This window comes from Eleutherodactylus coqui, chromosome 13 (genome assembly GCF_035609145.1).
Source record: "Eleutherodactylus coqui strain aEleCoq1 chromosome 13, aEleCoq1.hap1, whole genome shotgun sequence".
NCBI classification, from domain to species: Eukaryota; Metazoa; Chordata; class Amphibia; order Anura; family Eleutherodactylidae; genus Eleutherodactylus; species Eleutherodactylus coqui.
The window spans coordinates 129,139,728-129,200,675 of record NC_089849.1 but is presented as its reverse complement, the minus strand read 5'-3'; the positions used below and the strand labels follow the sequence as shown (position 1 = coordinate 129,200,675).

The following is a 60,948-nucleotide window of genomic DNA, read 5'->3' as shown; positions in this document are numbered from 1 at the left end:
GTCACTATTCCCGCTGGGGCCGCTCTGGGGGATGTCACTATTCCCGCTGGGGCCGCTCTGGGGGATGTCACTATTCCCGCTGGGGCCGCTCTGGGGGATGTCACTATTCCCGCTGGGGCCGCTCTGGGGGATGTCACTATTCCCGCTGGGGCCGCTCAGGGGGATGTCACTATTCCCGCTGGGGCCGCTCAGGGGGATGTCACTATTCCCGCTGGGGCCGCTCTGGGGGATGTCACTATTCCCGCTGGGGCCGCTCTGGGGGATGTCACTATTCCCGCTGGGGCCACTCTGGGGGATGTCACTATTGGTATAGGCAGAGTATGAACCGCTGTCCAGACGCAATACATTGTTTATGGGCGACACTTTCATACTCATCCCTGATCTCTGACCTTGATCAGAACAGCCAATGTCCGTACGCAGAGCTGCGGTTTACCAAAGCCGGGGTCATTTATTAGGTTTATACAAAAATCATAACGTCCCGGGACAACACTTGGGATGTCCCCTCTCAGGGACCCCGTGCCGGTATAAAAGTAAAGGGGGTTTCTGAGTAGTAAAGATGTAAAAACCCCTGAAAATGATGTAAGATAAAAAACCAAAACCCTCCTCACTTGTCCTATTCCCTGCTGATCCAGCGCCAACGCTCCGGAAGTAGTCCCAGCCTTTATTTACAAGTGGGCAGTATGTGATCCCTGCAGCCAATCGGTGGCCTACTGGCATGACCACTCAAAGATGGCAGTCACGATACAAAAGCTGTGACCACTGAGGCTCCCAATTGGCTGCAGTGGTCACATGATGCTTGCATGTAAACAAAGACCAGGAGGACCACTGGAGTTTCAGCACTGGCGCAGCGAGTCGGGTTTCTTTGTTTTTAAATGCTATAAAACATAAACTTGTCTTCTTGGATAACTCCTTTAATATGACCGAGGTTCAGAGCGGACCCACGGAGCCGTCCACGGAGCGGACCACGGGCGGCACATGGTAGACCTCACACATGGAATGCCATGTGTTACATGCAGATTGTGCATTCAGTGAGGCACAGGTCCCCCCCGTGGACTGCAGAAGGCCAAATCCATGAGCATGCTGCACATCTGAGCATACGCTCCGGACTTTATTTCCTCTAACAGTACGAGTGAATAATGCTATAATACAAACAGATGAGGTTATGCAGACTCCGAAGCCACAGATCTGCAGCACATTCGCCACATCTGAGCGCACACGGCCGCATTGGGGTGCATGAGCTCAGAGTAGATTCCCAACTCCAAGAAAGCTCCAACATTGATGTACATCATGAAAGAAAGTAGTAGTGGGCACAGGAATCGGTGGCGGTCTTGGAGAACATCCAACTATTTTAGATCCTGTTATATACAACCCAAATTCCAAAAAAAGTTCGGAAGCTGTGTAAGATGTAAAGAAATGTTCTATGACCAGTAGAACGCAGAACACATCAGAGGGGAAGGGAGAACCCAGAACACATATCAGAGGGGGAAGGGAGAACCCAGAACACATATCAGAGGGGGAAGGGAGAACCCAGAACACATATCAGAGGGGGAAGGGAGACACTGCATTAAAGAAAAATCCCTGCGTGGGCTCAGGAGCACTTCCAGAAATCACGTGGAATCCACAACTGCAAGTTAGGTCTGTATCATGCAAAGAAGAAGCCAGACATCAACGCAATCCAGAAACGCCGGCGTCTTCTCTGGGCCAAAGATCATTTAAACTGGGAAGCACTGAGCCGTGTCCTGCGGACTCCAGAGGAGAGGAACCTCCAGCTAATTATCTGCGCACAGTCCTGCACCTCTGATGGGATGGGGTGGCATTAGTGCCTCTGGCATGGGCAGCTTACACATCCTTACAGGCACTATCAATGCTGAGCGGTAAATAGAGGTATTAGAACATCATATGCTCCATCCAGACGTCCCTGTCAGGGAAGGCCTCGTATAGTAGTACAGCAGGACAATGCTGAACCCCATACTGCATCCATCACAACAACATGGCTTCCAGAAGAGTCCGGGGTGAACCAACCGCCTGCAGTGCAGACCTTTCACCATATACTACATCCATCACAACAGCTTCACAGGAGAAGACTCCGGGGTGAACCGGCCGCCTGCACTCCAGACCTTCCACCATATACTACATCCACTACAACAGCTTCACAGGAGAAGAGTCCGGGGTGAACCGACCACCTGCAGTCCAGACCTTCCACCATATACTACATCCATCACAACAGCATGGCTTCACAGGAGAAGAGTCCGGGGTGAACCGGCCGCCTGCAGTCCAGACCTTCCACCATATACTACATCTATCACAACAGCATGGCTCCACAGGAGAAGAGTCCGGGGTGAACCGACCGCCTGCAGTCCAGACCTTCCACCATATACTACATCCATCACAACAGCTTCACAGGAGAAGAGTCCGGGGTGAACCGACCGCCTGCAGTCCAGACCTTCCACCCTATACTGCATCCATCACTACAGCTTCACAGGAGAAGAGTCCGGGGTGAACCGACCGCCTGCAGTCCAGACCTTCCACCATATACTACATCCATCACAACAGCTTCACAGGAGAAGAGTCCGGGGTGAACCGGCCGCCTGCAGTCCAGACCTTCCACCACATACTACATCCATGACAACAGCATGGCTTCACAGGAGAAGAGTCCGGGGTGAACCGACCGCCTGCAGTCCAGACCTTCCACCATATACTACATCCATCACAACAGCATGGCTTCACAGGAGAAGAGTCCGGGGTGAACCGGCCGCCTGCAGTCCAGACCTTCCACCACATACTACATCCATCACAACAGCATGGCTTCACAGGAGAAGAGTCCGGGGTGAACCGGCCGCCTGCAGTCCAGACCTTCCACCATATACTACATCCATCACAACAGCATGGCTTCGCAGAGGAGTAATCTGGGGTGAACCGGCCGCCTGCAGTCCAGACCTTCCACTATATACTGCATCCATCACAACAGCTTCACAGGAGAAGAGTCCGGGGTGAACCGGCCGCCTGCAGTCCAGACCTTCCACCATATACTACATCCATCACAACAGCTTCACAGGAGAAGAGTTCGGGGTGAACCGACCGCCTGCAGTCCAGACCTTCCACCATATACTACATCCATCACAACAGCTTCACAGGAGAAGAGTCCGGGGTGAACCGGCCACCTGCAGTCCAGACCTTCCACCAATAGGAAACACCTGGCGCATCATGTACCGAAAAATCTGGCAGAGACGACCGAGGAGCAAGACAAGGGGACAACATGCCTCTCCCAAAACTCCAGCAATGGGTCTCCGCACTGCCCAGAGGAGGGGATGCCTCACAGCGGTGGGCACAGCCGACCGACTGTTGTGAGATGTCGCCGCCATCAGTCTCTGTTATTTTTTTTTTTAATGAAATGGAAAAGGTCTCCCCCTCTGGTGTGCTCTATTATTGATATAATATGGTTAGAGGAGATTTGCAAATCACGGTACTCTCTTTTTTTGTTTCCCTTACATTTTCACACGGCGTCTCAACCCTTTTGGAATTGGGGTTGTATTATTCTCCAGTGATCGTCCCAATTCCATACATGCGGCGGGCGACGTCTGCTAACGTGAAGGCACAGTTCTTGCTCCTCATTGATGTTTTCTTTGATGTCTGCCAAGACCGCTATTCCTCATGAACCGTTCTCCGCATGTGCTACAGGCATAAGGTCTATCCCCAAAGTGGAGTCTTGAATGCACGTGAAGCAGGGATTTACTTGAGAAACACTTCCCACACTGATCACATTTAAAGGTTTCGTTCTTTAGGTGATTGACTTTCCCCCAGTGGGTCTTCATATGGCCCACAAGTGAGGATTTGGTGTAGAATGTTCTCTCACACTTCGAGCAAGTCAACAGTTTATGTTTCACGGGCGGCACTTGGGGAGCGTGCACAATCGCTGTGGTGAAGACATGCGTCCCGCTCTGAAGCAGTTTCTCTGCTATATGAAGTCCTTGATGTGACACCAACTCCGCCATGGACAGGAAACATTTCTTGCATTCAGAGCAAGAAAATTGTATATTGATGCCGTCATTGGCTCTACTTGGCGTCTCTGGAGAGGTTGGATGTGGAAGACCTTCTTTAGCATGAGCGGATGGAAGATGTGCGTTACATATGAGGTTTCCTCTACTGGAGACTGGCTCCACATTAACACCAGGTGAACATTGTTCTGCATACACATGGGGATCTGGGAGGGATTCCCCATCCTGTAAGCCCGGCTCATCCTTAATATGAGTAGGCAGATATGGTTGTGGTTCATCATGGGGAGTATTTCTATGGCCTTTGAAGTCTCTTCCATGGCATGAGCGTGGTTCCTCTTTAATAGACGTATGCGCATATTGTTGTGTATGAATACCTGTGGCTGTATAAAGGTTTCGGTTTGTGAGGGTTCCAATATTACATGACACTGGTTCCTCCTTAATATGAGTGAATGGATATTGCTGTGTAGTTTCGATGAGATTCCCTCCATCACATGAGACCGCTTCTTCATAAACAGGATTTTGTTGCATGCTCTCTGTAGGTATATATATATCAGGGTTTGCTACGTTTTCTTCATATTGTTCCTCCTTAATCCGCATTGATGGATACTCAGTTCTGCTACCTTTGGGTAAACCTGGTGGAAACAATAGCAGATATTGAAAACTTTTGCACATTTTTCTAGCTAGTACATTACGTGGTCTCCAGAGAGTCTCCTACCCGGTGACGTCAGAGTCCGGTGGTTCTCAGTCATGACGTTGTACGTTTCCTTGTGTTCTTCTATGTAGTCCCACTCCTCCTCGGAGAAGAAGACGGCCACATCCTGACACCTTATAGGAACCTGACAACACGATGATACAGTCACCATCCAGACACGCTACTCTTGGCCTTACTGTATAACATGCCCAGCGTCTCACCTCTCCCGTCAGCAGCTCAATGATCTTATTGGTGAGGTCAAGGATCTTCTGCTTATTTTGTGGCTCATGTATCCCCGATTGAGGCAAAGGTATGTGACCATCTGTTAGCCCGCCCCAAGATCCCTCTACAAGCTGAAGACTGCTACTTGTTGCTCTCCCTTCTGGCTTCTTCACAACAAAATAATCCTACATGATGAGAAAGAATGTTACATTACAATAGGGAACAGTGTAGACCGTGGCCTAGCCTCAACAAGGGCAGACCGCATGGCCACCATGGGGCCCAGGACCGAATGTCCCTGCCTCCCGTCACTCCACCACCCCCAGAAAAACTCTAGTCGGCAGCACAGAAGAACCTTTATTATTGAGTCTGATACGGCCCGGCACAGTCCGACTCCACCACCAGAATCAGTACAGCATCCGCGGCGCGGGAGACGGGGGAACGGCTGGCTGCACACAGAGCCACACTGTGTCCAGGAGCAGCGCCACTTCTCAAGGTGATTCTGCACTGTAAGTGGCATTATTACCCTGTGGGCACAATGGAGAAATTATGACTGCATGGAGGCACTACTACTTTGGAGAGGACTGGTACTGTATGAGGCACAAAGGGTAATACTATTACTATTATTACTATGGGGAGTAACTGGGCAATGAAAAGATTGGAAAAGTGTGCAGAGACCAGTCATGGCTGGAAGACGTCTTCATGGTGGTCTGGGCCTAGAGAGAGAAGAAAAGCAAAAGTGGATGGCTCCAATCAGAGACAACGTCACCTGTGAACACTGGAGGTCTCTGCAATCTATTTGGTGACTATATGGTTTCTATGTCTACTAGAGACCAGTCACTGTTAGTGAAATGAACAGGGCTTCATCTTCCCTTGGGTGTGTGGCTGTGAGGGTTATGAACATATTAATTTATATATGTATGTATCTTTGATACACGTTTCCGGAGGCTGTAGGCCTAAATTGTACACTCTATTCTGTGTCCTATGAAAAGCTCTGATAAATGCTTGTACATTTAGGTTAGTACTTAATTACATTAAGTAGAGGTGTAATCTTAAATGTCCATCATGTCTCCAAGATCTTGTTAATCTCGTTACAATGATCAAAGGATAATGGAATGCTTCGATCATTAACTGCTGTCTAGGGCATGTGATTAAAATGTAGATTGTGATAAAGAATCAAGGTACTAGACAGTCAGTCTACATTCCAACAAAAGAAGCCATGTTTATTGAGAAAACGCAATTATTCACCACCTTAGTACTTTGACCTCAGTATAACAGATTGAACTTTGTAACACTAGCCTTTGCACTGATACGCCTACTGATACGCCTACTGATACTCCTTCTATTTTTGGTATAAGAAATGACAATGTACAGAATAAACACAGATTGCTTCTAGACACAGGCCTGATCTCTGTGTTTCATTGCTTTCTCACGGCGGCCGCCATAACCACCTCTGATTTGGAGCCTCACAGCATATTGACGGAACATTGAATTCCATAACAGTGGCGGTATATGTTATCTGCACACACGTCTTGGGGTTGTGCTTCTAGTCTTTAACATCCCAGGAACGCCGCTGCCATAACTAAAGAGAAAACTTGGAGGAAAATGGTCAGCAGCCACTAAGAGTAATGGGGGAGGGAGCGGCAAGGAGCCCTTAACCATGTTCTTGGCCCCCTGCGGATAGGCAATAAATGTGCTTAGTGCGGACACCACTTTACCGGAGGGAGCTGACTGACATTAAGAGGACGGAGGGCGGGCACTGGAATAATGTAGTCATTTGGGGTCCGATGCCTCTTGTGCCCACACCTTGATCTCCATGTGGGTCCATAGTCTCAGCACTGTACTCTCACAGAAGTTTGGATTTTGTGTCTAGCAGCTCAGCCAAGAAGTATTCGGCACCATCGCTCTCACATGGATCTGGGGGGGGCGGCTCACTTAAAGGTTTACTATGGAGACCAGAACTTTCTAGGTCTGCCCTGTGATAGAACCTTGTGGTATCGTCTCCGTAGACGACTGCCTCTCACTAAAGCCCAAGATATCAGCTTACATATTGAACACCATCATGAGTGCTAAGACAAGTTCTCGATGGTTAACAGTTGTGGCACATGTCCCCCAGCCATCCTATATGGAGGCCCTCACCTCTCTGGTCAGCAGGAGGACCATCTCCAGGGTCAGGTTCAGGACCAGCTCAGTAGGGTCACTCTGCTTTGTGTCCATGTTCAGGGATGGACACTGCAGACATGAAATCTGGAACGAGAGCATTGAGTGGTCACAGTGCATTAGACATGTATACCCCATTGTTTACAACATGAGGACGTGGGCATCCGCACTGCCATAGTCAGGGGGTTTACACTAAATCCTAAGATACCGCAATAGGTTCACAAACAGGCCAGGCATTAAGACACTTTACTGACCCCCTTAAGGACACCGCCTATTTAGGGCTTAAGGACGCAACGATTTTTGGCGGCCTCTCATCTCCATACCTTTTTGTATTTTTCCGTAGGCGCAGCCGTATGGGGGCTTGTGTTGTGTGTGGCGGGCTGTAGTTTCTATCGGTGCTGTTTTTGGGTCCGTTGACCGTATTGTAATACTTTTATCAATCTTTTTTATGATTCTGCCAGAGATTTTTGTGTTTTTTTTCATAGCGTTAGTCCTGCAGCTTTAACGACACGATCCGTGGTTTCTGCGGGTCGGCACGGTTACAGCGATACCACAATATTTATATATTTTTTTTTTTTTAGGCTTTTCCCCTTTTCTGCAATAAAACCCCTTTTATGGAAATCTGTTCTTCTTTCTAACTCGCAGCATTCAAAGTCCTGTAACTTTGTTATGTTCCCGTGGCCGGGGGCTGTGGGGGCTCATGTTTTGCCAGATGAGCTGTAGTTTTTATCGCTGCCATTTTAGGGTACGTTCAGCTTTTTTCATCACTTTTATTGCGTTTTTTGGGAGGCAAAATAAAAAAATTGCTTCTTGCCTTAGTTTTTTAGCTGTTTTTTTTACACTTTTTGTCGTGCAGGATAAAAGGAGTGTTCACCTTACTGTACGCCCCGTTACGGACACGATGATACCAAATATGTGGGATTTTCAATTTTCAACAAAAATTTTTAGGCAAATATAGCGAAAAGCACAAAAAAGGGGTGTTTTTTTACATTTTTCTACATTATCAGCACACTATTTGTGTCCCTCTGGGGGACTTGTACATTGACACCGATGATCGCTATGATAAGGCATTGCAGGACTTCTCTCCTGCAATGCCTTATCGCTTGTTATAGCGATCATAGGTAGTGGTAATACAGGACGCCTGTAGGTGGTGTCCTGTTGCCATGGCAACCTGTCGGGCTCTCTGCGATTATATCACGAGAGTCCCAAGACGCCACAGAGGGAACCCTTTACATGCCGTCATCTACATAGATCGTGGCAGGGAAAGAGTTAACAGCTAGGGGCGCTGTTGCAGGGGGAGGCTGGCTCCTGTTGTCGGATAGCACAAGATCAGAAGAGACCCCACGCTATCCTCAAGGCGCGCTAAGTAGCTCCCTGCCAGGAGGTACAGAAGGGGTTAAAGTTGAAAAACCTGCACAGAGGCAGTAGAGGTGTTTTTTCTCAAACTCCTGCTTTCCCGTAGAATCCGCGCCCGTCCACCATGTCAGAGGCGAGTACGAAGGCAAACCCCCCGCAAGAACAGTCGCCAAGAAACCATCTCGCTGTGGCGTCACCCGGGCCAAGCCATCGGCTGGCAGCTATTTGGGACCCATGTCTTCCCATTGGCCAGCGTACGTCTATGGCTGACGGCTATTCGTCTCCCCCCACCCCCAATCACCGGTGTAGCCGACCGCTCCCCAAGGCATTCCTGTCACACTGGAGGATAACTTCTGTCCCCCCCCACCCCTTCTCCCCCATTTTTGTCTTTCCCCCCCCACTCCACAGACAAGGGGTGATCGGCAATCCATGGTGTCAGTCCGGGGGGCTCCCGGCTGCTATGGCAACCACATGAGTAAACAACTCTTCGCTGTATGAAGCGGCCGTCACACGGGGCGATAATCCCTACATCGGGGGGGAAACAGTAAAGAAGGTTTGTAAAAAGGAAACAATCGCTGACTTCCAAGCAGCATAAAAACCATCGCAGGATCGCCGACGTCTCGCTGCGTGTAAACGCTCCCCGCACATCGCAGGTGAAGCGGTAGCATAACGATACTGTATATGGGGTATGGCGGTATTATGTAGCATAACGATACTGTATATGGGGTATGGTAGTGTCATGTAGCATAATACTGTATATGGGGTATGACGGTATTATGTAGCATAACGATACTGTATATGGGGTATGGCGGTATTATGTAGCATAACGATACTGTATATGGAATATGGTAGTGTCATGTAGCATAATACTGTATATGGGGTATGACGGTATTATGTAGCATAACGATACTGTACAATACCGTCATATCCCATATGTAGCATAATGATACTGTATAACACTACCATACCCCATATACAGTATTATGCTACATAAGGATATGGGGTATGGTAGTGTTATATAGCATAATGATGCAGTATATGGGGTATGACGGTGTTATGTAGCATAATGATGCAGTATGTGGGGTATAACACTACCATACCACAAATACAGCTTCATTATGCTACATAATACCGTCATACCCCATATACAGTATTATGCTACATGCCGTAACACTACCATACACTATAAGCGCGCGTGTGGTTTGGCGTGACGTAAGATCGCGGTCGGTGATGCACGCGCAGTCGCCGTGGAATGCAGGAAGTTCTGATTCTTGCTAAGTGGCAGCACGCCCGCATGCACCGCCATCCTGCGCCCTGTGACCCGGTAGTCGCGTCTCTTACCTTCTGCCAGAAGCAAACTACACAGAAACTTCCTGCAGGAGTCGCACGGCATTCTGGGAGCTGAGGGTCTGTGGAGTCACGTGGCAAGAAGGGCGTCCTTCCAGGAGGAGTTATGGTGGAATCTGCCCTTTAACACTTTGTTTACCAACTAGCTGGACACAGCCGTCCGAGCTGCTGCTGAAAGTGGCTGATAACAGGAAGCAGTAGAAGATTGTGCAGTCATTTAACCTCTTCTGCTGAAAGTGGCTGATAACAGGAAGCAGTAGATGATTGTGCAGTAATTTAACCTCTTCTGCCGAAAGTGGCTGATAACAGGAAGCAGTAGATGATTGTGCAGTAATTTAACCTCTTCTGCCGAAAGTGGCTGATAACAGAAAGCAGTAGATGATTGTGCAGTAATTTAACCTCTTCTGCCGAAAGTGGCTGATAACAGAAAGCAGTAGATGATTGTGCAGTAATTTAACCTCTTCTGCTGAAAGTGGCTGATAACAGGAAGCAGTAGATGATTGTGCAGTAACTTAACCTCTTCTGCCGAAAGTGGCTGATAACAGGAAGCAGTAGATGATTGTGCAGTCATTTCACCTCTTCTGCCGAAAGTGGCTGATAACAGGAAGCAGTAGATGATTGTGCAGTAATTTAACCTCTTCTGCTGAAAGCGGCTGATAACAGGAAGCAGTAGATGATTGTGCAGTAATTTAACCTCTTCTGCTGAAAGTGGCTGATAACAGGAAGCAGTAGATGATTGTGCAGTCATTTAACCTCTTCTGCCGAAAGTGGCTGATAACAGGAAGCAGTAGATGATTGTGCAGTCATTTAACCTCTTCTGCCGAAAGTGGCTGATAACAGGAAGCAGTAGATGATTGTGCAGTCATTTAACCTCTTCTGCCGAAAGTGGCTGATAACAGGAAGCAGTAGATGATTGTGCAGTAATTTAACCTCTTCTGCTGAAAGTGGCTGATAACAGGAAGCAGTAGATGATTGTGCAGTAATTTAACCTCTTCTGCTGAAAGTGGCTGATAACAGGAAGCAGTAGAGGATTGTGCAGTCATTTAACCTCTTCTGCTGAAAGTGGCTGATAACAGGAAGCAGTAGATGATTGTGCAGTAACTTAACCTCTTCTGCCGAAAGTGGCTGATAACAGGAAGCAGTAGATGATTGTGCAGTCATTTAACCTCTTCTGCCGAAAGTGGCTGATAACAGGAAGCAGTAGATGATTGTGCAGTAATTTAACCTCTTCTGCTGAAAGTGGCTGATAACAGGAAGCAGTAGATGATTGTGCAGTAATTTAACCTCTTCTGCTGAAAGTGGCTGATAACAGGAAGCAGTAGATGATTGTGCAGTAATTTAACCTCTTCTGCTGAAAGTGGCTGATAACAGGAAGCAGTAGATGATTGTGCAGTAATTTAACCTCTTCTGCTGAAAGTGGCTGATAACAGGAAGCAGTAGATGATTGTGCAGTCATTTCACCTCTTCTGCCGAAAGTGGCTGATAACAGGAAGCAGTAGATGATTGTGCAGTCATTTCACCTCTTCTGCCGAAAGTGGCTGATAACAGGAAGCAGTAGATGATTGTGCAGTCATTTCACCTCTTCTGCCGAAAGTGGCTGATAACAGGAAGCAGTAGATGATTGTGCAGTCATTTAACCTCTTCTGCCGAAAGTGGCTGATAACAGGAAGCAGTAGATGATTGTGCAGTCATTTAACCTCTTCTGCCGAAAGTGGCTGATAACAGGAAGCAGTAGATGATTGTGCAGTCATTTAACCTCTTCTGCCGAAAGTGGCTGATAACAGGAAGCAGTAGATGATTGTGCAGTCATTTAACCTCTTCTGCCGAAAGTGGCTGATAACAGGAAGCAGTAGATGATTGTGCAGTCATTTAACCTCTTCTGCCGAAAGTGGCTGATAACAGGAAGCAGTAGATGATTGTGCAGTCATTTAACCTCTTCTGCCGAAAGTGGCTGATAACAGGAAGCAGTAGATGATTGTGCAGTCATTTAACCTCTTCTGCCGAAAGTGGCTGATAACAGGAAGCAGTAGATGATTGTGCAGTCATTTAACCTCTTCTGCCGAAAGTGGCTGATAACAGGAAGCAGTAGATGATTGTGCAGTCATTTAACCTCTTCTGCTGAAAGTGGCTGATAACAGGAAGCAGTAGATGATTGTGCAGTAATTTAACCTCTTCTGCTGAAAGTGGCTGATAACAGGAAGCAGTAGATGATTGTGCAGTAATTTAACCTCTTCTGCTGAAAGTGGCTGATAACAGGAAGCAGTAGATGATTGTGCAGTAATTTAACCTCTTCTGCTGAAAGTGGCTGATAACAGGAAGCAGTAGATGATTGTGCAGTAATTTAACCTCTTCTGCTGAAAGTGGCTGATAACAGGAAGCAGTAGATGATTGTGCAGTAATTTAACCTCTTCTGCTGAAAGTGGCTGATAACAGGAAGCAGTAGATGATTGTGCAGTAATTTAACCTCTTCTGCTGAAAGCGGCTGATAACAGGAAGCAGTAGATGATTGTGCAGTAATTTAACCTCTTCTGCTGAAAGCGGCTGATAACAGGAAGCAGTAGATGATTGTGCAGTAATTTAACCTCTTCTGCTGAAAGCGGCTGATAACAGTGTGGGGGGTCTGGAACGCAGACCGAAATGCGAATGTTGCCTGTATCCAAATTAAGAGGAAATATTATATAGAGTACTCATAGTTGAGAACCATAATGACCCACTATACACAGACTTAGTAAATCAGAATGAATTCTGTTTATTGTTGTACATTGCTAGTTTATATGTAAGTTGGAAAGAAGGCGTTTCCAATATCTAGTTTCATTCTACTTTTGCTGACCAAACCCTCATTCCAACAGATTACAATAGGGCTGTAAATCAAAAGCCTTTTAAACAAAAGGTATCAACAAAGCTGTTTGAACTATACATAAAACAATTACATGTGATAATAAAGGTTGTCTCCTGGCTGCCTGAGTACCTACTTAATCAGAATGTAATCTTAAAGATCCATCAACAATTTGCACATCAAAAGAGGGGACATTGTTTCTAGTTTTCACATAGACAAAACTGGTCCAGCCACCTACTGGGAGTCAGCACAAAGTTGGTAAGTTGGTATTCAGTAAGATAGCTGAATAAAATCTAATTAATCATACATTTAGTATTCTAAAATCAATATTCAAATAAACGCTTGAATATACCTTTTTACATATGGTTCTATATCCACATTCTACTAGCAACTTCCGGAATGTTTTACATATAATACATAACATTATATAACCAAATAACTAATGTCACATTTATTACACTGTTTCCTTATCTTTCTTATGTTAGGTTATTGATTAATAATGATTGACCCCTATCATTCCCCCATTTGGACATCAGAGCCACCATTATCTCCTGGTTCTGTCACCCATAGGTGCCGGGTTCCCAGGTAGGAATGGTGCACTCTATGTCCATCAAGATATGAAGACATAATATCAAATATTGCAAGTCAATCAAGTTTACAATACAGTAATCTTAGATTTATCAACATCAATATCGTCATCGTCATATTAGACACTTAAAGGGGTGTAGAAAATCGGCATTCAGTACATTTAGCTATTCATAAAATTATTACCTTAATTGCAATATATATATATATATATATATATATACACATAAGATTATACTAGTCGGACGATTGCAGAGTAGCTGTTACTTCTGTTGCCTTAATTCGTTGGCATTTCCCGATTTCATTAGAGTCACAAGTAAAATTACAACATTCTTCAGCCAACGCAACATTTCTCACCTAAAACCGAGTTATATTCGTCCAATGTGTATATTCAATGGTATCGCAATGGGAACAATATTCAAATAAATTAAGGAAGGTGTTTTCCTGAACAACATTGTCATCTACTTCATCACTATCATTGTGAACTATTGAGCGTATGTCTCGAAGAGTCTCTACAGGAGTGGGGACAGATAATAGAAAAGTCCGCAAAATGTCCTCTCCACTCCTGAGGTTGGGCATACACGTGTGGGAAATATTTGCCCATCCAGTCCATCGCTTGTCCATGTGGATCGTTCGTAGTGGTGTTTCCCAATAAGAAGACAGTCCAATAAGACAAATGCAGAAGTCGAAATCAAAATGTCCATTACCTCCCCCACCCAAACAACGCCGGGATCCCACCCATCACTTTTCCTCTGGCTCGGGAACTTTCTTGCAGTGGGAGGCATGTATCCACTTTTACAGAAGTAGGTGTTGACAACAGAACTTGGTATGGTCGTCAAACCTTGGGTCCAAGGCCTTTATTACGTGTCTTTTTTTTGCGACCACCCAGTCTCCAGGCTGCAAGAAATGAGTCCCCTCTAGATTGTCAGGGTCTGGAATTGGGGAAAACACTAGATCGGGTGTTATTTTCAGTTTACGACATAGTTCTTGTACATATTCAATAACCTTATCACACCCCTGCTGTAGGGCCTGTGGATGGTACAGGCCTAATCTTGGCATAGAGCCAAACAACACTTCTTTTAACTTAAGCATATAATTTTAGTTCTTTCAACTTTGTTAAACTCTGCGGGTGGTATGGAGTGTAAAACGCTTGTTCCACTCCCAGGCTGACATCACCTTTCGCATCACTTAACCTGTAAATTGTGTACCTCTGTCACTCTCAATTGTCTCTAGTACCCCAAATCTACATACAAGTTCTGACACAAGTTTAGCCACTGTACATTGTGCGGTGGCTTTGAACAGGTCCACGCACACAAGGACATACTCATACCTGCCTGATTTGGGAAGCTGGATGTAATCGATTTGTAATCTCTGAATAGGATACAGTGGTCACTTCACATGCCTTCACATATGCCTTTGCCAACCTGTCCAACCCTGGAGCATACTATACCTTGTCCACAACAGAAACCATGGCATTCCGAGAGGCATGCACTTTCCCGTGAGCTAGGACGGCGAGGTGGGTGTAGGCAGCCGCTGGTACATCATCTACGTCCCGTAGGACGCCAAATCCCAAATCAACAAGAGTGGTGGGACCAAGATCCAACTTACAGCACAAGGGGTCTTGCGTCCTGTCCTAGGAGAGCTGCAGCCTTGGCTGCCCTATCCCCTTGTTCTCTGGTGACTGCCCCTGCGTGTGTGCTTTAACCTTTATTATGGCCACCTGTCCTGGCAACATGATAGCTTAATGGGCTTGCCTTGTGCCGTGAGAAAGCTCCTGGACCGCCAGATGGGTCCATAATCGTGTGCAGTACCAAAGACGAGCCTGGAATCAGTGTAGATATTAGTAGTGGTATATTTTTCAATCGTACAGGCCTCAGTTCCTGCGCTGACATGTGTGGCGGCAGTGGCTTTTGTACAAGCATCTCATTCAGTGTGACTACTTCAAAACCTGTTACAAACCTTCCTTTGTCATTCAGGTATCTAGATCCATCCACAAACATTTCAAGGTGGGGGTTTAGGAGAGGTTTGTCAGTGACATGTGCGAACCCAGCTGTCACAATCATGCTGGTGTTCTGCATCAAAAGGCCTCCTCTTCATCAGTCAGAGAATTTGCAAAAAGCTGGTCCTCTGTACTTACTCCCCCATTTGAATCAGTGTCACCTAATGGCAATAAGGTGGCCGGATTCAAAGTGGTGCAACGTTGAAATGAGACATTGGATGAAGAGTGTAAATGCAAGTTCCATTTTGATCCGTCTAGCAAGAGACAGATGTCTACGGCTTACCTGTGTCAGGATACCATGTATGTCATGTGGGGTGTAGATCACCATGGTGTAATCTAAGAAGTTTCTCTTTGCTGGCTTTGCAGCCATTCTACTCTGATGGAGGAAACACAAAAGGCTTAGTGATGCATTGAGGTAACTATTTGTGTCAGCAGTACATAAAAGAAAATAAAAACAAATCATCAACATATTACAAGAGGGCGGTGCCCTCGCGAATTGGCCAGGCGTCTAATACCAGTTTCATGAATCTGGTGAACTGGTATTGGGCTATACTGTGCCCCTTGTGGCAGCACTATCCAACAGTACTGCTTTCCTCTGAAATTAAATACAAACAAATACAGACAGTCTGTCGAGGTCCGTCTGACTGGTAGCCCAAAGGCTCGAAGGAACGACACTAAGAACTTGTTTCTCTGCGTGCGTAAGAGTGAAGACAGGGAGAGGTGTCGCTAGGTCTGCTGCCATCCGACCGAAGGTCGGGTGACTTTCAGACCTGGGGTGTATACGAGCCTCACCGGACGAGTGAAGTTCGATACAAGATCCCAAGGATCCCATCATTTCGGTTCCCAATATGCTTTCAGGACTTTCCAGCACAAGGAAGCGCATGAGGCATCGTGACCCTTTAAACATTACCTCTAGTGGTTCAGTTTCTGCCAGCTGAATCGGCACTCCTGAAACCCCTTGCACCAATTACTGCTAGATAATCAAGCTGGTATTCTATTAAAATAGATCAGAACCTTGTAGAAAAAAATTAAAAATTTAGAAATTGCTGACCTGCAATACCTGGATCACCTATGTCAGATGTCCAGTTCCTTGGGCTAAGCAATGACTCAGGAATTGGAGTTTGTCTTGGAGGTGACTTACTATTTGTCAGGACCTGCGGAAAGCTGAGTTTCTGCAGTAGCTATCAAGACAAATATATGAGCCGGATCTACCAAGAGAGCAGTTAGTTTACAAAACCTCCTCTGAACTGTCACTTGAGGTCTCAACCCGTACCGATCCATCCGGTGAAAATTTGATGGATGCAGATAAGGCTTGTAAGATATTAGTACAAATAACAGACATGAATTACAACAAGGCAGAATAATCCACAAACATCTATCCACATTAAAATATGATATTCTTTAAGCAAATTCATTATTAATCTGATCCTGCCTGCAATGTCTCATCAAATTTAAGAAGAAAAAAAAATTTCCTAACTGCCCAAGCTCCTCACCCCCTCCTTTGTAGACAAAAGAAGGATGAAACATTACCTACTTTTACATTATCTAGCTCCACCCCTTGATGCTGGTCGTCTGCATGTCTCTCCTACAGAACATTCTCTCAGAGACAATGCAGTACTAACAGCATTTAGCAGTGATATAGACGTCCAACCAATCACAGAACTGACATTTACCCAAAAAGCAAAAATATATATATATCTTAAAATCCCTATGTTCTCTATTTTTAAGACCGTGTAATTCACATAATTCATTACAAGTTTCTTATTTCATCAGCGTCTGTCTTCCTTTCTATGACACTGAATTTTATCTCTATGAAACAATAGCTAAGATATTAATAAGCAACTAAAACATTCAGACTTCAAACAGCATTAATTATTAGTAATTACAAGACGTATACTTCTCTCCTAGGCTGGTCTGTGTTGAGGGTGGAGGAACACCTCTTCCTATTGTTCTTCCCTCCCATCTCCTTACATCACCTAGCTCCACCCCCTGTGGTCTGGCTCAGCGTTTGGTCTTTCTTGCCTCATTTAGTTTCTAGCCACCGGACAGTATACACCATATAACACAATCTAACTCTCATACGGGCCCTTCATTAATACACACACATAAAGACAAAAACATTTGCATGTCAGTTACTACTTTTTAAGTGTCAGTACTTCCTCACTTGTCTAAAAGTGTCGGTACTTCCCAACCCTGCTTATTTCCCTCGTCTCTACTACTTCTCTTATGTTTATTTTCATCCCAATCTGTGCCACAATAGTCTTTCACATAATTTTAGATTATAGTTCCCACTGCCTTCCCTGTTTTACATCTGCTTCTATATCACCCTCCGCTCCCTGCATCTCTTTCTTGTCCTCATGCTTCCACTCACTAGCCTAGGATCTAGTGAGCATAGGCATAACCGGTTTGCACCGAGGAGCTCCGCAAGCAGGGCAGCTCTCTCTCCAATCCGGGTTCTGTTGTCCACAATGCCAGCAGGTCCATCCCTCCAGTCCAATGTTTGACCTTGGAGTGGATGACTTGGCATAGGGTGGGGGGAAGGAGACGGTTGGAATTGAGATGAAGGAGGGGGTGAAGGTTGAAGAGGGAACTGACCCCACAATGAGAGAACATTATATACCTGTGCTTTGAATTCTTTTCTCATTTCATTTTTAGCTATTGAACAGTATATATATAATACAACATACTTCCTGTGTAGCCAAATATAACCAATTCTTAATTCACATTTCTTTGCAAAGACAAGTAGGTCTTCTAAAGCCCAGTACTCCACCCTTTGAAATGTATCTTATCTTCTATAGAACACAGAAACTTCTCCAGACAAATAGCTGTATAACTGGTTCCACTGCCTGTAAACATCTTCTAAACTGCAAATTCACACTCACTAAGGGGGGTTTTATTCATTCCTATACGGACTGATAATATGTGAAGTAGAAATTGGGATTGTATTTACTGTACACCAGACTTCCAATAATGAGCGAATTATGTATAGATAAGAAAAACTCTTAGTACCGCGGTTTTTACACAATTCGCTCAGAATAGGCTACCCAATGACAAACACAATACAACTTATGCCCATTTCTACCTACATACTTATATTCACCACTCCAGATAGCAACTATTATTACCGTGCATTGTTAAACCTTCTACCTTTCCTTAACTCATTGACTTGCTTTTTTTTTTTTCTATAACCTTCAGCTAAAATTGCTTACATCAACTTTACACTCAGGAAAAAAAACAAAAAAAAACCACCCAGTATATATATACTTCATTGTTCTTTTGAACCCCCACAGATGTGAGTGGGGTATAACTTTCTTGCACTTAGAAATTAGACATTACAAGAACACTAAGACGTACAACAAAGATTAGTTTACATAACAACAAGACTTACAAGACAAACAATAGTGGTTATTTGTCACATAATTGTCCACAGATTTTGCATGAACTTACTTTATGTCCCAGAGGGACACAAACTATAAGAGGATTCCCTTTCTCTGATAACCCCTTACTGCCGTATCTACACTTGCCTTAATCCATCTGTCTAACATATTTTTATACAACCTTTTGACTATCTCTGAATCTTTTCCCCAAACTTGCTGGTCTAAGACTCCCAAAATTCTAAACACCTTACTACATTCTTCTTCCCACAGCTAACGTGCCTTCTTTGTCTTTTACTATTTCTCTAGCTGATTTCCATATAGGCATACTACTTGCCCTGTACGTTTCCCATATTGTCTGTTCCTTTATCTAAACCGGCGTTTCTGATATCTTTCATATGCTTTTTTTCCGTACTGTTACCAGAACTCATAGTTAAAGGTTCCTGCTTTCTAAGTCCTATCTTTCTATATTTTATATCCCTATTTGTCACCCAGACCTCTATTTGTCACCCAGACCTCTATTTGTCACCCAGACTTCTATTTGTCACCCAGACCTCTATTTGTCACCCAGACCTCTATTTGTCACCCAGACCTCTATTTGTCACCCAGACTTCTATTTGTCACCCAGACCTCTATTTGTCACCCAGACCTCTATTTGTCACCCAGACCTCTATTTGTCACCCAGACCTCTATTTTTAAGGGAACTTCTGGTGATATTATAACAGACTCAGTAAAAGCGAATTATGGCTAACACGACACAGACTATCAACGTACAGATTTCAACAATTACTACAGGCAACATGGCAATATACACACAAGGGTTCTTCCGTCTAGCACGGTCACTAAGAACACCGTAAATAACAGGCAGAAGCATCCTATATAACATACAGCAACTCACCCCCTGTCGACACGAGGACTGAATGAAGTCAGGAGAGCCCAGAGCTTGAGTGGCAAGTCAAGAGCTTACCGTATACCGGTGTTTTGTAGATCTGGGGTCCCGTGGCCTCTCGTCCGGCTGGTCGGCAGGTAGTGTAGTCAGGTATCGGCTGCAGGTAAGGAGTTAGCTTCTGCCCCACGTTGGGCGCCAAATAAACTGTGGGGGGTCTGGAACGCAGACCGAAATGCGAATGTTGCCTGTATCCAAATTAAGAGGAAATATTATATAGAGTACTCATAGTTGAGAACCATAATGACCCACTATACACAGACTTAGTAAATCAGAATGAATTCTGTTTATTGTTGTACATTGCTAGTTTATATGTAAGTTGGAAAGAAGGCGTTTCCAATATCTAGTTTCATTCTACTTTTGCTGACCAAACCCTCATTCCAACAGATTACAATAGGGCTGTAAATCAAAAGCCTTTTAAACAAAAGGTATCAACAAAGCTGTTTGAACTATACATAAAACAATTACATGTGATAATAAAGGTTGTCTCCTGGCTGCCTGAGTACCTACTTAATCAGAATGTAATCTTAAAGATCCATCAACAATTTGCACATCAAAAGAGGGGACATTGTTTCTACTTTTCACATAGACAAAACTGGTCCAGCCACCTACTGGGAGTCAGCACAAAGTTGGTAAGTTGGTATTCAGTAAGATAGCTGAATAAAATCTAATTAATCATACATTTAGTATTCTAAAATCAATATTCAAATAAACGCTTGAATATACCTTTTTACATATGGTTCTATATCCACATTCTACTAGCAACTTCCGGAATGTTTTACATATAATACATAACATTATATAACCAAATAACTAATGTCACATTTATTACACTGTTTCCTTATCTTTCTTATGTTAGGTTATTGATTAATAATGATTGACCCCTATCAACAGGAAGCAGTAGATGATTGTGCAGTAATTTAACCTCTTCTGCTGAAAGCGGCTGATAACAGGAAGCAGTAGATGATTGTGCAGTAATTTAACCTCTTCTGCTGAAAGCGGCTGATAACAGGAAGCAGTAGATGATTGTGCAGTAATTTAACCTCTTCTGCTGAAAGCGGCTGATAACAGGAAGCAGTAGATGATTGTGCAGTAATTTAACCTCTTCTGCTGAAAGCGGCTGATAACAGGAAGCAGTAGATGATTGTGCAGTAATTTAACCTCTTCTGCTGAAAGTGGCTGATAACAGGAAGCAGTAGATGATTGTGCAGTAATTTAACCTCTTCTGCTGAAAGCGGCTGATAACAGGAAGCAGTAGATGATTGTGCAGTAATTTAACCTCTTCTGCTGAAAGCGGCTGATAACAGGAAGCAGTAGATGATTGTGCAGTAATTTAACCTCTTCTGCTGAAAGTGGCTGATAACAGGAAGCAGTAGATGATTGTGCAGTAATTTAACCTCTTCTGCTGAAAGTGGCTGATAACAGGAAGCAGTAGATGATTGTGCAGTAATTTAACCTCTTCTGCTGAAAGTGGCTGATAACAGGAAGCAGTAGATGATTGTGCAGTAATTTAACCTCTTCTGCTGAAAGTGGCTGATAACAGGAAGCAGTAGATGATTGTGCAGTAATTTAACCTCTTCTGCTGAAAGTGGCTGATAACAGGAAGCAGTAGATGATTGTGCAGTAATTTAACCTCTTCTGCTGAAAGTGGCTGATAACAGGAAGCAGTAGATGATTGTGCAGTAATTTAACCTCTTCTGCTGAAAGTGGCTGATAACAGGAAGCAGTAGATGATTGTGCAGTAATTTAACCTCTTCTGCTGAAAGTGGCTGATAACAGGAAGCAGTAGATGATTGTGCAGTAATTTAACCTCTTCTGCCGAAAGTGGCTGATAACAGGAAGCAGTAGATGATTGTGCAGTCATTTAACCTCTTCTGCCGAAAGCGGCTGATAACAGGAAGCAGTAGATGATTGTGCAGTCATTTAACCTCTTCTGCCGAAAGCGGCTGATAACAGGAAGCAGTAGATGATTGTGCAGTCATTTAACCTCTTCTGCCAAAAGCGGCTGATAACAGGAAGCAGTAGATGATTGTGCAGTCATTTAACCTCTTCTGCCGAAAGCGGCTGATAACAGGAAGCAGTAGATGATTGTGCAGTCATTTAACCTCTTCTGCTGAAAGCGGCTGATAACAGGAAGCAGTAGATGATTGTGCAGTCATTTAACCTCTTCTGCTGAAAGCGGCTGATAACAGGAAGCAGTAGATGATTGTGCAGTCATTTAACCTCTTCTGCTGAAAGCGGCTGATAACAGGAAGCAGTAGATGATTGTGCAGTCATTTAACCTCTTCTGCTGAAAGCGGCTGATAACAGGAAGCAGTAGATGATTGTGCAGTCATTTAACCTCTTCTGCTGAAAGCGGCTGATAACAGGAAGCAGTAGATGATTGTGCAGTCATTTAACCTCTTCTGCTGAAAGTGGCTGATAACAGGAAGCAGTAGATGATTGTGCAGTAATTTAACCTCTTCTGCTGAAAGCGGCTGATAACAGGAAGCAGTAGATGATTGTGCAGTAATTTAACCTCTTCTGCTGAAAGCGGCTGATAACAGGAAGCAGTAGATGATTGTGCAGTAATTTAACCTCTTCTGCTGAAAGCGGCTGATAACAGGAAGCAGTAGATGATTGTGCAGTAATTTAACCTCTTCTGCTGAAAGTGGCTGATAACAGGAAGCAGTAGATGATTGTGCAGTAATTTAACCTCTTCTGCTGAAAGCGGCTGATAACAGGAAGCAGTAGATGATTGTGCAGTAATTTAACCTCTTCTGCTGAAAGCGGCTGATAACAGGAAGCAGTAGATGATTGTGCAGTAATTTAACCTCTTCTGCTGAAAGTGGCTGATAACAGGAAGCAGTAGATGATTGTGCAGTAATTTAACCTCTTCTGCTGAAAGTGGCTGATAACAGGAAGCAGTAGATGATTGTGCAGTAATTTAACCTCTTCTGCTGAAAGTGGCTGATAACAGGAAGCAGTAGATGATTGTGCAGTAATTTAACCTCTTCTGCTGAAAGTGGCTGATAACAGGAAGCAGTAGATGATTGTGCAGTAATTTAACCTCTTCTGCTGAAAGTGGCTGATAACAGGAAGCAGTAGATGATTGTGCAGTAATTTAACCTCTTCTGCTGAAAGTGGCTGATAACAGGAAGCAGTAGATGATTGTGCAGTAATTTAACCTCTTCTGCTGAAAGTGGCTGATAACAGGAAGCAGTAGATGATTGTGCAGTAATTTAACCTCTTCTGCTGAAAGTGGCTGATAACAGGAAGCAGTAGATGATTGTGCAGTCATTTAACCTCTTCTGCCGAAAGTGGCTGATAACAGGAAGCAGTAGATGATTGTGCAGTCATTTAACCTCTTCTGCCGAAAGCGGCTGATAACAGGAAGCAGTAGATGATTGTGCAGTCATTTAACCTCTTCTGCCGAAAGCGGCTGATAACAGGAAGCAGTAGATGATTGTGCAGTCATTTAACCTCTTCTGCCAAAAGCGGCTGATAACAGGAAGCAGTAGATGATTGTGCAGTCATTTAACCTCTTCTGCCGAAAGCGGCTGATAACAGGAAGCAGTAGATGATTGTGCAGTCATTTAACCTCTTCTGCTGAAAGCGGCTGATAACAGGAAGCAGTAGATGATTGTGCAGTCATTTAACCTCTTCTGCTGAAAGCGGCTGATAACAGGAAGCAGTAGATGATTGTGCAGTCATTTAACCTCTTCTGCTGAAAGCGGCTGATAACAGGAAGCAGTAGATGATTGTGCAGTCATTTAACCTCTTCTGCTGAAAGCGGCTGATAACAGGAAGCAGTAGATGATTGTGCAGTCATTTAACCTCTTCTGCTGAAAGCGGCTGATAACAGGAAGCAGTAGATGATTGTGCAGTCATTTAACCTCTTCTGCTGAAAGTGGCTGATAACAGGAAGCAGTAGATGATTGTGCAGTCATTTAACCTCTTCTGCTGAAAGTGGCTGATAACAGGAAGCAGTAGATGATTGTGCAGTCATTTAACCTCTTCTGCTGAAAGTGGCTGATAACAGGAAGCAGTAGATGATTGTGCAGTCATTTAACCTCTTCTGCTGAAAGTGGCTGATAACAGGAAGCAGTAGATGATTGTGCAGTCATTTAACCTCTTCTGCTGAAAGTGGCTGATAACAGGAAGCAGTAGATGATTGTGCAGTAATTTAACCTCTTCTGCTGAAAGTGGCTGATAACAGGAAGCAGTAGATGATTGTGCAGTAATTTAACCTCTTCTGCTGAAAGTGGCTGATAACAGGAAGCAGTAGATGATTGTGCAGTAATTTAACCTCTTCTGCTGAAAGTGGCTGATAACAGGAAGCAGTAGATGATTGTGCAGTAATTTAACCTCTTCTGCTGAAAGTGGCTGATAACAGGAAGCAGTAGATGATTGTGCAGTCATTTAACCTCTTCTGCCGAAAGCGGCTGATAACAGGAAGCAGTAGATGATTGTGCAGTCATTTAACCTCTTCTGCCGAAAGCGGCTGATAACAGGAAGCAGTAGATGATTGTGCAGTAATTTAACCTCTTCTGCTGAAAGCGGCTGATAACAGGAAGCAGTAGATGATTGTGCAGTCATTTAACCTCTTCTGCTGAAAGCGGCTGATAACAGGAAGCAGTAGATGATTGTGCAGTCATTTAACCTCTTCTGCTGAAAGCGGCTGATAACAGGAAGCAGTAGATGATTGTGCAGTCATTTAACCTCTTCTGCTGAAAGCGGCTGATAACAGGAAGCAGTAGATGATTGTGCAGTCATTTAACCTCTTCTGCTGAAAGCGGCTGATAACAGGAAGCAGTAGATGATTGTGCAGTCATTTAACCTCTTCTGCTGAAAGTGGCTGATAACAGGAAGCAGTAGATGATTGTGCAGTCATTTAACCTCTTCTGCTGAAAGTGGCTGATAACAGGAAGCAGTAGATGATTGTGCAGTCATTTAACCTCTTCTGCTGAAAGTGGCTGATAACAGGAAGCAGTAGATGATTGTGCAGTCATTTAACCTCTTCTGCTGAAAGTGGCTGATAACAGGAAGCAGTAGATGATTGTGCAGTCATTTAACCTCTTCTGCTGAAAGTGGCTGATAACAGGAAGCAGTAGATGATTGTGCAGTAATTTAACCTCTTCTGCTGAAAGTGGCTGATAACAGGAAGCAGTAGATGATTGTGCAGTAATTTAACCTCTTCTGCTGAAAGTGGCTGATAACAGGAAGCAGTAGATGATTGTGCAGTAATTTAACCTCTTCTGCTGAAAGCGGCTGATAACAGGAAGCAGTAGATGATTGTGCAGTAATTTAACCTCTTCTGCTGAAAGCGGCTGATAACAGGAAGCAGTAGATGATTGTGCAGTAATTTAACCCCTTCTGCTGCTTTTAGACGAACAAATATTGTTTCCAAAATCATTCAAACGAGCGAAAGTGAAGACAGTCGTTCAGTGCGGAGGGAGGGCGGCAGCGGGCGGGCGGAGGGCAGGCGAGCGGGCGGCAGCGGGAGGGCGAGCGGGCGGAGGGCGGCAGCAGGCGGGCGGCGAACCGGGGCGTACGCAGCGCAAACATCATCATCGGCGCGGTCAGTCACTAATACAGCGAATAGGAACGACTGAACGGCGGAGCTGAGGAATGGGGAGGCCACACATGCATCACCTGATACTGCAGGAATGGGGGGGCCACACATGCATCACCTGATACTGCAGGAATGGGGAGGCCACACATGCATCACCTGATGCTGCAGGAATGGGGGGGCCACACATGCATCACCTGATACTGCAGGAATGGGGGGGCCACACATGCATCACCTGATACTGCAGGAATGGGGAGGCCACACATGCATCACCTGATGCTGCAGGAATGGGGGGGCCACACATGCATCACCTGATGCTGCAGGAATGGGGGGGCCACACATGCATCACCTGATGCTGCAGGAATGGGGGGGCCACACATGCATCACCTGATACCGCAGGAATGGGGGGGCCACACATGCATCACCTGATGCTGCAGGAATGGGGGGGGCACACATGCATCACCTGATGCTGCAGGAATGGGGGGGGCCACACATGCATCACCTGATACCGCAGGAATGGGGGGGCACACATGCATCACCTGATACTGCAGGAATGGGGGGGCCACACATGCATCACCTGATGCTGCAGGAATGGGGGGGCCACACATGCATCACCTGATACTGCAGGAATGGGGGGGCCACACATGCATCACCTGATGCTGCAGGAATGGGGGGGCCACACATGCATCACCTGATGCTGCAGGAATGGGGGGGCCACACATGCATCACCTGATGCTGCAGGAATGGGGGGGCCACACATGCATCACCTGATGCTGCAGGAATGGGGGGGCCACACATGCATCACCTGATGCTGCAGGAATGGGGGGGCCACACATGCATCACCTGATGCTGCAGGAATGGGGGGGCCACACATGCATCACCTGATACCGCAGGAATGGGGGGGCCACACATGCATCACCTGATGCTGCAGGAATGGGGGGGCCACACATGCATCACCTGATGCTGCAGGAATGGGGGGGGGCACACATGCATCACCTGATACCGCAGGAATGGGGGGGCCACACATGCATCACCTGATGCTGCAGGAATGGGGGGGGCACACATGCATCACCTGATGCTGCAGGAATGGGGGGGGCCACACATGCATCACCTGATACCGCAGGAATGGGGGGGCACACATGCATCACCTGATACTGCAGGAATGGGGGGGCCACACATGCATCACCTGATGCTGCAGGAATGGGGGGGGCACACATGCATCACCTGATACTGCAGGAATGGGGGGGCCACACATGCATCACCTGATACTGCAGGAATGGGGGGGCCACACATGCATCACCTGATGCTGCAGGAATGGGGGGGCCACACATGCATCACCTGATGCTGCAGGAATGGGGGGGCCACACATGCATCACCTGATGCTGCAGGAATGGGGGGGCCACACATGCATCACCTGATACCGCAGGAATGGGGGGGCCACACATGCATCACCTGATGCTGCAGGAATGGGGGGGGCACACATGCATCACCTGATGCTGCAGGAATGGGGGGGGCCACACATGCATCACCTGATACCGCAGGAATGGGGGGGCACACATGCATCACCTGATACTGCAGGAATGGGGGGGCCACACATGCATCACCTGATGCTGCAGGAATGGGGGGGCCACACATGCATCACCTGATACTGCAGGAATGGGGGGGCCACACATGCATCACCTGATGCTGCAGGAATGGGGGGGCCACACATGCATCACCTGATGCTGCAGGAATGGGGGGGCCACACATGCATCACCTGATGCTGCAGGAATGGGGGGGCCACACATGCATCACCTGATGCTGCAGGAATGGGGGGGCCACACATGCATCACCTGATGCTGCAGGAATGGGGGGGCCACACATGCATCACCTGATGCTGCAGGAATGGGGGGGCCACACATGCATCACCTGATACCGCAGGAATGGGGGGGCCACACATGCATCACCTGATGCTGCAGGAATGGGGGGGCCACACATGCATCACCTGATGCTGCAGGAATGGGGGGGCCACACATGCATCACCTGATACCGCAGGAATGGGGGGGCCACACATGCATCACCTGATGCTGCAGGAATGGGGGGGGCACACATGCATCACCTGATGCTGCAGGAATGGGGGGGGCCACACATGCATCACCTGATACCGCAGGAATGGGGGGGCACACATGCATCACCTGATACTGCAGGAATGGGGGGGCCACACATGCATCACCTGATGCTGCAGGAATGGGGGGGCCACACATGCATCACCTGATGCTGCAGGAATGGGGGGGCCACACATGCATCACCTGATGCTGCAGGAATGGGGGGGCCACACATGCATCACCTGATGCTGCAGGAATGGGGGGGCCACACATGCATCACCTGATGCTGCAGGAATGGGGGGGCCACACATGCATCACCTGATGCTGCAGGAATGGGGGGGCCACACATGCATCACCTGATACCGCAGGAATGGGGGGGCCACACATGCATCACCTGATGCTGCAGGAATGGGGGGGCCACACATGCATCACCTGATGCTGCAGGAATGGGGGGGCCACACATGCATCACCTGATACCGCAGGAATGGGGGGGCCACACATGCATCACCTGATGCTGCAGGAATGGGGGGGGGCACACATGCATCACCTGATGCTGCAGGAATGGGGGGGGCCACACATGCATCACCTGATACCGCAGGAATGGGGGGGCACACATGCATCACCTGATACTGCAGGAATGGGGGGGCCACACATGCATCACCTGATACTGCAGGAATGAGGGGCCACACATGCATCACCTGATACTACAGGAATGGGGGGGGCCACGCATGCATCACCTGATGCTGCAGGAATGAGGGGCCACACATGCATCACCTGATACTGCAGGAATGAGGGGCCACACATGCATCACCTGATGCTGCAGGAATGGGGGGGGCCACACATGCATCACCTGATACTGCAGGAATGAGGGGCCACACATGCATCACCTGATGCTGCAGGAATGGGGGGCCACACATGCATCACCTGATACTGCAGGAATGAGGGGCCACACATGCATCACCTGATACCGCAGGAATGGGGGGGCCACACATGCATCACCTGATACCGCAGGAATGGGGGGGGCCACACATGCATCACCTGATACCGCAGGAATGGGGGGGTCACACATGCATCACCTGATACCGCAGGAATGGGGGGGCCACACATGCATCACCTGATACTGCAGGAATGAGGGGCCACACATGCATCACCTGATACTGCAGGAATGAGGGGCCACACATGCATCACCTGATGCTGCAGGAATGGGGGGGGCCACACATGCATCACCTGATACTGCAGGAATGAGGGGCCACACATGCATCACCTGATGCTGCAGGAATGGGGGGCCACACATGCATCACCTGATGCTGCAGGAATGGGGGGCCACACATGCATCACCTGATACTGCAGGAATGAGGGGCCACACATGCATCACCTGATACCGCAGGAATGGGGGGGCCACACATGCATCACCTGATACCGCAGGAATGGGGGGGGCACACATGCATCACCTGATACTGCAGGAATGAGGGGCCACACATGCATCACCTGATACTGCAGGAATGAGGGGCCACACATGCATCACCTGATACTGCGGCCAATCACCACGTCCCGTAGTAGCCTGCAGACAGAGGCCAAACATGCATCACCTGATACTGCAGCCAATCACCACATCCCGTAGTAGCCTGCAGACAGGGGCCAAACATGCATCACCTGATACTGCGGCCAATCACCACGTCCCGTAGTAGCCTGCAGACGGGCCAAACATGCATCACCTGATACTGCGGCCAATCACCACGTCCCGTAGTAGCCTGCAGACAGAGGCCAAACATGCATCACCTGATACTGCAGCCAATCACCACATCCCGTAGTAGCCTGCAGACAGGGGCCAAACATGCATCACCTGATACTGCGGCCAATCACCACGTCCCGTAGTAGCCTGCAGACGGGCCAAACATGCATCACCTGATACTGCGGCCAATCACCACGTCCCGTAGTAGCCTGCAGACAGAGGCCAAACATGCATCACCTGATACTGCAGCCATCAGGTGATGCATGTTTGGCCTCTGTCTGCAGGCTACTACGGGACGTGGTGATTGGCCGCCCTGCAGTATCAGGTGATGCATGTTTTGGCCTCTGTCTGCAGGCTACTACGGGACGTGGTGATTGGCCGCAGTATCAGGTGATGCATGTTTGGCCCGTCTGCAGGCTACTACGGGACGTGGTGATTGGCCGCAGTATCAGGTGATGCATGTTTGGCCCCTGTCTGCAGGCTACTACGGGACGTGGTGATTGGCCGCAGTATCAGGTGATGCATGTTTGGCCTCTGTCTGCAGGCTACTATGGGACGTGGTGATTGGCTGCAGTATCAGGTGATGCATGTTTGGCCCCTGTCTGCAGGCTACTACGGGACGTGGTGATTGGCCGCAGTATCAGGTGATGCATGTTTGGCCTCTGTCTGCAGGCTACTACGGGACGTGGTGATTGGCCGCAGTATCAGGTGATGCATGTTTGGCCTCTGTCTGCAGGCTACTACGGGACGTGGTGATTGGCCGCAGTATCAGGTGATGCATGTTTGGCCTCTGTCTGCAGGCTACTACGGGACGTGGTGATTGGCCGCAGTATCAGGTGATGCATGTTTGGCCTCTGTCTGCAGGCTACTACGGGACGTGGTGATTGGCCGCAGTATCAGGTGATGCATGTTTGGCTTCTGTCTGCAGGCTACTACGGGACGTGGTGATTGGCCGCAGTATCAGGTGATGCATGTTTGGCCTCTGTCTGCAGGCTACTACGGGACGTGGTGATTGGCCGCAGTATCAGGTGATGCATGTTTGGCCCGTCTGCAGGCTACTACGGGACGTGGTGATTGGCCGCCCTGCAGTATCAGGTGATGCATGTTTGGCCTCTGTCTGCAGGCTACTCCGGGGCGTGGTGATTGGCCGCCCTGCAGTATCAGGTGATGCATGTTTGGCCTCTGTCTGCAGGCTACTACGGGACGTGGTGATTGGCCGCAGTATCAGGTGATGCATGTTTGGCCCGTCTGCAGGCTACTACGGGACGTGGTGATTGGCCGCAGTATCAGGTGATGCATGTTTGGCCTCTGTCTGCAGGCTACTACGGGACGTGGTGATTGGCCGCAGTATCAGGTGATGCATGTTTGGCTTCTGTCTGCAGGCTACTACGGGACGTGGTGATTGGCCGCAGTATCAGGTGATGCATGTTTGGCCCGTCTGCAGGCTACTACGGGACGTGGTGATTGGCCGCAGTATCAGGTGATGCATGTTTGGCCTCTGTCTGCAGGCTACTACGGGACGTGGTGATTGGCCGCAGTATCAGGTGATGCATGTTTGGCCTCTGTCTGCAGGCTACTACGGGACGTGGTGATTGGCCGCAGTATCAGGTGATGCATGTTTGGTTTCTGTCTGCAGGCTACTACGGGACGTGGTGATTGGCTGCAGTATCAGGTGATGCATGTTTGGCTTCCCTTCCTGTTGTGTCATATTGATGCTGCGCCATTCTTGGCCCCCCGTCGCGCTTCCCATCGCGCCCCTGCGGCGGCACGGACTCATTTACACTCCAGACCCTAAATTAGATCAAAAGTCTTCAGATTCTCGGACTCGGCCGGCACAACTTGGCAGTAGGTAGGGGCCAAAAGTAAACTTGTCAGACCTATTGGGGCCACAGATAGCTTTTTCGTGGCTCACCTTGTAAATAAGCTGCCAGAACCCCATCTATTCTATACTTTAACGATTAACCCCTTAGTGACCAAGCTTTTTTTTTCCCCCTTTAACCAATCCTGACTCCGTTATTTCTCCCTCACCGTCGCGGTCTGCGGGTTGTTCTTTGCGGGACGACTCGTATTTTTCAGTCGTGTTATTTAATGTACTGGAAAACTTTTTAAAAATTCTAATTAGAGAGAAATGGAAAAAGCGCCATTCTGATTTCTTTCCGTGCGTCTTGTTTCCCCGGCGCACAAACTGCAACACAAATGAGCTGGTAGCCGAATTGTACGGGTCAGTGCACTTACTGCGACACCAAACGGAGGGCTCATTCACATGTCCGTATATCAGCCAGGTTTTCAGGCCCGGCCGATATACGGTGTCCCACTGTGCAGGGGGAGCAGGCGGGCCGGGCCAGGAGCAGTGCACTGAGCTCCCGCCCCCTCTCCGCCCTTCACCACTGTTTGCAATGGGAGGGGCGGGGCAGCAGTGGAGCTAAGTTCCGCCCCGTCCCATTTCAAGTAGTTGCGTCCTGCCAGCTCTTGCAGCCTCTGTGCTCGCTGACGGCCGCTCCCCCTGATGTTGGCGCTGACCTTGCATGTGGGCCACCTCCGTCGGGACAGGCTGCCGCCCCACGCTGCGATGTTCCCTCACGCCTGCTCCCCGCTCAGCGCTTCCAATGAGGTTCGCCGCCATGAGAGCTGGCGCTTGCATCTGCTACGTCGTGCCTCTCACATTCCTTTTGCCCGGCGCCTCGGTGGGGATGAGCGCTCACCGCTCCTAAGGCAGCCGGGCTCCGCAGCTGCCAATGCTTACTGCCTTTCAGGATCAACGCCATGAGCATATCTCCAGCCAATCACGTTCAGGGGGCGTCACCCCCCTGTCTGTCTTGTCTCCATCAGGACTTATTGGTGGCGTCAAGATACAAGAATACTGGAGATCACCCGCGATCTCCCTTCATACATGTCCTGCAGCTGCAGGCCGTCAAAAGGCGTATCGGCGGTCGTTAAGGGGGTCACACTAAATGTTTGAGAAACTATCCATTTATATTTACAATATACATAAGAAAAAGCCCAAGCAGTGTACACATATACTGGGTACTGCTGCATTATGTCTCCACCAGAATTATGGGAGGAGACATGGGTTGACTGGGCGAGGGTAGAGGGAATGCTCACCGCTCCTGATTGGCTGGCGGATACACACCTTTACCGGAGCTCCTGAATGGCAACTGTAGTGGCCCGAAGTCTATATTTCTGGCCCCTCCATAATTGTCATACATGTCATGTCTTCAATGCGGATGCTCTGTGCAAAGTGTTTTGTCTTCAGTTATGTGTATTGCACAGCTGCAGCATGTAAGAGGTTAATGTCTGAAAGTGGCTGGGAGATGTCTGGGAAGTATCAATATCTGTCTCGTCGTGCGATGTCTGCACCCTATAAATGTGAGTGATTGGGGTGTGAGAGTCCATGATCTTCAACGGTAGTGAGAGGAGTGAGAGTGCCGGCCACATGGGAGTATCTTCAACCCTCATGTGCTGAAGAGAATGGAGGCTGAGGAAAGGTATACTGATGTCCCCATCCCAGGAGCCTTCATCTGAGAGTGAGAGCTGAGTGGAGAGAAGAGTCCGCCATTCAGAGATCCAAATGCTGAATCAAGTGAGTGTCTGTGAAGTTATCCTGCCCCCATCCTCCTTCGGAGTGTTCACCTTTCAGGAGTGGTACCTGACAGATAACAAGGACTGTGGGGCCGGTGTCACCCTGTGTCTATATCCTGAGAGTATTCACCTTCCAGGGGTAGTACCTGACAGATAACAAGGACTGTGGGGCCGGTGTCACCCTGTGTCTCCATCCTGAGAGTATTCACCTTCCAGGGGTAGTACCTGACAGATAACAAGGACTGTGGGGCTGGTGTCACCCTGTGTCTACATCCTGAGAGTATTCACCTTCCAGGAGCGGTACCTGACAGATAACAAGGACTGTGGGGCCGGTGTCACCCTGTGTCTCCATCCTGAGAGTGTTCACCTTCCAGGGGGGGTACCTGACAGATATCAAGAACTGTGGGGCTGGTGTCACCCTGTGTCTCCATCCTGAGAGTGTTTACCTTCCAGGGGTGGTACCTGACAGATAACAAGGACTGTGGGGCCGGTGTCACCCTGTGTCTCCATCCTGAGAGTGTTCACCTTCCAGGGGTGGTACCTGACAGATAACAAGGACTGTGGGGCCGGGGTCACCCTGTGTCTCCATCCTGAGAGTGTTCACCTTCCAGGGGCGTTACCTGACAGATAACGAGGACTGTGGGGCCGGTGTCACCCTGTGTCTCCATCCTGAGAGTGTTCACCTTCCAGGGATGGTACCTGACAGATAACGAGGACTGTGGGGCCGGTGTCACACTGTGTCTCCATCCTGAGAGTGTTCACCTTCCAGGGGCGGTACCTTACAGATAACAAGGACTGTGGGGCCGGTGTCACCCTGTGTCTCCATCCTGAGAGTGTTCACCTTCCAGGGGCGGTACCTGACAGATAACGAGGACTGTGGGGCCGGGGTCACCCTGTGTCTCCATCCTGAGAGTGTTTACCTTCCAGGGGTGGTACCTGACAGATAACAAGGACTGTGGGGCCGGTGTCACCCTGTGTCTCCATCCTGAGAGTGTTCACCTTCCAGGGGTGGTACCTGACATAACAAGGACTGTGGGGCCGGGGTCACCCTGTGTCTCCATCCTGAGAGTGTTCACCTTCCAGGGGAGGTACCTGACAGATAACGAGGACTGTGGGGCCGGGGTCACCCTGTGTCTCCATCCTGAGAGTGTTCACCTTCCAGGGGGGGTACCTGACAGATAACAAGGACGGTGGGGCCGGTGTCACCCTGTGTCTCTTTCCTGAGAGTGTTCACCTTCCAGGAGCGGTACCTGGCAGATAACAAGGACTGTGGGGCATGTGTCACCCTGTGTCTCCATCCTGAGAGTGTTCACCTTCCAGGAGCGGTACCTGACAGATAACAAGGACTGTGGGACCGGTGTCACCCTGTGTCTCCATCCTGAGAGTGTTCACGTTCCAGGGGCGGTACCTTGCTATCTGTAAGGACTGTGGGCCGGTGTCACCCTGTGTCTGCATCCTGAGAGTATTCACCTTCCAGGGGCGGTACCTGACAGATAAAAAGGACTGTGGGGCTGGTGTCACCCTGTGTATCCATCCTGAGAGTGTTCACCTTCCAGGGGAGGTACCTGACAGATAACAAGGACTGTGGGGCCGGTGTCACCCTGTGTCTCCATCCTGAGAGTGTTCACCTTCCAGGGGCGGTACCTGACAGATAACAAGGACTGTGGGGCCGGTGTCACCCTGTGTCTACATCCTGAGAGTGTTCACCTTCCAGGGGTGGTACCTGACAGATAACCAGGACTGTGGGGCCGGTGTCACCCTGTGTCTCCATCCTGAGAGTGTTCACCTTCCAGGGGCGGTACCTGACAGATAACGAGGACTGTGGCCTGTGTCTCCATCCTGAGAGTGTTCACCTTCCAGGGGTGGTACCTGACAGATAACAAGGACTGTGGGCCGGGGCACCCTGTGTCTCCATCCTGAGAGTGTTCACCTTTGTGAGGGTTATGAACATCCTAATTTATATATGTATGTATCTTTGATATACGTTTCCGGAGGCTTTAGGCCTAAATTGTACACTCTATTCTGTGTCCTATGAAAAGCTCTGATAAATGCTTGTACATTTAGGTTAGTACTTAATTACATTAAGTAGAGGTGTAATCTTAAATGTCCATCATGTCTCCAAGATCTTGTTAATCTCGTTACAATGATCAAAGGATAATGGAATGCTTCGATCATTAACTGCTGTCTAGGGCATGTGATTAAATGTAGATTGTGATAAAGAATCAAGGTACTAGACAGTCAGTCTACATTCCAACAAAAGAAGCCATGTTTATTGAGAAAACGCAATTATTCACCACCTTAGTACTTTGACCTCAGTATAACAGATTGAACTTTGTAACACTAGCCTTTGCACTGATACGCCTACTGATACGCCTACTGATACTCCTATTTTTTGTATAAGAAATGACAATGTACAGAATAAACACAGATTGCTTCTAGACACAGGCCTGATCTCTGTGTTTCATTGCTTTCTCACGGCGGCCGCCATAACCACCTCTGATTTGGAGCCTCACAGCATATTGACGGAACATTGAATTCCATAACAGTAATTGGTGCCCAAAACGTGGGGCTTGAAGGAACAAGAGGACCACCTGCACCTCAAACCCCCCCGGACCCAGATGGGATAAGGAGCCACTCGGAACCACGGATTTACAAAAACTGCGCAGTAAGGTAAGGCTTTATCTTGCCACAATCTGTCCGTGCTTCTTGGCTGCTCCTTTCCTGTCCGAGGGGTAAGAAGTGCATGCCTCTTATAAGTCTTCAAGCTTTTTTTTTTAAGAATTCATATGGTGGGCTGAATATGCTGTGCAGGTGTTCTTTAACTGTTATTGTCTTTATTTGTTACTTTGCATGGTCAGTGTACAGAATATGAAACCCTCTTGCCGATCTCTGGAAGGCATGGTATAAATTGTACCAGGGAAGCCTAAAATTTTCAGGGGATAAAATCCCTGATGGGAGCCTCTTATAGGTATAAGAGAAGTAGTTGAGACGGGGAAAAATAAGCAGGGTTGGGAGGTACCGACACTTACAGACAAGTGAGGAAGTACTGACACTTAAAAAAGTAGTAACTGACATTCAAATGTTTTTGTCTTTATGTGTGCCTGTTTATGCACGAGTGAGTGATTGATGAGTTGACCTGATCGACGGAACCTGACCTCCGGGGTGCAAATATAAATCTCTGTGTCCCGTGTTAACAGGAACCTGATCAGTGACGCTGAAAGGAGTCCCTAACAAGGCCACGATTCTGGACAGGGCCCCCTGCAGTTCCGTTTGTATATTTCAACGGTCAGGGGATTGTTTTATGTGTGTGAAAGGATAAAATAATAAGCCTCTTGGTGTACATAAACCGCCAGCCATGGGCAATACTGCTGGTAAAGAGGATAAGGTATGGAAGACAGCTAAAGAAATTGTACAAGAAAGAGAAGGCAGAGCTGCAGTTGGTAGAGGATGTGATAAATTGTTTAAGCACATAGGATATAAAGGGACAGGAGTATTAGATCTCCAGCAGTGGGAAAGGTTTTCAGACAGTCATGCTGGGTGGGCAAAAGATAATGGATTACAGGAAATGTTGAATAGTTGGAAAAAGGCAAGTAGAGATATAGAAGATGCAGGATATCAGAGAAAAGAATTCAAAGCACAGATATATTATGCTCCCCCATTGCCAGGTCAGTTCCCTCTTCCACCTCCACCCCCTCCTTCATCTCAATTCCAACAGTCTCCCCCACCCTATGCCAAGCCATCCACTCCAAGGTCAAACACTGGACAGGAGGGATGGACCTGCTGGCATTGTGGACAACAAAACCCGGATTGGAGAGAGAGCTGCCCTGCTTGCGGAGCTCCTCGGCACAAACCGGTTATGCCTATGCTCACTAGATCCAAGGCTACTGAGTGGAAGCATGGAGAAGAGGACAAGGAGGAGATGCAGGGAGCGGAGAGTGGTTTAGGAGCTGATGTAACACAGGGGGAAGGCAGAAGGAGCCAATATGATATGACCTCACAAAAAGTTAAATATAGACCATGGACGCCACAAGAGCATATGTCACTTATACAGCAATTACCAGACCCCATGACCAGACCTATGCCTTTCTTTAGACAGATAGCACAAATACAAGACACATACTCTGCAACATCAGCTGATCTGGGTCCTTTGATTATGTTAAAAACAGGGGAGGCAGTGGGAACTATAATTTTAAATTATGTGAAAGACTATTGTGGCACAGATTGGGATAAAATTAAACATAGAGAATTAAGAAGTGGTAAGATATTTTTAATTGGTCTAGAACGTTGGGCAAAAGAAAAATTAAAAGAATCCTCCCTGTCTCTTTCTAATGTCACACAAGAGAAGGATGAAAGTGTAGAGCAATTTTATGCCCGCCTTCAACAACGTTGGTCAGATCTGGGGTATAGGGGCATACAAGAATTGGGTGACCATGTGCTTAGCATGGCCTTTGTAGAGGGGTTGCGAGAACCCTTGAGGTCTAAACTCATGGATAACAAGCCTGAGTGGAGACAATATGAAGCAGCAGGCCTGGTGCAAGCAGCCAAGGGCATTGAACTAAATTTAAAAATCAAAAAAGGACATAGCTCTGTTATGGTAGCACAATACAGCACAGGAGAGAACAAAATAAAACGGGGCACCCATCCCAAACATAACCTTAAGTGCCATTTCTGTGGTAAGCCTGGGCACTTTAAACGGGAGTGTAGAAAATTCCTCCAGCAGAGGGGTAGTGAACAACCCACAAAAGCACGAGTCGCCAAGGGAGAAATAGAAAACCAAGATTGAATAGTCGGCGACCTTCTGCCCTTCTTCCCCATGAGCAATGTAAAAGAGGGTGTGGCCATTTTTCTTAAAGGGGAAGTACTCAATAAGGAAATTCCTTTCCTTGTTGATACAGGGGCAGCAACCTCAGTCATCCAAAGCCACCTAATTCCTCCAGCATACCGGCAAAATACAGCTCAAACTGTTGTAGGTCTTGAAGGAGTTCCTAAGAAACTTCAGGAAACAGACCCTCTCCCCATAAAATTCAGAGACCAGACAGTGTTAACAAAACTATTGGTGAGTGATGATATTCCACTGTCAGTTATGGGCACAGACATACTCTCTGCCCTGTCAGCTTCCATTCAGTTTACTGAAGAAGGAACAGTGCAGATTGATTTTGCAAAAACAAACGCAGAACAATTTTGCCAGATGGTGGCTTCTCTAGATGATCCACAGCCAATTTTCCTCTTAACTACAGAAGAGGAAATAATATTACAGGAAGTTCCACAGGAACTCTGGGCCAAGTCCAAAACAGATATTGGTCATATGAATGTGACACCCATGGTAGTCACACTAAAACCAGGATGCGTAGCCCCCCAAGTAAAACAATATCCATTGGGTAGGGCCCAAGAGGATTCTATAGGCCCACAAATTACAGACTTAATTCAAATGGGGGCACTACGGGAAATAACATCACCAGCCAATACTCCCCTCTTCCCAGTTAAAAAGAAAACACAAAAGGGACAACCAGATGTTTATCGCATGGTACATGATCTTCGGGAAATTAATAAAGTAACTGTACTCGACACCCCAGTAGTGCCAAATCCACATACGCTTTTAGCACAAGTCCCGCCCACTGCGACATTTTTTACAGTGATAGATCTTGCAAATGCGTTTTTCAGTGTACCGATCCATCCAGATTGCCAGTACCTTTTTGCTTTTACCTTCAAGGGTAAACAATACGCTTGGACCGTCCTGCCACAAGGTGCGCAGAATTCTCCAAACATGTACACCCAGGCACTCCAGTCTGTTTTGCAGGCCTGGACTCCGCCTGATGGAACTGTGCTGTTGCAATATGTTGATGACCTTCTGCTTTGTGCTGAGGATCTGAAAACATGTCAATCTGCATCCATTTCTCTTCTAAAATTTTTAGCAGAAAATGGCTGCAAGGCTTCAAAGGAAAAATTACAGCTTTGTAAACAAAAGGTTGTGTTTCTAGGCCATTGCCTAGCTCAAGGAACCAAACATCTCACAGAAGAACGAAAAGCTGCAGTTCAAGCCATTTCTGTACCTTCTTCTGCTGCCAAACTCCGCACCTTTTTGGGGCTTGTCTCATACTGCCGTCCTTGGATCCGTTCTGCCTCATCCCTGATGCAACCACTCTATGATTGTCTTCCAAGTGTTCCTTTCTCTCTCACTCCTGAAGCAACTGACAATTTCCATACACTAAAACTCTCTATTCTCAGTTCTCCAGCACTGGGAATTCCTAATTACACTCTACCTTTCACTCTCTTCTGCACTGAACTTTCTGGTCATGCGATGGCAGTGTTGACACAAAAACATGGAGGACGTCCACGGCCACTTGGGTATTACTCCATGAGATTGGATCCGGTGGCCCGAGGAGCCCCCTCCTGTGTCCGTGCGGTAGCAGCAGTACAAGCAATGGTTGACAAATCTTCTGAGTTGGTCCTGGACTACCCCCTAGTGGTTCTCACCCCCCATGACATCCAGAGTATACTCACTCAAGTACAACCTAAACACCTGTCTCTAGCTCGTCAAATAAGGTTACAATGTGCCTTGCTCATGCCTCCTAACATCTCCTTCCAACGGTGCACTACCTTGAACCCGGCTACTCTTCTTCCAATCGAGTATCCCGATTCAAATGGGGGGGGGGGGGATTTGGGTACTGCAGATCAGTTATTTTTAAATTCTGTACAGCATGATTCTGATTTATTTGATTCAAAACACCAGCATGATTGTCTAGAATTGATGCAGCAAGAAACTGCAGGTTTTGAATCAGTTACTGAAACGCCTATTGACAATGCACATTTTGAGCTTTTTGTAGATGGTTCACGGTACCAAGGTGAGGATGGCCGATTCCATACCGGGTATGCAGTAGTCACACAACATGATGTCCTAAAAGCAGAAGCTCTGCCTCCGCATGTCTCAGCACAAGAAGCGGAATTGAAGGCCCTCACTGAGGCGTGTAGAGTGGCAGAAGGTAAAACAGCAAACGTTTACACTGATTCCAGGTATGCATTTGGCATAGCTCATGATTACAGCCCAATATGGAAGGCCAGACAATTTTTAACTTCTGTAGGACAACCCATTAAGAATGGTGCAGCAGTACAGAACCTTATGAAAGCCCTACTCCTACCGGATAAAGTAGCAATCCTAAAGGTGAAAGCTCATACTAAAGCCGACACTGCAGAAGCAAAAGGCAACGCCCTCGCAGACTTCACAGCAAAGGCAGCGGCCCTCAAACCATGGAAGAAAGAAGAAAAGAAGATACTGACCGCACAAGTCAGAGACTATGATTTGGACTTTGATAAAAATATGGACATTGATGTACTAAAGACATTACAGTCACAAGCCAGCAAAGAAGAAAAAGATAAATGGACTAATATGGGAGCAGTAGAACAGGGTGGCGTATGGCAAACAGTCAGTAGAACTTGCCTACCACGATCCCTGTACCCCATGATGGCCCAGCTGATCCATGGAAAGACTCACCTATCGAAGGCAGCTATGCTACTGACGCTTGAGAGAGAATGGGTGGCCCCTGGGTTCTCTGTAACTGCTGCATCATTTGTCCAATCTTGTATGATCTGTGCCGTGAGCAACCCAGGACAGAAAGTAAAGGTCCCGCAAAAACACTTGCCTAGGCCACTCTACCCATTTCAGAGATTGCAAATTGACTATATTCAGCTCCCACGTGTGGGGAAATATGAATATGTGCTTGTTGTTGTTGATATCTTCTCAGGTTGGGTTGAGGCCTACACCATCACCAAGGCAACTGCTCAGGCAACAGCAAAGAAGCTCATGAATGAGGTAGTCTGCAGGTATGGGGTACCAGAGGTAATCGAGTCAGACAGGGGTACACATTTCACAGGTGAAATAATGCAACACATCATGTCTGCCCTGGGTATTTCCCAAGCATTTCACACCCCTTATCATCCACAAAGTAGTGGGAAGGTAGAAAGGATGAATGGTACCCTAAAACTAAAAATACAGAAAGCAATGAAAGAAACAGGCAAACCATGGACTGAGTGCCTCCCATTGGCCCTTTTCTCAGTCAGATATGTGCCTAACAGAAAAACAGGATTATCACCATATGAAATCTTGTTTGGGTGCGCACCCAGGTTGGGTCTGTACTTTCCACAGGTACTGCAGGCCCAGTATGGTACTCTAACTGACTATGTTATGTCCTTAAATGCACGCCTAAAGGCAACACACAATCAAGTGTTTTCTTTAATTCCAGATCCAAATTCTCTTGAAGGAACGCATGATCTGCAGCCCGGAGATTGGGTAGTGACAAAGAGACACGTGAGGAGGACATTGGAACCAAGGTTTGACGGCCCGTATCAAGTGCTGCTCACCCCCAGTACTGCCGTCAAACTAGAGGGTAAAACCAATTGGGTACATGCCTCACATTGCAAAAAGGTTAAGAAACCACAATATGAGAGAAATGAGACTATTCCTGGTGCTTGGAATTCTCCTGCTTATCGCCAGGGCCTGGACCCTGACGCCAGCGGGAAAGTTGAAATTGGCACAAACTAAGGAAGGAGGTGTTGTTAGAAGCTACTGGGGTTGGGCAAATAAAACTAAAGCCAGACAGCAAGACGAGTTCATATGTGAAAGCCATCATAGGTGCACAATAGCCAACTTTACACTAGGAGAGACCAGTGGCTTATATGTCCCCTCCAATAAATTTAAAGGTCGTTCATATGTCATACAGGAAGGAGAGCATCCTTGGATAAACATTATCAGTAGAGTAAATATCTCATGCTATAAACTAACCCAAGGATGTGTGGCTCATATAGATAAGCAGTTCACATATGAGCATCTTTCAAAAACGTTAATGTGTAAGGGTGACCAGGTTGGGAGGGGAGGCACAAACCAGACAATATCTGTAAAAGATACATATACTCTCCTGTGCATTAATGGTACTCCTATAGCCAACGCTCTAATGTGGTTAAACCTTTTGACCGTCCTGGAAACAACCCCTGTGGTACACACTGACAATTTAGTTAGGCTCCCCCATACATGTAAAAATGTCTCAACCAAACAACAGAGGACAGTAGTGCAGTTTAATATATCTTTCCCTGTAATGAAATCATGCTCTAGAATGAAGAGAGAATGGTACGATACTCTTCTTGGAGGAGTAGGAGCAGGCACAGGGGGCTTAAAGTCAATAGATTTAGAAGTAATGAAAAATAAGATGGCAGGGGAAGGAAGAGATGTGTCTAATCTGGTCAACATTCAGGCACGATGGATGCCCTCCATATTCCTCCCCCAACATCTTGCATTAGGATTAGAGATAAGCGAACGCGTTTGTCCGAGCTTGATATTCGTGCGAATATTAGGGTGTTCGGGATGCTCGTTATTCGTAACGAGCACCACGCGGTGTTCTGGTTATTTTCACTTCCTTCCCTGAGACGTTAGCGCCCTTTTTTTGGCCAATTGAAAGACAGGGAAGGCATTACAACTTCCCCCTGTGACATTCAAGCCCTATACCACCCCCCTGCTGTGAGTGGCTGGGAAGATCAGGTGTCACCCGAGTATAAAAGTCGGCCCCTCCCGCGGTTCGGCTCAGATGCCTGGTGAGTTAGATGAGGGACAGTGCTGTTTGTACCGGAGCTGCTGTAGGGAAAGAATTTGTAGTTAGTGTAGGCTTCAAGACCCCCAAAGGTCCTTATTAGGGCCACTGATAGCTGTGTGTTGGCTGCTGTTAGCAGTGCCATTTTTTTTTTCTCAAAATCGCCTCTGCAGAGCGTTGCACCTGGCATTAGGGACAGAAGTGCTGCATAGGCAGGGAGAGTGTTAGGAGTGAGTGTAGCCTTCAAGAACCTCAACGGTCCTTTCTAGGGCCATATTTAACCGTGTGCAGTACTGTGCTGGCTGCTGTTAGCTGTGCTGCATTTTTTTTTGCTTCTCAAAATCGCCTCTGCAGAGCATTGCACCCTCCATTGATACTGCAGGGAAAGAATTGTGTAGGCAGGGCCACAACACAGTTATTATTCATTGAATATCCGCAGTGCTGCCTTTTGGTGCAAAAAAAATGGAAAATAATTCTATTTGTCCTGCCTCTGTCCGTCCTAAGGGCGGTGGACACGTGTCGGCTGCGTGTGCAACCTGTAAAAATCATACGCACCCAGCTACGTTTTACTCCTGGCTTCGCCATTTGCTTTCCTTAATTGGGAAAAAAAATACCTGCTCTGCCACAGTTAATAACTCTGCTACCCTCACGTTCTGTGACACATTAGCAGGAAAACAGCACAGTTATTAAACTTAGATTATTCATTCACTAGAGGCAGTGGGGCCTTTCGTTTTCAAAAAAGGGAAAAAATTATATTTGGCCTGCAGTCTTGCGCCAATTTATTTCCTGCCTGTGAAATCAAATCACTGGTAATACAGCATGCTGAGGGGTAGGGGTAGGCCTAGAGGACGTGGACGCGGCCGAGGACGCGGAGGGCCAAGTCAGGGTGTGGGCACAGGCCAAGCTCCTGATCCAGGTGTGTCGCAGCCGACTGCTGCGCGATTAGGAGAGAGGCACGTTTCTGGCGTCCCCACATTCATCGCCCAATTAATGGGTCCACGCGGGAGACGGTTATTAGAAAATGAGCAGTGTGAGCAGGTCCTGTCCTGGATGGCAGAAAGTGCTTCGAGCAACCTATCGTCTACCCGCAGTTCTGCGCCGTCCACTGCTGCCAATCCGAATCCTCTGTCTGCTGCTCCTCCTTCCTCCCAGCCTCCTCACTCCACTACAATGACACCTGCTCAGGAGCGGGAACACTCCCAGGAACTGTTCTCGGGCCCCTGCTTAGATTGGGCAGCAGTGGTTCCTCTCCCACCAGAGGAGTCTATCGTCACTGATGCCCAACCATTCGAAAGTTCCCGGGGTCCGGGGGAAGAGGCTGGGGACTTCCGCCAACTGTCTCAAGACCTTTCAGTGGGTGAGGAGGACGATGACGATCAGACACAGTTGTCTTGCAGTGAGGTAGTAGTAAGGGCAGTAAGTCCGAGGGAGCAGCGCACAGAGGATTCGGAGGAAGAGCAGCAGGGCGATGAGGTGACTGACCCCACCTGGTGTGCAACGCTTACTCACGAGGACAGGTCTTCAGAGGGGGAGTCAAGGGCATCAGCAGGGCAGGTTGCAAGAGGCAGTGCGGTGGCCAGGGGTAGAGGCAGGGCCAGACCGAATAATCCACCAACTGTTTCCCAAAGCGCCCCCTCGCGCCATGCCACCCTGCAGAGGCCGAGGTGCTCTAAGGTCTGGCAGTTTTTCACAGAGACGCCTGACGACCGACGAACAGTGGTGTGCAACCTTTGTCGCGCAAAGCTCAGCCAGGGAGCCAACACCAACAGCCTCACCACCACCACCATGCGCAGACATATGATGGCCAAGCACCCCGCAAGGTGGGACGAAGGCCGTTCAGCGCCTCCGGTTTGCACCCCTGCCTCTCCCCCTGTGCCCCAACCTGCCACTGAGATGCAACCCCCCTCTCAGGACACAGGCACTACCGTCTCCTGGCCTGCACCCACACCCTCACCTCCGCTGTCCTCGGCCCCATCCAGCAATGTCTCTCAGCGCAGCGTCCAGCCGTCACTTGCGCAACTGTTGGAGCGCAAGCGCAAGTACGCCGCCACGCACCCGCACGCTCAAACGTTAACCGTCCGCATAGCAAAATTTATCAGCCTTGAGATGCTGCCGTATAGGGTTGTGGAAACGGAGTCCTTCAAAAGTATCATGGAGGCGGCGGCCCCGCGCTACTCAGTTCCCAGTCGCCACTACTTTTCCCGATGTGCCGTCCCAGCCCTGCACGACCACGTCTCCCGCAACATTGTACGCGCCCTCACCAACGCGGTTACTGCCACGGTCCACTTAACTACGGACACGTGGACAAGCACAGGCGGGCAGGGCCACTATATCTCCCTGACGGCACATTGGGTGAATTTAGTGGAGGCTGGGACAGAGTCAGAGCCTGGGACCGCTCACGTCCTACCCACCCCCAGAATTGCGGGCCCCAGCTCGGTGGTGGTATCTGCGGAGGTGTATGCTTCCTCCACTAAAGCACCCTCCTCCTCCTCCTCCTCCTCCTCCTCTGTCTCGCAATCAAGATGTGTTAGCAGCAGCATGTCGCCAGCAGTCGGTGTCGCGCGGTGTGGCAGCACAGCGGTGGGCAAGCGTCAGCAGGCCGTGCTGAAACTACTCAGCTTAGGAGATAAGAGGCAGACGGCCCACGAACTGCTGCAGGGTCTGACAGAGCAGACCGACCGCTGGCTTGCGCTGCTGAGCCTCCAACCGGGCATGGTCGTGTGTGACAACGGCCGTAACCTGGTGGCGGCTCTGCAGCTCGGCAGCCTCACGCACGTGCCATGCCTGGCCCACGTCTTTAATTTGGTGGTTCAGCGCTTTCTGAAAAGCTACCCACGCTTGTCAGACCTGCTCGGAAAGGTGCGCCAGCTCAGCGCACATTTCCGCAAGTCCCACACGGACGCTGCCACCCTGCGCACCCTGCAACATCACTTTAAGCTGCCAGTGCACCGACTGCTGTGCGACGTGCCCACACGGTGGAACTCTACGCTCCACATGTTGGCCAGGCTCTATGAACAACGTAGAGCTATAGTGGAATACCAACTCCAACATGGGCGGCGCAGTGGGAGTCAGCCTCCTCAATTCCTTTCAGAAGAGTGGGCCTGGTTGGCAGACATCTGCCATGTCCTTGGTAATTTTGAGGAGTCTACCCAGGTGGTGAGCGGCGATGCTACAATCATTAGCGTCACCATTCCTCTGCTATGCATCTTGAGAAATTCCCTGCAAACCATAAAGGCAGCTGCTTTGCGCTCGGAAACGGGGGCGGTGGAAGACAGTATGCCGCTGGATAGTCAGGGCACCCTCCTGTCTATTTCTCAGCGCGTACAGGAGGAGGAGGAGGAGCATGAGGAGGATGAGGAGGAGGGGGAAGAGACAGCTTGGGCCGCTGCTGACGGTACACCGGCTGATTGCCTGTCATCCTTTCAGCGTGTATGGCCTGAGGAGGAGGAGGAGCATCCTGAAAGTGATCTTCCTAGTGAAGACAGCCATGTGTTGCGTACAGGTACCCTGGCACACATGGCTGACTTCATGTTAGGATGCCTTTCTCGTGACCCTCGCGTTGCACGCATTCTGGCCACGACGGATTACTGGGTGTACACACTGCTCGATCCACGGTATAAGGAGAACCTGCCCACTCTGATTCCCGAAGAGGAAAGGGGTTCGAGAGTGTTGCTATACCACAGGACCCGGCGGACAAGCTGATGGTAAACTTCCCAGCCGACAGCGCTAGTGGCAGAAGGCGCAGTACCGAGGGCCAGGTAGCAGGGGAGGTGCGGAGATCGAGCAGCATGTACAGCCCAGGCAGTGCAACAGTCTTTAAGGGCCTGGCCAGCTTTATGGCTCCCCACCAAGACTGTGTCACCGCTCCCCAGTCACGGCTGAGTTGGCGGGAGCACTGTAAAAGGATGGTGAGGGAGTACGTAGCGGATCGCACGACCGTCCTCCGTGACGCCTCTGCCACCTACAACTACTGGGTGTCGAAGCTGGACATGTGGCCTGAACTCGCGCTGTATGCCCTGGAGGTGCTTGCTTGCCCTGCGGCTAGCGTCTTGTCGGAGAGGGTGTTTAGTGCGGCTGGGGGAATCATCACAGATAAGCGTACCCGCCTGTCAACCGACAGTGCCGACAGGCTAACACTCATCAAGATGAACAAAGGCTGGATTTCCCCAGACTTCTGTTCTCCACCAGCGGACAGCAGCGATACCTAAACAATACGTAGGCTGCACCCGCGGATGGAAGCTACGTTCTCTATCACCATCCAAAACGGGGACATTTCTGCTTCATCAATCTGTGTCTAATATTCCTCCTCCTCCTCCTGCTCCTCCTCCTGAAACATCACGTAATCACGCTGAACGGGCAATTTTTCTTAGGGCCACAAGGCTCACTCAAATAATTTTTCTGAACAATTTTTATAAGTTTCAATGCGCTTAAAAGCGTTGGAACTTTAACTAGAACCAATTTTTCGTTACACTGGGCTGCCTCCAGGCCTAGTTACCACTTAAGCCACATTAACCAAAGCGATTAATGGGTTTCACCTGCCCTCTTGGTTGGCCATGGCCAATTTTTGGGATGTACATTAGTACTGTTGATACAGCAATTTTTGTGGCCCTCGCCTACAGTGTAATCCAATGAATTTTTAGCCCACCTGCATTACAGCTGACGTTACCTCAGCTGTGTTGGGCAATGCAATGGGATATTTTTGTGTATCGCCGGTGGGTTCCTGGCACCCACCCAGGCAGTGGGTCCACAGGGAGTTTAACCTACATGTGTCCACTTGTAAAGAACCCCAGTCTGACTGGGGCATGCAGTGTGGGCCGAAGCCCACCTGTATTACGCACGACATTACTACCTCAGCTGTGTTGGGCAATGCAATGGGATATTTTTATGTACCGCCGGTGGCTTCCTGGCACCCACCCATGCTGTGGGTCGACAGGGACTTCACAATAGGGAGTTGTACCTGCCTGTGTCTATGAATTAAAAAGCCCGGTCTGACTGGGGCATGCAGACACCTTGACAGAATGAATAGTGTGTGGCACATAGGTTCCCCATTGCTATGCCCACGTGTGCAGCTCCTGATGGCGGTGGCACAGGATTCTATTTCTCATTGCTTCTGTACAGCATTGTGGGCTATCGCCCCGCCCCTTTTAAAGAGGGTCGCTGCCTAGCCGTGCCAACCTCTGCAGTGTGTGCCTGCGGTCCCTCGTCATGGCAGACGCACTTATAAATAGACATGAGGCTGGTGTGGCATGAGGGCAGCTGAAGGCTGCGCAGGGACACTTTGGTGTGTGCTGTGGGGGGGAGGGGGGGGGCGGTGGGCAGCATGTAACCCAGGAGAAGTGGCAGTGGAGTGTCATCCAGGCAGTGATTGTGCTTTGTTGGAGGTAGTGTGGTGCTTAGCTAAGGTATGCCATACTAATGAGGGCTTTTCAGAAGTAAAAGTTGTTGGGGGGGGGCCACTCTTGCCGCTATTGTGGCTTAATAGTGGGACCTGTGAACTTGAGATGCAGCCCAACATGCAGCCCCTTGCCTGCCCTATCCGTATCTGTGTCGTTCCCATCACTTTGTTGAATTGCCCAGATTTTCACACATGAAAACCTTAGCGAGCATCGGCGATATACAAAAATGCTCGGGTCGCCCATTGACTTCAATGGGGTTCGTTGTTCGAAACGAACCCTCGAACATCGCGGGAAGTTCGTTCCGAATAACGAGCACCCGAGCATTTTGGTGTTCGCTCATCTCTAATTAGGATATAATAAGGATGTATTAACGCTTTTTAATCTGGTTTTGCGGTTTAAAAGGATTTGTTTGTAAATATGAGTAAATTCATGAACTATACACAATGTAGCCTGCAATATGTATATATGATTCACGAGAAGGACAAAGCAGTCAGATGTGATGACAAATAATGAAAAATTGTGGAGAAATATTCTCAATAATGTAATTCCAGTAGCATCTTGGATACGGCCCGGGGCTGATGGTGTAGAATACTCTGATGAGTATAGCACTGGGGAAATGACTTTTTATGATGTAAAGGACACAAGCCTGATGTGTAAGTCTGTAGTACTACCTGTGGTGTTCGGACCTCCTCTATATGCTTTACAATATTGGTTGCCCAAGTTCGCAGGTATGATGATTTATAGTGAAAATAAAACCCATGGTATAGAGAACTGTGAAGAAACACTGGATGGCCTAGCATGCGGACGGAGTACAGCCGCATATGAGCCATGTTTCCTGCAGCCTTCAGTCAGCATATCTGATTGGACGGTGCTACCTGCGTCTTTCCATATGCTGATAGAAGTTGGCCCCCAATATATATGCTTTGTTACCAACCAAACTAAAACCACCAGTATGTATAATCTCACCACTCCATTGTCTGGATGTTTACAGAACATATCGGTGATACATTGGTTTACAGAAACTTACACCTTTTTGCCAGATGCTGAAGCTGCAATAAAGTATTACTGGCACCCAGATGCTATCCCTATGTCAAATCTGACTGTATCCTTGGGTAGAATCGTAAGCCTAATGAAAGACACTGAACACCTTCAAAAGCATTTGGATGTTACTAACCTCTCCCTTATGGAATTAGAGAAATGTATGGGTAGGAGATAAGCTAGTCAGCCTAGGTACTAAGATCCAGGTAGACAAAGAGTATAACTGGTATGATATTTTTACTGGATGGTCACCTACAGCAGGAAAGATGATGGATTTTATGTTTCACCCATTACTAATACTGTTTCTTTTGTTCATTCTTTTGAGTGTTTGCAACTTATGGACATTCTGTGGGATACGGAGACAAGCAAATTATCTGGAATCGCTCCCTCTACGATATCGTTAAAACAGTCATACGTAAAAGAGCAACAACAGTGGGGATCCGGCGAAGAGGATAGAAAGACCGGCAGGGGTGGCTTAGCACCCTTGATAGTACCACAACAAAGGCTCTTTTCAAGATGGACTGTTTCAAATGGGGGATTGTGAGGGTTATGAACATATTAATTTATATATGTATGTATCTTTGATACACGTTTCCGGAGGCTTTAGGCCTAAATTGTACACTCTATTCTGTGTCCTATGAAAAGCTCTGATAAATGCTTGTACATTTAGGTTAGTACTTAATTACATTAAGTAGAGGTGTAATCTTAAATCTCCATCATGTCTCCAAGATCTTGTTAATCTCGTTACAATGATCAAAGGATAATGGAATGCTTCGATCATTAACTGCTGTCTAGGGCATGTGATTAAATGTAGATTGTGATAAAGAATCAAGGTACTAGACAGTCAGTCTACATTCCAACAAAAGAAGCCATGTTTATTGAGAAAACGCAATTATTCACCACCTTAGTACTTTGACCTCAGTATAACAGATTGAACTTTGTAACACTAGCCTTTGCACTGATATGCCTACTGATACGCCTACTGATACTCCTTCTATTTTTTGTATAAGAAATGACAATGTACAGAATAAACACAGATTGCTTCTAGACAGAGGCCTGATCTCTGTGTTTCATTGCTTTCTCACGGCGGCCGCCATAACCACCTCTGATTTGGAGCCTCACAGCATATTGACGGAACATTGAATTCCGTAACACCTTCCAGGGGCGGTACCTGACAGATAACGAGGACTGTGGGGCCGGGGTCACCCTGTGTCTCCATCCTGAGAGTGTTCACCTTCCAGTGGTAGTACCTGACAGATAACAAGGACTGTGGGGCCGGTGTCACCCTGTGTCTTCATCCTGAGAGTGTTCACCTTCCAGGGGAGGTAGCTGACAGATAACAAGGACTGTGGGGCATGTGTCACCCTGTGTCTCCATCCTGAGAGTGTTCACCTTCCAGGGGAGGTACCTGACAGATAACGAGGACTGTGGGGCCGGGGTCACCCTGTGTCTCCATCCTGAGAGTGTTCACCTTCCAGGGGTGGTACCTGACAGATAACAAGGACTGTGGGGCCGGGGTCACCCTGTGTCTCCATCCTGAGAGTGTTCACCTTCCAGTGGTAGTACCTGACAGATAACAAGGACTGTGGGGCTGGTTTCACCCTGTGCCTCCATCCTGAGAGTGTTCACCTTCCAGGGGGGGTACCTGACAGATATCAAGGATTGTGGGGCCGGTGTCACCCTGTGTCGTCATCCTGAGTGTGTTCACCTTCCAGGGGCGGTACCTGACAGATAACAAGGACTGTGGGGCATGTGTCACCCTGTGTCTCCATCCTGAGAGTGTTCACCTTCCAGGGGCAGTACCTGACAGATAACGAGGACTGTGTGGCCGGTGTCACCCTGTGTCTCCATCCTGAGAGTGTTTACCTTCCAGGGGTGGTACCTGACAGATAACAAGGACTGTGGGGCCGGTGTCACCCTGTGTCTCCATCCTGAGAGTGTTCACCTTCCAGGAGCGGTACCTGACAGATAACAAGGACTGTGGGGCCGGTGTCACCCTGTGTCTCCATCCTGAGAGTGTTCACCTTCCAGGAGCGGTACCTGGCAGATAACGTGGACTGTAGGACTGGTGTCATCCTGGCTCTCCTCCCTGACCCCGAATTTACTGTCCTGCCTGCACTGCTGCGTAATTAAGCTGTAATCTGTCAAGCTGCAAGTAAAGTTTTGCCAGGCCCTGACCGTTCCCGGGGACTGAGGTACTAAAGGTTAATTGTGTGTGGGTATTTCCTTTATTTCTCTGCCGAGGGTCATGCCGGTGAGTAAAGGACGGTGTTGTCACCTATGACAAGTCTACAGTCCACCACACGTATACAGGTTACTGCTGTCCCAGCGTTGCCTGGAAGAGGCCTATTGGTACTTGGGCCAAGGTTGCGTGTGTCCCTCCGTGGAGGAGTCTGGTAAGAGCCACTGTGACAAATTCCAACTCTACCCTCCCAGCTACTCAGTGTGGGCCTTATGTCTAGGTGGCCACTGGGGCACCACACAGGATGCCTGTATGTTGTGTCCTGTTATCATGGCAACCCCTCGGGCTCTCCACGATTATATTGCGGGAGTCCAATGACGTCACGGAGGGAGCACACACCCCTTGGGAAACCTTTACACGCCGCGATCTACATTGATCGCGGCATGTAAGGGGTTAACAGTGGGGGTTGCTTCTCTAATGCACCCCCGCTGAAACAGCAGGAGGCGGAGCTGACTCCAGTTATCGGAGCTCCTGAATAGCAATGCAGGACGTCAGTATCTGGCGTCCTGTTGCAATGACAACTTGTAGAGTACACAACAGAGGGAGCTCCCTCTGTGAAGGCTTTACACATCTTCACCGAGTTAGCTCAGCTCGGTGAAGGTTTGTATCCGCCAGCCAATCAGAAGCTGTGGGCGTTCCCTCTACCTCCGCCTAGTCAACCCATGTCTCCTCCCATAATTCTGGTGGAGACATAATGCATTGGTACCCACTTACTGCAACGTATACACACGGCTCCACGTACTGCACCCTGAAAGATTCTGTTGCGCCGCGGCTCCTGGGCCCCAAAGGACCTTCGGTCAACATGACTGTCATTCATTGAAGGTCCTTTCTCTGCACAGTCATAACACCCTAGCCGCTACTGCTGCAAGCCGCTACTGGTAAAGTTCAGGCTTAACTGCTAGCCGCTAGTGTGACATGACTTGACATCAGTCGTGTCACAGATCGCGGAACACCAGAAGTCCTTGATGGGGCCGTTTGTTTTGCAGGCCTGCTCTAGATGGAAACCCTGAATCAAGAAAACACAACTGGTAGACCGCGGTCTGAGTCCAGACCACTACTGATTGGGCGGGCTGGGCTAACAGACTGGAAGGCATATGCCCAAGTGGCTTCAAAAACTGCAGATGCTGTAGAGCCGTCAGGATCTTCTCTGCAGACACATCTACAAAAGATCTGACATGTGATGCTGCTCGCCGTGAGCAAAACCTCACCTTACCCCCAGCCCCGCATTCACTGTATCCTGAGGAAGCCATGGCAAGGACAGGGGTCAGGGCCGGCCTTAGGTTAGACGGCGCGGGGCCGGCCTTAGTTACATGGAATCCTTTGAAAAATCTTTTTTGGCACCCAATCATAGTATGGAACACCAGGTAAATCAGTGCTAGGGCATCACCCTCTGCAAGAAAGCGAGCTGCAGTCTACTACCCAAGTGCAGCAGAAGGGCTGGCAAATGTTAGCATGGGTGCAAGCACAAAACACTGGCCCATTAGAGGAGGGCAACCCTTCGACTGGGTCCACACGGAAGATGATTTACAGCTGAATGTTCGCAGCTGGCATTCTGCTGCAGATAAGCAGCGAAAAACTTCATTTGGGATTTTGAAGTGGCTTTTATTGCATATTTCCATGCGGAATTCACCCCTTATTGAGAAGAGGTGACTTCCACAGAGGAAACCACAATAAGATTGACATGCAGTGGAATTGAATTCCGCACCGCATGTCAATTTGCGTACAGGTTTTATTTGGATTATTTCCACAGCTTGTGGATGAGATTTTAAAAATCTCATCCACTTTGCCACTACTGTAAATTCAGTGGGGAATCCGGATCTGGATCCCGCTTAGGAGATGTTCACAAATAGTGGATTTGCTACAGCTTTTCTTTGCTGTGAGGGGATCAATGAGTGGAACAGGTTGCCACAGGAGGTGGTGGGTTCTCCTTCAATGGAAGTCTTCAGAGGCCGGACAGACATCTGGGATGATTTAGAGATCCTGCACTGAGCAGGGGGTTGGACCCGATGACCCCGGAGGACCCTCCAACTTTACTATTCTAGGATTCTAAATCCTCAACAAATCCACTACATGGGTGAAAACACAGTGCAGTTGGCTGCACCCAGGCATGGTTTCGCTGTGTATGGCCAGCCCCATCCTAAGGGTATGTTCACACTGCAGAATTAGATCTGCGCATGGAATTTGTCCTGTCAATGACTAAAATCTGCGTGTTGAATTCTGATGCAGAAAATCCTGTTTTCATGTGTTTCCGCATCAAGAATGTCCCCTCTTCTCAGTTTCCACATCATTTCCACTTTGAAATTCCAGGTGCAGATCTGCATGAAAATCCATCAAAAAGATGCAAATTCCAGAGGCAGAATTCACATTTGAACAAACCCTGAACCAATTTCCTAGTAGGTCACCAGAACTAACCTCAGAATGTAAGTGTGCGGCACCAGAACCAAGCTCATAATATAATAACCTTTATACGTATGGAACCAGCTTAGTCTAAAAGTAATATAACATGATATGAACCAGAATCCCCCAAAATATTCTAGAAGACAACCTTTATAACGCAGTGGGCTCAGATACAGTTACCCCATAATGTACTAAAATCTCGGATCTTCACCGTGATAGTGATGACAGTGCAGTTACCTCCAGTGAGGTCTCCTCTATATGGGCTCAGACTTCTTTCAGCCACAACCCGTCTCTGCGCTCCCCATCCTGGTGTGAAGTCGTCTTGGCAGAGGAGAGCAGGTGGGAAGATGCCTTGCACCGGATGACAGTCTTCAAGGACAGCACCGACATGACTCGCTGGCCTATCTCAATATATTGAACATGCTAAATATATGAATGTACATTGTGTGGATCCACTCTTCTCTCCCCCTTTCTTCTTCCTCTAGAATATAGCAGTACGAGATCGAAGTCTTCATATCATGGGTGTGATAGTTTATCCTCCAGGGAAAGGGTGGCAGCGGCACATGTGAGTCCAAGTAGTGGGTAAAATCACTCCAAGCATTATTTTGTGCAGCACACTCCAAGCACACAACATGAAAAGTCCATAGAATATGCACCGCGCAGGGTGCTCAGGTTCATGCAGAGACACCAAAGGAAGCTGCACCATGCAAGGTGCTCAGAGGCTTCCTCCTCAGGCTGTCAGCCACTGACTTCCCCTCTTCTCCAGATTGGAGGGCTGGGCCTTTGTGGTGACCAGACAATGCACCCTAGACAGGACATCAGCATTACCTTGTGACTTGCCTGGTCTATACTCGAGGGTGAACTTGAAGTTCTGAAGTGAAAGAAGCCACCTGGTCACCCTCGCATTCTTTTCCTTATTTTGCTTCCTCCAGGTCAGGGGGGCATGGTCTGACACCAACTTGAACTCTCTCCCCAAGAGATTGTACCTCAATGTTTCCAGAGCCCATTTTACTGCTAAACATTCACGTTCCGCAATAACGTAGTTCTTCTCCGCAGGAGATAGCTTCCGGCTTTAATACAGTACTGGATGTTCTTCCCCATTTATGGACTGGGACAACACTGCACCCAACCCTACATTAGAAGCATCCGTCTGCACAATAAACTCTTTCGAGAAGTCAGCCGTTATCAACACTGGCGGTTGGCAAAGGGCCGACTTTAAACTTTGAAAGGCCTGGTCAGCCTTGGCTGTCCATGCCACCATTACCAACTTGCCCCCTTTCGTCAAGTCCGTAAGTGGTGCTGCAATGGAGGCAAAGTTAGACACAAACCTACAGTAGTACCCGGTCATTCCTAAAAAGGCTCTGACCTGTTTTTTTGTTAAAGGTCTAGGCCATGCCTGTATGGCCTCTACCTTGTTGACCTGGGGTTTAATGACGCCATGGCCAATAACATAGCTAAGGTACTTGGCTTCCTCCAGGGCTACTGCATATTTCCCAGGGTTTAAAGTTAAACCTGCCCATTTTATGGCATCCATGACCGCCTGTACTTTCCCAAGGTGACTCTCCCAACCGGTACTATAGACTACGACATCATCTAGGTATGCAGCAGAATAGTTATGGTGAGACCTCAAAATCCGATCCATTAACCTTTGGAAGGTAGCAGGCGCGCCATGTAACCCAAACGGCATGTCTTTGCACTGAAACAAGCCCTCTGGGGTTGAGAAGGCCGTTTTCTCTTGGGTCTTGTCAGTCAGAGGTATTTGCCAGTACTCTTTAGTAAGGTCAAGTGTGGTGATATATGTGGCATTACCCAATCTCTCAATTAATTCATCAACCCTGGGCATGGGATATGGATCAAATTTGGAGATTTCGATTAACTTCCTGAAATCATTACAAAACCTCCAAGTCCCGTCCGGTTTGGGGACTAACACAATGGGGCTTGACCACTCGCTTTTTGATTGCTCTATCACCCCCAGTTCCAGCATGTGCTTAACCTTGGCAGAGACTGCTTCCCTACGGGCTTCTGGAATCTTGCATGGTTTTAGGTTTACCTTCATCCCGGGTTCAGTTATGATATCCTGTGTTATGACGTGTGTACGACCGGGCCGGTTGGAGAATTTGTCTGTGTTTCTCTGCAGGAACTCTTTTGCCTCCTGCCGTTGGCACACCCAGAGGGCCTCACCTACTCTAACATCGGGCAGGGAGGGCTGCGGCCCACCCCTCCTGATGCTTGAGGTAGCCAAAGCTTCTCTATCCTTCCAAAGTTATTAAATTAACATGGTACACCTGATACGGCTCCCTTTTCCCCGGCTGATAAACTCTATAGTTTATGTTGCCTAGCTTCTCAACGATTTCGTAGGGACCCTGCCATCTAGTGAGGAATTTACTCTCTACAGTAGGCACCAAGATGAGAACCTGGTCACCGGGACTAAAAGTTCTCACCCTGGCAGAATGATTCTACACTCTGCTTTGGGCCTCCTGCGCCCTCTGCAAGTGTTCCCTGACAATGGGCATTCCAGTATTAATGCGGTCCTGCATCTGAGCCACGTGCTCTATGACGCTCCTATAGGGAGTAGAGTCGGCCTCCCAGGTTTCTCTGGCTATATCCAACAACCCTCTGGGGTGCCGACCATATAGCAACTCAAATGGCGAGAATCCTGTGGTACCTCCCGTATGGAGAACATGAGATAAGGTAACAGACGGCCCCCGTCCCGACCATCTTTCTCTACTACCCGCTTTAGCATTTGCTTCAGGGTCTTATTGAACCTCTCCACCAACCCATCCGTCTGAGGGTGGTATACCGAGGTTCGTAAGTGATCAATTTTAAAGAGTTGGCACAATTTTTTTGTTACTTTGGACATGAATGGGATCCCCTGGTCCATGAGGATTTCCTTGGGAAGACCTACTCTGGAGAACATAAGGGATAATTTTTGTACAATGTTTTTAGCAGTAGGGCGTCTCAACGGAATTGCCTTAGGGTATCAAGTGGCATAATCTAACATGACCAAAATGTATTGATGTCCTCTAGCCGACTTGACTATGGAACCCACTAAATCTATTCCAATTCTCTCAAAGGGAACCTCTATAATCGGGAGGGGCACTAAGGGACTGCGGAAGTGCGACAGGACAGGTGGGGCACGACTCACAGTACTCCTTTATGTCCTTGTATACCCCTGGCCAGAAGAACCTTTGAAGAAATTTCTCCTGTGTTTTATCAGTTCCTAAGTGTCCCCCTAATATATGATTATGTGCCAAGTCTAGCACCTTGCGCCTGTACGGCTTCGGCACGACCAACTGTTCCACCACTTTCCCGCTTATTTTCCTTACTCTATACAAGTTATTATTCATGGCAAAATGGGGGAACTGTTGGTGAGAACCCGGCTCCTGTAACACACCATTTATCATTACAACATTTCCTTTGGCATTGATAAGAGTGGGGTCCCTTAACTGGGCTGTCCCAAAGTTCCCAGGCACATCTTCCAGATCGGACACATCCTGAACCGAGGGGTAGACTTCCTCTTCAGCATCATCTCCAGCCAAGACCTGTGGAAAAGTTACATCCGCTGGTTCAACGTCCACCTGTACCTGCTATCCTGTGGAGGGGTAAGGTAAGCTGGGTTTGCGCCAGTCTCTTTAGAAGGGGTTGTCATTTACCACCACAAGCCCCAGAACACAGGAAAATCACGTCCCAAAATCACACTGTGCATTAACCCTTTGACCACACCTAGATCATAGGTCACAGTTCTGACACAGGTTTCAAAGTTACAGCATGCCATAGGATATGCCCTTGTGTCACTGTGTATACACACCACACTTATGTGCTTACCCGGTATGAAGCCTTCTGCTACCAGGCTAGCATGCACTAAGGTGACCAGGCTCCCCGAGTCCAATAGCGCCTCCACAGAATGGCGGTCTACACTTAAATGACACAGTTGCGGCTCAGTCTCTACTCTCTGGGAGGCACCGCAACTAGGCCTTGCGAACCAGGACCGACGCCAAGCACTGTCACACTCCATAGGCTCATTGGTTACGGGGCACTGAGCCAACACATGTCCGAGCCCCTGGCACCTACAGCACCTCAAAGGCCCTGGTTTCCACTGTTTAGGAGACTGGTTGGGGCTATCCGAGCCCTTCAACTCCTATGGAGCCCCCTCTGGTGGCCCGACCTCCTTCCCGCCAGGGCACTGCTTCTCTCCGGCAACCGGTGGTCTCTTACCCCCTGCAGGTCTCGAACTCGCAACAGGGGTCTGAACGGAATGGTTGTCCCGGAGGTAGTTTTCTGTTGCGGTGTAGTGATCGACCAGTTCTATCAGCTGGTTAGCGTCCTTAGGCCTGCCATGGCCGACCCAGTGTTGCAGATCTGCTGGCTGGGCACGGGTATAACGGTCAACCACAGCCTTGTCAACCATCTGGGCAAGTGTGCAAATGTCCAGCTCCAACCATTTTATTTTTTTTACCATAAAGGTCGAACATCTGCAACCTGGCTGACTGGTCGGCTGTGTAGCTCCGATTATGTACTCTTAAGGCCCGGACCGCCGCTGTAACCCCCAGACGAGCCAGGATCTCTGCCTTTAACCTGGCGTAATCGCTTACCTTGCGGACACTTGAGGTCATGGTACACCATCTTCGGCTCCGCCGTGAGGAACGGTGCCAAGACCTTGACCCACTCAGCATTGGGGAGGTTTTCACGTTCAGCAGTGCCTTCGAACACAGTCAGATAGGCCTCCACATCATTGTTGGGAGTCATCTTCTGCAGGAACTTCTGCACAGTCTCCCTGGGCCTGGCGGTAGTTGGGGCTCCGTCCCTCCTTAAGTCTGGATGCTTGAACAGGGCCTACGTAAGCCGGTCCATCCGCGCCAGTAGCTCCTCCATGGCCGGGGTTGGCGCCTGCATCGTGGTTGCAGATTTCACGCAGGACATTCGCCGCTGCCCCCAGCAGTTAGGATTGCTGCCCGCATCTAAACACCAAACTGTGATAGTTTATCCTCCAGGGGAGGGGCAGCAGAGACACATGGGAGTCCAAGTAGTAGGTAAAGTCACTCCAAGCTTTATTTTGTGCAGCACACTCCAAGCACACAGCATGAAAAGTCCATATAATATGCACCGCGCAGGGTGCTCAGGTTCACGCAGAGACACCAAAGGAAGATGCACCATGCAAGATGCTTAGAGGGTTTCTCCTCAGGCTGTCAGGCCCTGACTTCCTGGAGCTGCAGCCTTTTATGCCCCAGTAATGAGGTCAGGGTCTACAGCTGCGCTTCCAGAGAACCAGGGTGAAGTTGTGGACTGGAGCGCCACCCTGTCCAAACTAAGAGCCTGGGAGGAAGGTATACTCCATCCACAACTTCACCCTTTAAATGCCTACATGGGTTATGCGGACCCTTGGAGTACCAGATGGGCTTCACACATTGTAACGGCCATGTACGTCCTTGGGACTGATTCAGTCTTCTATATTCTGTATCTTGTACCCAACTCCTGATTTAGGCTTATAGTGATGGAAAATCCAGACTAGATTCCTGCTGCGTGGCGTGAGCGGCAGATCGCCCGGTGGACCCGCAGCAGGTGACAGTCAGGGATGAGCGTGTTGTCCGGCTGCACCGGGGTGCTGTTGTTAAAGCTCCATATATTTAACTACTGCATATTTATAGCGAGCCGGGGCATCCTTATGAGGAGGCTGGGCTCACAGCATGGGGGCTCGGTGCCGGGCAGTATACACTGGCGTGCCACAAGTCATGGGATGGCAGTACATACAGGGATGACATTCTATTCCCATAGTTGTGTATTTAACCCCTTAAACACATGGCCTGTTCTTGGCTTAAAGACGCAACGATTTTTGGCGGATTCTCATCTCCATTTTTCAAAAGCCATAACTTTTTATGTTTCCGTATTTTTACAAGACGAGCTGTAGTTTTCATTGGTAGCATTTTTAGGTTCATACGGCTTTTTTATCACTTTTATTGCGTTTTTTGGAAGGCAAAATGAAAAAAATTAAGCGTTTTGCCTGTTTTTTTTTTTTGCTTTTTGCTGTCCTAGATAAAAAGGGTGTTGAATTTGGTGTGTGGGTCGTTACAGATACGACGATAGCAAATATGGGAGATTTTAATTTTTTAAAGAAAATTTATGTTAAAGGGGTTGTCCCGCGCCGAAACGGGTTTTTTTTTTTTTCAACCCCCCACCCGGTCGGCGCAAGACAACCCCGATGCAGGGAGGTAAAGAAAGCTTACCGGAGCGCTTACCTTAATCCCCGCGCTCCGGTGACTTCAATACTTACCGCTGAAGATGGCCGCTGGGATCCTCTGTCTCCGTGGACCGCAGCTCTTCTGTGCGGTCCATTGCCGATTCCAGCCTCCTGATTGGCTGGAATCGGCACGTGACGGGGCGGAGCTACACGGAGCCTGCATTCTGCACGAGCGGCTCCATAGAAGACTGCAGAAGACCCGGACTGCGCAAGCGCGGCTAATTTGGCCATCGGAGGGCGAAAATTAGTCGGCACCATGGAGACGAGGACGCTAGCAACGGAGCAGGTAAGTAAAAAACTTTTTATAACTTCTGTATGGCTCATAATTAATGCACAATGTACATTACAAAGTGCATTAATATGGCCATACAGAAGTGTATAGACCCACTTGCTGCCGCGGGACAACCCCTTTAATATGGGAAAACACAAAAAAAGGTGTTTTTTTTACATGTTTATCTTTTTTACACTTTATGTCCCTGTCGGGGACTTGTACAAGCTTATAGCAGCTTTGATCGCTATAATAAACTTTTGTCCTGCAATGCCTTATTGCTTGTAATAGCGGTCATAGGCAATGGCAATGCAGGACGGCTGTAGCTGGCGTCATGTTGCCCCCTCTTCTCTGCTCCCTCTGTGAACCCTTTACATGTTGCGATCTACATAGATCATGGCAGGGAAGGGTTTAACAGCAGGGATCGCAGTCCCCATGCACCTCCGCTGTTGCAGGGGGAGGCCAGCTATCAGCAACAAGCGCCTCCCGCTGTTGGATACTATGGGATCTCTTAAAGGGGTTGTCCCGAGGCAGCAAGTGGGTCTATACACTTCTGTATGGCCATAATAATGCACTTTGTAATGTACATTGTGCATTAATTATGAGCCATACAGAAGTTATAAAAAGTTTTATACTTACCTGCTCCGTTGCTGGCGTCCTCGTCTCCATGGTGCCGACTAATTTTCGCCCTCCGATGGCCAAATTAGCCGCGCTTGCGCAGTCCGGGTCTTCTCCTCTTCTCTATGGGGCTCCGTGTAGCTCCGCCCCGTCACGTGCCGATTCCAGCCAATCAGGAGGCTGGAATCGGCAATGGACCGCACAGAAGCCCTGCGGTCCATGGAGACAGAGGATCCCGGCGGCCATCTTCAGCAGGTGAGTATGAAGACGCCGGACCGCCGGGATTCAGGTAAGCGCTGTGGGGGTTGTTTTTTTAACCCCTGCATCGGGGTTGTCTCGCGCCGAACGGGGGGGGGGGGGGGGGGGGGTTTAAAAAAAAAAAAAAACCCGTTTCGGCGCGGGACAACCCCTTTAAGTACCACCCTGCCATGACGTACAGTAACACCCTGTGGAAGGGGTTAACATTGCTCAAGCCCCAGTGTCACGTATGAAACGGAAATATGTCATAGAAGGACAATACCGCCCCCCGCTGACAAACTGCAGAGGAAAAAGGGGTAAAAACAGCACTCAAGAGGAGGGCTAAACTTAACGAGGTACCAAAGTAATTAGGGTACATTCAAACTGCTGGGGGGACCGAGAGAAAGGAACATTCCTCAACCCCCAGAAGAGCTTCACGTAAACCGCATCAAGAGCCTCCGATACATCCGAGACATAGCGCAGGCCAC

General features: G+C 48.3%; 1 protein-coding gene across 2 annotated transcripts; it reads right to left on the bottom strand.

The window, feature by feature from the left end:
- Nucleotides 1-423: 423 nt before the first annotated feature.
- On the bottom strand, nucleotides 424-10,817 carry LOC136588150 (oocyte zinc finger protein XlCOF7.1-like). Of its 2 annotated transcripts, none has more exons than XM_066587157.1 (5): nucleotides 9,763-10,817; nucleotides 7,045-7,152; nucleotides 4,908-5,093; nucleotides 4,711-4,831; nucleotides 424-4,627 (listed from the first exon to the last, which is right to left on the bottom strand). In XM_066587157.1, the coding sequence occupies exons 2-5, from the start codon at nucleotides 7,120-7,122 to the stop codon at nucleotides 3,609-3,611; spliced, it is 1,404 nt and encodes a 467-aa protein (XP_066443254.1). In that variant the 5' UTR covers nucleotides 7,123-7,152; nucleotides 9,763-10,817; the 3' UTR covers nucleotides 424-3,608. The 2 variants fall into 2 exon arrangements, with proteins under 2 accessions (XP_066443254.1, XP_066443253.1); XM_066587156.1 differs by lacking the exon at nucleotides 9,763-10,817 and adding an exon at nucleotides 5,261-5,432 and having other exon boundaries at nucleotides 7,045-7,151.
- Nucleotides 10,818-60,948: the final 50,131 nt, after the last annotated feature.

Bases quoted from the DNA above. Each gene is read 5' to 3' on its own strand.
- LOC136588150 (XM_066587156.1), bottom strand. From the start codon at position 5,425: ATGCCACTTACAGTGCAGAATCACCTTGAGAAGTGGCGCTGCTCCTGG. The intron at 5,094-5,260 runs GTTCTTCTGTGC...CTCATCATGTAG, and splicing joins TATCAGACTCAATAATAAAG to GATTATTTTGTTGTGAAGAA. The intron at 4,628-4,710 runs GTAGGAGACTCT...TGTTTCCACCAG, and splicing joins CCGGACTCTGACGTCACCGG to GTTTACCCAAAGGTAGCAGA.